The 72,089-nt window shown below is 44.9% G+C and overlaps 2 protein-coding genes across 2 annotated transcripts in view; both read left to right on the top strand.

The window, feature by feature from the left end:
- Positions 1-10,078: 10,078 nt before the first annotated feature.
- slc5a9 (solute carrier family 5 member 9) lies at positions 10,079-55,632 on the top strand. Its single transcript, XM_038274617.1, has 14 exons — positions 10,079-10,215; positions 17,372-17,460; positions 27,465-27,536; positions 34,350-34,454; positions 38,371-38,535; positions 38,624-38,729; positions 40,917-40,997; positions 41,148-41,353; positions 43,660-43,795; positions 43,942-44,049; positions 46,605-46,755; positions 47,700-47,868; positions 52,167-52,382; positions 55,137-55,632. Exons 1-14 carry the CDS (start codon positions 10,194-10,196, stop codon positions 55,431-55,433), a joined length of 1,923 nt encoding a protein of 640 aa, XP_038130545.1. The 5' UTR covers positions 10,079-10,193; the 3' UTR covers positions 55,434-55,632.
- Positions 55,633-59,561: 3,929 nt separating this feature from the next.
- trappc8 (trafficking protein particle complex 8) overlaps positions 59,562-72,089 on the top strand; it is a 40,047-nt gene continuing 27,519 nt past the window's right edge. The window contains exons 1-12 of the mRNA XM_038274620.1: positions 59,562-59,805; positions 63,942-64,136; positions 64,261-64,350; positions 64,558-64,732; positions 64,816-64,969; positions 65,539-65,620; positions 68,843-69,081; positions 69,189-69,304; positions 69,380-69,530; positions 69,622-69,722; positions 69,809-69,914; positions 69,997-70,128. Of these exons, the coding sequence (XP_038130548.1) occupies positions 59,649-59,805; positions 63,942-64,136; positions 64,261-64,350; positions 64,558-64,732; positions 64,816-64,969; positions 65,539-65,620; positions 68,843-69,081; positions 69,189-69,304; positions 69,380-69,530; positions 69,622-69,722; positions 69,809-69,914; positions 69,997-70,128 (1,698 nt within the window). The 5' untranslated portion in view covers positions 59,562-59,648. The remainder of the gene's footprint in view (positions 59,806-63,941; positions 64,137-64,260; positions 64,351-64,557; positions 64,733-64,815; positions 64,970-65,538; positions 65,621-68,842; positions 69,082-69,188; positions 69,305-69,379; positions 69,531-69,621; positions 69,723-69,808; positions 69,915-69,996; positions 70,129-72,089) is intronic.

Consider the following 72,089-nt stretch of genomic DNA (forward strand, 5'->3'; position numbering starts at 1 on the left):
TAATCCAGAGGACGAAGCCAAAGCAGGTGTTGAGGACAAGTTTGGGGGTCAGAGCCAGGAGATCAGAGATCCGAAGAGGATAGGGGAGGGGAGGGGAGGAGGACTACGGGGTGCGAGAAGGACAGGGAGAGCGGTTGCTTTGCTGGGTGCATAATGGGGTGAAACACTAAACCGATGCTAATACAATTTACACTGGCCAGTGGGGGGGCCAGAGGGGTGGCCAGGGGCGGCCACCCTCTGCCACCCCCTGGTGGCGCCCTTGGCTCAACCTGCTGCTGTGAAGCAGGATTCTCCACCATGAACAGAATCAACAATAAATCTGGATCCAGGCTCAAAATGAGCTCCTTGATATGTGCTTGAGAATGGCTTAGTCTCCGGTTAAACCCAGGTTTAAAGCCTTGCAGGGCAGCCTAAAGCCCACTGCCAACATTAAGACAGAAAAAAGAAAGAAAATAACAAACCATCAGTTCAGGGGTTTGAGAAAATATGGGAATCAGGAAATTATCTATAAACCAAACTGAACGATTGTTGTTCTCTACTTAAAAAACACTTGTTTTATTGATAAATTCAATGTATAACATGGATTCATATAAACCTCGTTTATTTCAGTGTTAAATTCTGTTTAAAGTAACAGATTATAATTAAAAACGTCTCCGGACCTTTACTGGTTGATGATTTTCTTTATTCGGACTGCGCTGATTTTTAATTGGTTACCCCTGGTTTAATGTTTCTAAATATTTATTTCCCGTCATGTGCTCCATCCGATGCAGATCATTGGCTCCACCCACATCTAGTGAAAACTAGTGTGATTGGATGAGGCATGGGCATAGGTTTGCATAGGGACCATAGGGACATGTCCCTATTTTGACCCGATCTAGTAATCCCTACCAATAATTTGACATGAGCAACATGTTTCTAATTTACTATCCGGCCTTCTTGCAGCAGCCTTGTTTTCCTCTGGCAGCTTCGCTGCCTAGCAGCTGCAGCTCCATCCCTCTAACGTAGCAGCTCACGTCACTGTGCTTAACTCCACTCTCATTGCTTGTTCTGCCTTAAGTTACGCCCTCTCTATTTCTGATTGTTTGTTTTCTAGTCCGTGTGCTTGGAGCACAAAATTGAAATTATGCATTCACGCTAAAATACCGCGGTTACTACAATATTAGGCTACGAAACTAGTCCTAATTGACCTTCTGAATATCATGTACGCTAAAAAAGCATAAAGCTTTTTTTTCCGTTAATAAAACTAAATATTCTGAGTCAGCCAGGAGTTCTGAAGACTGCTGGGAAAATAAAGACTGTAAGCCATCAACATTTCTGATTCTCAGCCACAGCCGACTGAAAAAGAAATTCTAATGGGTTTCCTATTTCCGATCTTCTGATATTTAGTTGCTGTTACTGTTTTCATTTTTTGAAGACTCTTTGAGGAAGTTCAGGTATAATTATTAGCAGGTTTTATTTCTTTTATAGAGTATAACATTAAGAGATGGCGCCTAAACATCTTCTTTTTTTGTTGTTTAAGAAGCATAATTAGGGTTCCACATAATAATGGTAATTTAATTGACTATTTCTACTTCTAGAAATATGATAAAGACAAGAACAATCAGAGGAACAATATTAACATTGATTTTATCTTACATAGATTTCCACACAGTCTATAAGTAAATTAGTACAAACATTAATGTCTGGTAAAAAACACTTGAATCTGGCTGTTTATTTAGGATATTATTACATTACAGATAAGATAGTGTTATATTGTCTTTTATATTCGTTAAATGGGATTTCATATTTGAATAAAGTTAGGCTCATTCTTAGTGTTGTGTTTGTAGATGATGCCACTAAAAAAGAAAATAGACATAAGGAGCTATTTTAAGAGTCAGACAGTAAGTAACATAGGATGATATAGAAGGCTGTTTTTCATTTAATCATTTTATATTAAAAACACGGTTATAATCGTTAAACGGCTTGGTGGAACACTATAACAGCGCCCTCGCCCTCAGCCTGGACTCTGTTGCTCCACTCATCACCAAACTGGTCTCCTACACCCGCCCCGCTCCCTGGTTTACCCCAGAGCTGCGGAGGCTTAAGTCCATGGGGCGCCGGCTTGAGAGGCTTTACAAAAGATCCGGCCTGACTGTCCACCTCGAAGCCTACAGAGACCACGTCAAGTGCTACAAAGAGGCTCTCACCCAGGCAAAAACACTCCACTACTCCACACTTATAAATAGCCAACAAAAGCATCCGAAATTGCTTTTTTCCACCATCAATCGTCTTCTTGACCTCCCCGATGCTCCGCAACCTTCTGATGCCGCTGATCTCTGCTCCAGATTCCTGGACTTTTTCCACCAGAAAGTGGCCACCATCCACCAGCAGCTCCAGGTATCTACACCTCCCCCGCCGGCCACACTATCTCGGCAGGACATGTACTATCCTTCTGCCTGCCCACCAGAGCACTGCCTCCCTACCTTCTCTCTGTTGGATGCTGATCAAGTCCTCGCCCTTTTGACCAAAGCCGGGACCTCATCCTGCAGCCTGGATCCACTATCCACGACCCTTATGAAGGCCTGTCTCCCCACCATCTGCCCCCTGGTGGCTGACATCATCAACGCCTCACTTGGCTCTGGTGTGGTACCCTCCAGCTTCAAGCTGGCGGCCGTGACTCCAACACTCAAAAAGCCAGGCCTAGACCCAGATGACCCCAACAACTACCGTCCGATCTCTAACCTTCCGTTCCTGAGCAAGATCTTGGAAAGGGCAGTGGCTGCTCAGCTACAACATCACATGTCCCACCATGAGCTCTTTGAACCTTTCCAATCGGGCTTTAGACCCGATCACAGCACTGAAACCGCCCTCATTAAAATAACAAACGACCTCCTAAATGCTGCAGATGACGGCCTTGTCTCCGTCCTCATCCTCCTTGACCTCTCCGCTGCCTTTGACGCTATTTCCCACTCGATCCTCCTCTCCCGTCTCTCAGACCTCATCGGCCTCACCGACATTACTCTCTCTTGGTTTCAGTCTTACCTCTCCAACCGTAAACAATATATCACTCTGCAAGGCTCCTACTCATCAACTGCAATAGTTAACCATGGCGTTCCCCAGGGATCTGTCCTTGGTCCCCTCCTGTTTACTATCTACTTGCTCCCCCTCGGTCAGATCATCCGCAACCACGGACTCAGTTTCCACTGTTACACAGACGACACCCAACTGTATGTCAGCACTACGCCCTCCTCACAACTCCCACAAATACAACTTAACAACTGTCTCCTTGATATCAAAACCTGCATGACCAACAACCTTCTGAAACTCAACACCCACAAGACCGAGCTCATGGTGGTGGCCCCAGCACCGCTGCTCAGGAAGGTTGGAGACCTCACCTTGGTCATTGATGGCTGTCCCACCTCCCCATCGCCCAAAGAGCGGAACCTGGGTGTAATTTTGGACTCTACACTCTCACTCAGTTTCCACATCCAGAGCATCACTAAATCTGCCTTCTTTCACCTCCGTAACATCTCAAGACTCCGGCCGTCACTTACCGACTCAGTGACCGAAACTCTCATTCATTCATTTGTCACCTCCCGTCTGGACTACTGCAATGGTGTCCTGTCTGGGCTGCCCAACAAAGCCCTAGACAGATTGCAGTTCGTCCAGAACTCAGCTGCCAGGGTGTTAACCCACACCAAGCCCTGGCAGCACATCACCCCCATCCTCAAGAAACTCCATTGGCTGCCAATCAAACAACGCATCAGCTACAAAATCCTCCTCCTCACTTACAAAGCACTTCATTCTCTGGCACCAAAGTAACTCACCGACCTTCTTCAGCCGCTCACTCAGTCACGGTCCCTGCGCTCCACCAGCAAGAACTTACTTTCCATCCCCCGTACCAGACTCAAGACCTTTGGCGACAGGGCTTTCTGTACAATGGCCCCGGCTCTTTGGAATGCCCTCCCCCCTCCTATCCGTTCCGCAACTTCCCTGACACAGTTCCAAAAGCACCTTAAAACACACCTTTTCTCTCTTGCCTACCCTTCCTAACCCCCTCCCTGTCCCTACCCCCCCTTACTTCACCTCTTGTAAAGCGACCTTGGGTGTCCTGAAAGGCGCTATATAAATCAAAGTTATTATTATTATTATTATTATTATTATTATTAAATGTAATTGTATATGATTATAGGAAACTCAGATATCCAGTAAGAATGATGCAGGGCAGCTTGTAGGTGAAGCAGCTGCCCTTCAGTGCTTCAAGTTATGTCTAAATGGTTTTAATTACAAAATAAGGAACAAATGTTTTATGTATAAACCATATAAACATCAATTTGTATTTGATATAGCTGGATTTAGGGAACTCAAACAATGAGCAGTGATGTTGCAGCACAGGTAGAGAGAGAAGTGTCCGAACCTTCAGGGCTTCAGGTGAGGTTTTGTTTTTTTCAGTATGAGTAATTGGATTCTGTGATCTCTTTTGAAGCTCACAAATGATGCCACATGGATTTTAATATAGTTTGCCTGATTAACATGTTTGTTTGATTGGCTGTTATCTCCTGTAATGAGTTAGGACTGTAATGGATTAGGATGGACCCAAAGACAACCCGCAAACAGGTCAGTGAAACTTTAACGGTCTTTATTTAAGAGAAGGGCGGCACCGACTCCAGGGACGTGTGGTTCACGTTCAGTGACTGGCAGCTCCTACAGACAGAGTGGTGGTTAGTGACCAGTGGAGGCAGACAGAAGTGTGAGTAAAGGGCTTGGTCACTAACCTAACCACAGGAAGAATCGGTTGGGCACAGTCTGGTTTCAGGAAAGGACGGAGTCCGTGCTGGGGTAATCCAGGGTTCGTTGTCAAGGTTCTGTCCGGGTCTTGACGAGGGGGAGGTCCGTTAATCCAGCTGAGGTATCCAAGGGAGAATCCAGGGGAGGTTCCAAGTCCAGATCCAGTTCCACAAGCCAAACAGGCAAAGACAGTTTAAGGGGCAGGCAATCTCCGTTACTCACAGGCAGGCAGGGTCAGAACACGGGTAGACAGTCCAGATCACTGAGGCTGGGCAGGGCTCAGGTGGGCAGACAAAATCCAGAGAGGGATCAGGCTGGCTCAAAAAACAGGGGCAAAAGCTGGTCAAGGTTCAGACAGGCAGACGGACAATCAGATAAGGCTGGAAGTTCTCACCGTTTGGCTAGAGACGTTCTGGCACTGGAGGCTGGAGGGACGGAGCCTTTAAGCAGGTGGGGTGGAGTGAGAACAGGTGCACTGATTGCAATTAGCAGCTCCAGTGCAGGAACGTTACAATCTCCACTTCACATGTATTTAGTAAGAAATGTGTTTGCAATGTTACGATAAAGTTAGGGCAGCAAATAACAATTATTTTGCCAATATATTAGTCTGTTGTTAATTTTTTTTCGATGAATCGATTAATTGAATAGCAAAAGATTCTTTAAAGAATATTATTAATGACATTAAGGGTGAAACTAAAACGTTTCCTCTTGAGTAGTTCTGGATGGAGAATATTGATCTATTTCATTCTTTTTCTTTACAAATTCTGTTTTACTAATTATTCAAAAACAATAAGGCGATAGCTTCAGTGGTGCTGAAAAAGGACCCCAGTTTTTATCTGCTAAATGTTTTTTAATAGAAAAGAAATGCTCTATTTTTTACAGATGAATTTAAAAAAAATTTGTGAATTCTAATCTAAATTTGATAGAAAACAGTAGTTTTAACTTAAATTAAGTCAAAAATATTTAAAATTCCTAAATTATAAATTTACATTGACCTCATAAGAAATAGAATTTCTATTGAACCTAATTGAAAAGAAATTTCACTTCATGCAGCTCTCTTGATATATTTAAATCTCTTGCCCTGTTTTTTATTTCATGCTTTTCTGGGCCCCCATGAAAACACTCTGGCCCCCTCCTGGCCCCCTGGTACATTTGGTCTAGATCCGCCACTGTTCCTCCCCTTCACTATACCTGGATATACTTTAGTATATTCTGCTGTAAAATTAGTCCTATATTTTAGTTTTTTAATCGAGGATTGACCCTCTGCCGTTTCCCAGGATGCACAGCTTTGAGTGGTAACTAGGTGACTGTCAGAGAGGAACCAGAGAAACTTATGGGACTGATCCAATCAGCTCTCTGATCAACCAGTCGCCTGGAACGCTGGTTGATCAGAGCATCGCTTTGAACAGAAACGCTGCACAGGTTTCACCAGCAACCTCCTCCCCACAGCCCGCTCTCTCTTGTTGTCTGAGCAGTTGAAGTAGTTCTGATCTGCACATGATGCACAAACTATTGTTTTGCCCGCCTGCTCCCACTTGCACCTCGAAGGGTCTAAAATCTGTGATAATTTATCCGACTCGCGGGCATCAGTGAATAACTATCGATATCAGCGAGACTCCCGGAACTTCAGGGAGACTTGGGATGTCTGAGCAGGTTTTCTTCAAACTGCTAACTTGAATTGTCTATACCATGCTACAATGTGGGATTCAGAAAAAGATGTTGAAATGTCTGAAAGGTCGGACACAGGTGAGAGCGTATCGGGAGACGGAGACCAACAAGACCTCCCTCATCCTTGGCCCTATCTCAGAGGATTTATAGAAATAGTAAAAACATTCAGCTTTCAATTCATATAGCGGCATCTGGCTGTTTTGTTAAAGGCTACTTTATACTTTAAGTAGTTTTTTGGAGCACATACTTTTCCCCTTTTACTTGAGTAAAGAGGTCATGTTGATACTTCAACTTTTATCAGAGTGTTTTTAAACTGCAGGATCTATACTTCTACTGAAGTAACTAATGTGTGAACTTTAGACACCACTGCCACTGAGCCTCTCCCCTGTTGGTTGAAGAGCAGACTGCGAGTTCTCTCCCTGCCACAGCTGGTGCAGATGCCCCCTGTTGTCGTTTCAGCATATGCTGATGATATGAATGTATTTATCTACAATGAGGGAGACGTTCAAGAGCTACAAGAAAGTTTGTCCTTGTATGGGAAAGCTTCCTCTGCTAAGGTGAACTGGGTGGTGTGTGGGGAGCATTCCTTGTCTTCCTGCTAACCTTAAGTGAGGAAAAATCGGTATAAAAAGCCTTGGAGTTTTTCTAGGGAATGGGATTTTTCAGAGACAGGACTGGGAGGGAGTGCTGGAAAAGGTAGAAGCCAGGTTGTCTAAATGGAAATGGTTGCTACCTCACCTGTCCTATAGGGGAAGAGCTCTGATAGTGAATAACCTTGTTGCATCATCTCTGAGGCACAAGTTTATCATGTTGGTGCCTCCATCAGGCCTACTGAAAGAAGGCGGCGGCTCCTGGGGGATTTTTTCTGGTCTGGTCAACACTGGCTGAGGGCATCAGTCTTGTATCTCCCTGTGGCAGAGGGAGGACAAGGACTTGTAGACATTCTGTCCAGAACCGCGGCTTTCAGACTGCAGACGGCACAGAGGCTGTTGTATGGCTGCCGTCGCTGCTGGTTAGCTCCTGCTGGACTACTCAGTTATGCTTTGGACTGGATAAGCAGTTATTTCTGCTAAGACCATCTGAAGTTGACCTGACAGGACTCACACCTTTCTACAGCTCAATGCCTGACAGACACTGAAGGTCACAAGGACTCAGGACTCTGGTCCAGGGATGTGGATCTACGAGGAGCCGCTGTTTTACAACAACTTCTTTAGAAACGTCACATTTCCTTCTGCTACATTGAGAACTACATTTGCTGAGGCCGGCATTACTAAACTGGGCCACCTCACCAAAACATCCATGGAAATGCTCAGTGACATCACAAACATCAGGTCCTTCAGAGTGCTGACTAGGATTATGGAGGAAGTCTGGCAGTGCCTGTCTGAACCAATGAGAAGGTTTGCTAAGAATCCCGCTGGCCAGTGGAAGGATGACGGCGTGTATAACTTTCCCTCTCTCAGCGTCTGTCCAGCAGCTGAGGAGCAGCAGGAGGAGAGTGGGTTCTGTCTCAGCATGGAAACATCAGAGCTGGGTACTTTCAGCTCCTTTAGGAAGAAGCAGCTGTACTACAACTGTGTGAAAGTGCTGAACTTTCACTCTCTGGTTGGAGTGAAGGAGTCGAAATGGTGTGAGGTATTTGCCTCAGACGTCCGTTTCCCCTAAAGGCAGGTAGCAGTGTCCTGTAGTAACTTTGAAGGAGCAGCGATGATCCACAGCTCAGTCTATGTTATAGTAGCATGTATTGTAAAACCTGAGTTTTTACTATTAATGTGAAATTAGCAGTGACTTGAAACATGCAATGAAGAAACCCCCTGAAAGAAAACAATTCAACATAAAAAATATTTTCATTTAGCACTGTTTGACATTGGAGGAGATATTTGTTCTCTGCATTTTTACCAAACACTTTTTTTGGTTTCACGGAAAGAACAGCCTGTTTTAAATCTCCAACCTTTCCGGTCACTCCAAGAAGCTAATGCTCTGTTCTCCTACCACTATTAAGAGGCTTTATTTTCATCATAAAGGAGGTGCATCGTTCTTTCATTTGGCAACATCTCTTTAGTAGCAATGTGGGTTGTTGAAGAAGGAGAAGAAGAAAGTAACAAAATTCCTTCTCTGCATTTAACCCCTCCCCTTGGGGAGCAGTGGGCTGCCATTGTGCAGTGCCCAGGGAGCAGTGTGGGGTTAAGGGTCTTGCTCAGGGACCCAGAATGGCAGTCTGTGGGGATCATGCTGTAGAGCCAAAATGAGATTGAGCTATCAAGGACTGAAACAACTCTGGGATATTTTAAAATTGTTGAAATACTATCTAAACAAAATCTATCTAAACAGGTGCATAGTTTATCAGCCTAAAATCCTGGGATTATTTGAGTTGCCGTACAGTACCTAAACTACTCTTTTTTTATGCCTTAGTTTTTCCTAGCAGGAGGCTCTGTGACAGTTGGGACACAGTTAAACCTGTCATGATCTGCCCTGATAGCTCACCTTAATTGTTCATTTCACTCACCTGCCTAACTTTGCCCAGTTTTCTAATTATCACTCATCTCATCCACATTCGTCTGTTGCTTTATATTTGGTTCAGCCCGAGCGATCGGGTCCAGATCATTGTTTTGTGTTCGGTTCTGTTAGTTTTAGTTAGCTCCAAGGTTGGTGTCCAGTTTCCCAGCGGCCAGTGGAGTGAGAGGGTTTCCGTGTCTGTCTTGTCTTCTGACCGTGTCCTGGTCCTTCTCCCCAGAGCCCTCAGGGTTTTGGCTCGGACAGTTTTATTTCTGTAAGCCTGGGTCTAAGGAGGATACCAGTTTAAAATCCTGCTGAAGTCCTGGTACCACGCCTTGTCTCTGTCCCGCAACCACTGATCCTGCCCGTCTCCGTCTGAGCCTGCCTTTCTCACCTTGAACACTGGGTCCATCTGCCCCTTGTATGACAACACCTCAATGTATCAAACAACCTCACGTTCAAAAACGTAAAATATACCTTTAAAGCAGCATTCTTTCAGTCCTTAGACAAATGTTTAAAAGATGAACTCTCTACTACTGAAGACCTCCCAAACTTTAACCAGTGTCTCTTTCTCATTGCTAAAGCATAAGCTCCTAGCTGACCCTGCAGAGCTCCAGGTGCTCCAGGTTGGTATTTCACCTCCTGGATGAATCTACATTGAGCTTCTAAGTTTGACTTATATCTCCTGCTCATGTTCATCACTGCTGTTCTGGATTTTGTTCCTCTGGGATCCCAAAGTCATAGAAATGGTTGCATAAGCCTTTCCAGACTAACACCAAAGGCAGTTTTTACTGTCTGTCTTATTTTTTAGATGTTTTGCTTTTCATTATCAGAAAGATTATATTTAAATTATCCAGTATATCTGCAGATCAGCTGATAATCAGCTTTTGGTTTGAGAACTTTCTAAGGAAAGTTGTTATATGACAGTGAATCCATGTTTTAACAACAGGAGCAATATGTTTCCTAGAGGGAAAGGTTGATTTCATTCTTACCCAGGTGATCTTTATCCCAGATTATAGAATAAAATAAACACTGTTGGACACCAAGCAGCACTAAAATCTGCTGTGTGTGAAAAACACATAGGAAGCATCTTTTAGCTAATAGATAACCTGTGACTTTTGACTTCCTCATAAAGCTGATTAATTATTGACTTGCTCCACATAGCTTCACTTTGCCAAGTATGTCAATTGAACAAACTGAGCTTTTACTCGTTTAAAAGCTGTGATCCTCAGAAGGAAGAAGCTACGTCATTCAGAAACTTTAACATGGCATCCAGTCCATCTGCAGGTCTGAACCCTTTATTTTTCTATTTCTGTGGAAGTGAGCAACTTTAAACATAGCAGAGCAGCCCATACCATGAACCTGATTTAATCATTTTTAGCTACATCAGAAATGCACACAGCTGTAGCAGGAGTGGACATATTTCACTAATCCTCTGAAATATAAAATTGTATTTAAAATAGATATAAAACTGTACTTAGAAAAGCAGTCAGGATAAGGAAATAAAACATATATATATATATGTGCATGTAAATAATGAGAAAAATAAGTGGATTTCCATGAATGATATACCCTACGAAGGTGTAAAAAATAAAGTCAGTAACGTGCACCACAAAGACCAGCTAACAGGCTTAAATCCTCAGGCTGTTACTCATTTTCTAGATTAGCTGGTAGCAATGAAAGGCAGCGCTGCTCTGTCTTGTAATCATATAACAAATTTAAAACCGTTTTATAGAAAGGATGCTCCACAATTAATCCTTAATGTGCTTTTTAAATTATTTTGATGTGATTATATATTACCTGAATCACTACAAGATTTGTGTAAACTTGGATGGATAGAGTTAGTTTCTTTACAACATTCTCTCAAGGTCTGTCAGTGGGTGGTTTAAGCTGCACTTTGGGTTTTCCAAACTAAACGGAAAGGGCAGCTTGTTCCTATTGCTCCGATTTACAACGCGTCATCTCAGGTCACTTTCTAGATCCAGATCAATCAGATCCTCCGGTCAGATTAAAAGTTCAAAGTTTCTATCTGAGGAAAACTGGCTGATTGCATCCGTCCAGTGACAGGATGAGCAGGTAGAGGCAGTAGATACTGACTCTTCAGCAATCACTCGCATGCATGCAGCGACAGTGGAGAGAAAAACTTGCTTTCAACAGAAGAAACCTCCAACAGAACCAGAACCAATTTCTGCCAGCCTTCTAACTGAGGGTTCAAGAAGACAGATGAAAATAAACACAAAATCAAAATGGATGCTCTGATCAATAAATACTTTCTATGCTAGAAAAGCTTGTGGTAAATTAGCTCCATGGTGACTCTGAAACACTGAAAGGAGCTCTGCCAGGTATTTTACAGATGCTGCATAACTTTACTTTCAACAGCACTTTCTGATTACATTGTTTCATATTATCCATCCATAAAACATAAAGTTAAAACTTTAACTTCATAAAGAGGATTACTTCTGCAGTGCTTACAGTTATTTTTTATTCATGTATAATAATAGTTTTGGGAAAAACAATTAAATTATTTGGTAAATATGCTAAATATAGCAACTGATTTATTTGTTTAAACAAACGTAATAGACAATAATAATGTGAAGTTTGCGCTATTTCAAAGAATAAAGGAAAACAATAAGAAAACAGAAATGAAACAATAAATAAAGACAAAAGAAAAAAACATTGAAAACTTTTTTTCTATTACTACAACAATCTTTTTAAGCCACTGCTTACAGCTTGTTATGTCTGTAAGAACGATGCAAACTACAGGCACTGACGGCATGTAGTGTTCACTGCTAGTTCACTTTCCTTCCACATGAAACACGCTCAGCAGAAAGAAAACTGCATTAGAACAAAGGATGACCTACAGCAGTCAGTCTGTTACATTTTCATTAAACCTGCTTTGGTTTGTTGTTGTTAAGTGACAGATGTTCAGTAGATTAACTAGAAACTGAACATAAAGGCCAGAACACACCGAATACGATTTCACGTCTGATTTGACAGAAAATCGTGTTAAAAAGGTCGTGGCGTTTAGCGCTCACCGAGAGTCGATCACAGCTGACACCATTTTCTGCAGGGGGCTGCGTAGCACCGACTGAGATACACCCCAGGTGTCATGATCGTGGCACTGATGTCTGATCTGATTACTCATTTCACTCACCTGCTGAGCATTCTTTGCTCCCAGGTGTGATGTGTGATTGATTTTGATTAAACCTGCAAGAATTCATCTCTGCTTTTGGGTCCTCAAGCAACCAAGAAACCGTCCCACAGCATTTATTGCTGTGTTTTTCTTTTCTTTAGATGTAGATCTTGGTATGTTTTTAATATATGAACATTCTCTATCTGTTCTGGTTCTAGATGCTGCTTTTAGTTTATATATTTTTAATAACTTTTCATAATCTGTTTCAGTCAAATGTGGGAAATTGTTTTAATGTTTGTATAACACAGAGACAGAAGTGAAATAAATCTGCTCACCCTGCCTAGTCGGAGCCTCTCTATACACAGTCAATGTTACATGGTAAAAAATCGGTTTGGAGATTAAAAAGTGGCACGCAGCCAATGTGTTCTGGCCACAAGAGTAAACGTAGTGCTACTTCAAGAAGAATTGTGATGTCGAGTACATGTAGCCAACAGGCCCAGAGCGCACAATAGATTTGAGGTTAGATCCTGGTCGACCTCTGCATGCCGACATTTCAGTTTGGTGTCTGCTCAGTCTAGACGTCTAGACTGAGCTAGATACTATCAATTAAGTAAAAGTATAGTACAGGGGTTTACGTTGGGGTTTACCCCGGTGAACGAGAGGGTAGCCTCCCTCCGCCTACGGGTGGGGGGACGGGTTCTGACTGTTGTCTGTGCTTACGGGCCGAACAACAGTTCAGATTACCCACCCTTCTTGGAGTCCTTAGAGGGGGTACTGGAGGGTGCCCCTCCTGGGGATTCCCTTGTTCTGCTGGGAGACTTCAACGCTCACGTGGGCAATGACAGTGAGACCTGGAGGGGCGTGGTTGGGAGGAATGGCCGCCCTGATCTAAACTCGAGTGGTGTTCTGTTGTTGAACTTCTATGCTCGTCATGGATTGTCCATAACGAACACCATGTTCAAGCATAAGGGTGTCCATATGTGCACATGGCACCAGGACACCCTAGGCCGCAGTTCGATGATCGACTTCGTCATCGTTTCATCGGACTTGCGGCCGTATGTCTTGGACACTCGGGTGAAGAGAGGTGCTGAGCTTTCCACTGACCACTACCTGGTGGTGAGTTGGCTCCGGTGGTGGGGGAGGATGCCGGTCAGACCTGGCAGGCCCAAACGTGTTGTGAGGGTCTGCTGGGAACGTCTGGCGGAGTCCCCTGTTAGGCGGAGCTTTAACTCCCATCTCCGGCAGAACTCCGAACACATCCCGGGGGAGGTGGGGGACATTGAGTCCGAGTGGACCATGTTCCGTTCCTCCATTGTTGAGGCAGCTTATCTGGGCTGCGGCCGCAAGGTTGTCGGTGCCTGTCGTGGCGGCAACCCTCGAACGCGTTGGTGGACTCCTCCGGTGAGGGATGCTGTCAGGTTGAAGAAGGAGGCCTATCGGGCCTTTTTGGCCTGTGGGACTCCGGAATCAGCTGATGGGTACCGGCGGGCGAAGCGGCATGCGGCTCGGATGGTTGCTGAGGCAAAAACTCGGGTGTGGGAGGAGTTTGGAGAGGCCATGGAGAAAGACTTCCGTACGGCTCCGAAGCGATTCTGGTCCGCCATCCGGCGTCTCAGGAGGGGGAAGCGGTGCAGCACCAACACTGTTTATAGTGGGGATGGTGTGCTGCTGATCTCGACTCGGGACGTTGTGGGTCGGTGGGCGGAATACTTCGAAGACCTCCTCAATCCCACCAACATGTCTTCCATTGAGGACGCTGGGCCTGGGGACTCTGGGCTGGGCTCTCCAATCTCTGTGGGCGAGGTCGCAGAGGTGGTTAAAAAGCTCCTCGGTGGCAGGGCCCCGGGGGTGGATGAGATCCGCCCGGAGTTCCTCAAGGTCCTGGATGTTGTAGGGTTGTGTTGGCTGACACGACTCTTCAACATTGCATGGACATCGGGGGCAGTCCCCCTGAATTGGCAGACTGGGGTGGTGGTCCCCCTGTTCAAAAAGGGGGACCGGAGGGTGTGCTCCAATTACAGGGGAGTCACACTCTTAAGCCTCCCCGGCAAGGTCTATTCAGGGGTGCTGGAGAGGAGGGTCCGTCGGATAGTCGAACCTCGGATTCAGGAAGAGCAGTGTGGTTTCCGTCCTGGTCGTGGAACGCTGAACCAGCTCTAGACCCTCAGCAGGGTCCTGGAGGGTGCATGGGAGTTCGCCCAACCAGTCTACATGTGCTTTGTGGACTTGGAGAAGGCGTTCGACCGTGTCCCTCGGGGGGCCCTGTGGGGGGTTCTCCGGGAATACGGGGTGCCGGGCCCTTTGATACGGGCTGTCAGGTCCCTGTATGACCAGTGTCAGAGTCTGGTCCGCATTGCCGGCAGTAAGTCGGGCTCGTTTCCGGTGAGAGTTGGACTCCGCCAGGGCTGCCCTTTGTCACCGATTCTGTTCATTACCTTCATGGACAGAATTTCTAGGCGCAGCCAATGTGTTGAGGGGATCCGTTTTGGTGGCCTTAGGATTGCGTCTCTGCTTTTTGCAGATGATGTGGTCCTGTTGGCTTCATCAGGTCGTGATCTGCAGCTCTCGCTGGATCGGTTCGCAGCCGAGTGTGAAGCGGCCGGGATGGGGATCAGTGCTTCCAAATCCGAGGCCATGGTCTTGAGCCGGAAAAGGGTAGAGTGCCTTCTCCGGGTCAGGGGGGGTGTCCTGCCCCAAGTGGAGGAGTTTAAGTATCTTGGGATGTACCGGTCCGTCGTGGTGAAGAGAGAGCTGAGTCAAAAAGCGAAGCTCTCGATTTACCGATCGATCTACGTTCCTACCCTCATCTATGGTCATGAACTCTGGGTCATGACCGAAAGAACGAGATCGCGGATACAAGCGGCCGAAATGGGTTTCCTCCGTAGGGTGGCTGGGCTCTCCCTTAGAGATAGGGTGAGAAGCTCGGTCATCCGGGAGGGACTCGGAGTAGAGCCGCTGCTCCTCCACGTCGAGAGGAGCCAGTTGAGGTGGCTTGGGCATCTGTTTAGGATGCCTCCTGGACGCCTCCCTGGTGAGGTGTTCCGGTCACGTCCCACTGGGGGGAGGCCCCAGGGAAGACCCAGGACACGCTGGAGAGACTATGTTTCTCGGCTGGCCTGGGAACGCCTTGGGGTTCCTCCTGAAGAGCTGGAAGAAGTGGCTGGGGAGAGGGAAGTCTGGGCCTCCCTTCTTAAGCTGCTGTCCACGCGACCCGACCCCGGATAAGCGGAGGAAGATGGATGGATGGATGGATGGATGGATGGATAGTACAGTGCAGTAAAACTACACGAAGTTATAGACATTTTCACCAGATATCAGTAATAATTCATGCAATCCAAACATACAGAGAAATCAGACCATAGATCTCCAGAAATGAAGTTATGTGTAACCAAGTGGAATGACACAGGGACAAGTATTGAACATGTGAATAAAGGGGGAAAAGGCATGGAAAGGCAAGACAGCTGCTTAAATCTCTCAGTGATTAGAAAGCAATCCTGTCCCATGTTGGTGCAGATTAATATCAGCTGGTTCAGTCCAAAACGATGGCCTTAAAAAAGGGTCTAACAGACAAATCTTTGAAGGCATGATGAACTGACTGCACAGACCATGTTTTCAGGAAGACTTTCTGGCATTGAACACAGGAGCAGCAGAAGCATCAGATGCATCTGGACGCACGAGTGAAGCTGTCATGATTTTATCTAAGGGTCGGACCCACATGCAGTAAAACCAAACAGAGAGACACAGATGAAAAGTTTATCAGGTTTTATTGAAGAGGTAAAGCACGGTGCGAGGTTGCTCTGAACTCTGCTCTGCCGGAACTGGAAGGTGAGGTGAAGACAGACTATTAGTTCAGGCTCAGTGGGAAATTTCATCCGTTGATTTGAAGAAGAGCAACTGGTTGTTGACTCACGTTTCCAGAGAAGTCAAGGATCCTTTACTCCAGTCTGTGTGTAGTTTCCCAGAGTTTGTCTGATTCGGCGGAGGGCGGAACAGGGTTTACCCAGAACTCGGACGGTGTAGGAGAACGAGACGCTGATTGCCACTCAGATTTCCTGCTGTACTTGAACGGGTCGAAATGAAGATGATTCCTTTGCTCAGAGAGTAAACTCAATGTCCTCTCAAGGAGACTGGATCCAAACCTCCTGTTTGAACCCACGGCTCAGTTTAAGGCTCAGTTGCAGGATGACTTCCTGCCGAGAGGCAAAGACAAAAACAAAGTTAAAACTCAGGTAGACAAGAACTCAGTCTTACTCAGCAAAAACTCAGCTTGGCTAGAGAACCAAAAACTGGCAAACACTCTGGCGTCGAGGGTAGTGGCAATCAGCAGCTTAAGAGCGCTCCATTAACGAGGAAACCGTCAGCAGGTGTGTGAGGAGGCGGACCAGAACCAGGCGCCTCCTGACACACAGACTGGAGTCCTGACAGAAGCAAGCAGATTCAATTCTATTCAGTTTATTTCTATAGCGCCAATTTACATCATGTCATCTCAGGTCACTTTCCAGTTCACCAGATCATCCAGTCAGATTGATTCAAAGTTTTCTATCTAAGGAAAACCAGCTGATTGCATCGACTCAAACCACAAGCCTGCTTTCTGTTGGGACTCTGAGCTGTCAGATTTTGGGAGGACTAAACATTTGGCTGGATTCCTTAAAACAACAGCTGCAGCATTCAAAACGGAATAGAGATTTTCTCATATCTTCAGACTAGTTTTTTTAACCAAAAACCTTGGCAATTATAAGTTTTTTTTTTATTGTAGAGCACCACCTGGAAAACCAGCAGATCAAAACAGATCCAATGTTAAGACAACAAAAACAGGAAGCAATGTTATAATATGCCTTACCTTATATAGTTGGTAATTGCAGACATTGTAATTTAGATTTAGAAATGAAATGAACATTTCCATTTATAAAGTGCAGCAGAGATCAAAAGAATACGTTGCAAATCCAGTAGAAACATTGAGCTGAATATTATTTAAAGGGATTTGATCATTTGCCATGTAATGCAAATATGTTTGCAGGTCTGGATTGATATATATTGTACTAGAAACAAATGTAGCAATTTAAAAAATAGAAAACACATTTTTCCCTTATTTCTGTTTTAACAATAGAGTTGTAACAATGTGTAATAAAACAGAACTGAATCATTTGTATAAATCAATTAGAGTCAGCTGTTACAACGAAAAAGCCCTGATGATCAAAAATGTTTGATTTATTTTTTAATACATTATGTGTATTTATGATCTTGATTTGTACTTTATTGTATATATTGTTTGGATGTCACATTGTTTTCCTTTTTTCTTTTGACATATAGGTTGGACCAGCCCACAACTCACTCTGGGTGCTGCAGACATTGCTATTGTGGTCATTTACTTTGTCATAGTCCTGGTGATCGGAATCTGGGTAAGAAGAGCCACAGAGCATTATATCATAGAATGGTAAACTTTGGTGTCTTTTTGTTGTGTAAAGTTGGTTAAATTTTCCTTTCCATAGTTAATCATTTTCTGATTCAATGACTGACAGCTGTTTTAGGAATCTAAGTAGCCTCCTGTGTGCGTGATCATGTTCACCTCTGAGAGGAGGGATTTGTCTGTGATCTTTTATTTGATAAATTGTGGGGTCCATTTTGTAAAAGAAAACAGCACGTTGTTGGGATCGACTGCTCCTTGGGGGGCCCTATGCGTGGACCCCACAGGAGGAATTTCTGTTTTAGGGTCAGGGGTCACAGGGCCAGGGTGTGTATTGAGTTTAGGCTGGGGTTAGGGTTAGATTTGAACCAGCAATGGTTGGTGTTAGTTTGCGGCCACGGAGGAAGGAGGCTGGAGTCTGCAGTTGTCGAGCACTCGGTAGCTTTTATCTTTTCTTTTCAGTTTCATACATTACATTTCAGTTTTACAGCACCACATGTTTGTCAAAGCCAGAGGGAGACTCCCTTATCATCCCAACCACCTGGTTTTTTTAAAGGCTGGGCTCCCATCCGAACTAATTAGAGGGGCGGAGTCATTTTCAGCTAGAAACAAACAAACATACTCTAAACTATACCTAAAAAGTGTCTATAAATTTACCATTAACTTAAACACAACCAAAACAAAACTAGAAACAAACAATCTGGAATCCAGTCAAAATAGAAATGCATTTCTCCCTCTCCAAAAATTGATTTTCCCAATGAGGCTGATTGGAAACACCAGGTCCTCGTCAGCGTTGCTCATGGGCGCGCTTCCACGGCAACACAGGACCTCAAAGAGATGAGAAAGATGATTAAAACAAATCAAACCACCTCCCAAAACAATACATTCACCCAAATAACCCAGAGTATACAAAGAACATGAAAAACAGCACCTCTTAGGGAGGGGGTAAATCCCTCACACTTCCCTTCCCTTCAGGAGACTCGCTGTGTCCACAGCGAGACAAAAAGTCTGCAACTTTGTTCTCTTTTCCTGGAATGTAACTTATCTTGAACCGGTAAGGTTGAAGAGACAGGAACCATCGTGTGATGCGACTGTTTGTGTCTTTCATGGCCTCCAACCATTTCAATGCACGATGGTCAGTCTCAAGGGTGAATTCTCGCCCCAGCAGGTAATATCTGAGAGAGTCGATCGTCCATTTGATAGCCAGACACTCCAGTTCCACCGCTGAATATCTGGTCTCTCGCGGAAACAACTTCCTACTAATGTAGGCGACTGGTTTCTTCTCCGCTCCTTCTCCCTGCAAAAGAACCCCACCAATTCCCCTGGCAGATGCATCAGTCTGTACTGTGAAGGGTAAAGAGAAGTTTGGGCTCTGGAGTACAGGTTCTTGACACAGTGCCTGCTTAAGATCCTGGATGGCCCTCTCCTGTGCTTCTCCCCACACAATTTTTGTCTTTGATGTCCCAGTGAGGTCAGAAAGAGGAGCTGCTCTAGCAGAAAAGTCCCTGATAAATCGACGATACCAACCGACCAGGCCCAAAAAGGACCTGACTTGTCTTCTGGTTGTTGGTCTCTCTGTCGCTTGGATTGCCTCCATCTTGTCTTTCACTGGCTTTATGACTCCTCCACCCAGGATGTGACCTAAATATTGGAGTTCCTTCTTGGCCAATGCACATTTCCTGGGATGAATAGTCAGGCCAGCCTGCTTGATGGCCTGTAGCACCCGACCCAGATGAATTAGGTGTTCTTGCCACGAGTTGCTGTAAATGACAATATCGTCAAGGTAAGCTGCAGTAAATGATTCCATACCTGACAGTACCTTATTCATCAGTCTTTGAAAAGTGGCGGGTGCTCCATGAAGTCCAAAAGGCATCTTTGTAAACTGCCATAATCCCTGCGGGGTCCTGAAGGCAGTGAGAGGCTTAGCAGCATCCGTTAGAGGGACCTGCCAATATCCCTTGCACAGATCTAAAGTACTTATATATTTAGCCTGGCCAACACATTCAATGAGGTCATCCAGCCTGGGTAATGGATAAGCATCAAAGTCTGATTGAGCATTTACCTTTCTAAAGTCAATGCAAAAACGGATACTCCCATCTTTCTTGATCACCAAAACCACCGGGTTGCTCCATTCGCTGGTGGATGGTTCAATCACGCCCAGCTTCAACATGACCTCAATTTCTTCCTTTAATACAGGAGACATCCTCTCTGGGATCCGATACATTCGTTGTCGAATGGGAACACCGGATTTCAGACGAATATCGTGTTCCACCAAGTTTGTTGAACCTGGATGTTCTTTGAAAAGATCTGAAGGAATAATGGCCTCCAACTCCTGTTGCTGGGTGAGAGAGAGATGAGAGAGATCAAGTGAAATAACAGAGTCTTTTACAGATGGCAGCTCACCCTCATCATCATCTTCCTCTTGCACTGCACGCACAAAACACTGCTGACTAAGGGGCGGAGCCCGGGATTTCCACTCCTTAAGCAGATTGATATGAAAGGTTTGCTTTGAATTCCTTCTCTCAGGCATCTCAATCTCATAGGTGGTAGCACTTAGCTTCTTCACAACAGTATATGGCCCCTGCCATTTTGCTAAAAGTTTATTGTCAGATGTTGGAAGTAGTAAAAGAACCTTCTGACCTGGTTTGAAGGATCTGCATCTGGCCGTTTTGTCATACCAGGTCTGTTGCTGCTGTTGAACCTTCTCCAGGTGCTTTCTGACGAGGTTGGTTGTCTCCTCCATCTTCTGTCTCATATTTAGAACGTAGTTGATGACATTGGTTGACTGATCCTTCTTGCCCACCCAGGACTCTTGAAGAACCTCCAGAGGGCCCCTCAGCTGCCTGCCATAAAGAAGTTCAAATGGCGAAAAGCCAGTGGAAGCTTGCGGAACTTCCCGATAAGCAAACAGAAGATAGGGTAGCCACCTATCCCAGTCTTTACCATTGACAGAGATAAACTTCTTCAACATACTCTTTAATGTCCGGTTGTACCTTTCTACCAACCCATCAGTCTGTGGGTGGTAGGGGGTGGTCCGAATACCCTTTATGCCCAACAATCTGTAGACCTGCTTAAGATTGTTTGACAAAAAGTTAGTACCCTGATCAGTAAGTACTTCTGATGGGATCCCCACCCTAGAGAACAACTGGAGTAAAGCATAGGCTATCTGTTTAGCTGTTATGTCCCTAAGGGGGAAAGCCTCTGGATAGCGAGTACTATAATCGCACACCACCAGAATGAACCGATTTCCTGCTTGAGTCCGTTCCAGTGGTCCCACAACGTCCATACCTATTCTCCTGAAAGGAACATCAATAATAGGTAATGTCTGTAGTGGGTACTTTGGGACATTCTTTCCCCCTGATAGCTGACACACTGTACATGATTGACAGTACTCTTTTACATGATTATAAAGACCTGGCCAATAAAACCTGGCATAAATCCTGTCATAGGTTTTTTTAAAACCCAGATGTCCAGCCCAGGGTACCCCATGACCCAAATTTAACACCTGTTCCCTTAGACTCTGTGGAACCACCAGTTTTTCACATCCTGTTTTTCCACCCTGAAGATAAAGCAACCCGTCTCTAAGGATATAATACCCCCCCACAGACTGTTTATCAATTTCTCCCGCAGTAATGGGGGTTGCTTGATCAAAAAGACCCTTCAGCGATTCATCAGACTGTTGTAATCTCTTGAAGTCAACTTGTGAACCCACAATGTCCCCATCAAGATCTGGCAATCCCAAAGATGTTTGTCTAACTGTGCCTGCCATTTTCTGAAGCCGCCTTTGTTGTTTGCTTTTCCTCACTTTAACCACCCTCTCAGAAGGAATATCAAAATTAAAGAAGGGCAGTTCTTGCAGGGAATTCAGTTTACCAGCAGTCTCAGTGTTCATCTGCTGGCCTGACTTCACAGTCTCTGGTAGAGGTTCTGAATCATCTCCCCCAGCTAATTGTTTAGCTTGTGCTTGTGATCGGGTTACAACATACACTGGCTTACAGGTCTGGATCAGATCTGGCAAGACTGGAATATCCTGACCCAAGATAACCTTATGGGGAAGACCTTCCACTACACCTACACTTAAGAGATAAGTTTGGTTTGCCACTTCTAGATAGATTGCAGCAGTAGGGTAAGTTTTATGATCACCATGCACACAGGAAATATCAAGACCTGGACCCTGTAGATAGCATTGATCTTTCAAAATAGAAGGGTGAACTAAGGTCTGTGCACTTCCTGTATCTAATAGAGCAATGGCCGGCTTTCCATTTACTCTAACCTCCATAACTTGTTTTTTTCCCTGAAATTGGTCTTCTGCAGACAATGACCTTGGTACAGTGCAAAAATATGCTGATTTGGCTTTTCTCAATGGACATTCTGGTTTTATATGACCCTCTTGACCACAGAAATAGCAGACAACAGGTTTTATTTCCGATTTAGGCTTAGATGAAAACGTTTTCCCCCTTTGCTTCTCTACCCCTGCCATCTGACCTGGACCACCACCCAAACCAAACCCCACAGACTTACCCTGCATATAGCTGGACTTCTGTTGAGGGTTGTATCGGAAGGTTTTTGGTCCCCGTCGTGCAGCTAGGAAGTTTTCAACCAGATCTGCCGCTTCTTGTGCTGATGCTGGGCTCCTCTCTTTGACCCATACTCTGAGCTCCAGTGACAGAGAACTGTAGAACTTCCCCCAGGATGAGGATCTCTCCAATCTCATCCTTTCTCCTGTTCTGCGGCTGTATCCACTTCAGGTAAAGATCTTTCAGACGATTGTAGAACTCTCGGGGGGTTTCATTCACACGGACATCTGGCTCTCTAAAACGTTGTCGGTACACTAGGTGGTTTGATTTGTTTTAATCATCTTTCTCATCTCTTTGAGGTCACCTGGTCCTGTGTTGCCGTGGAAGCGCGCCCATGAGCAACGCTGACGAGGACCTGGTGTTTCCAATCAGCCTCATTGGGAAAATCCATTTTTGGAGAGGGAGAAATGCATTTCTATTTTGACTGGATTCCAGATTGTTTGTTTCTAGTTTTGTTTTGGTTGTGTTTAAGTTAATGGTAAATTTATAGACACTTTTTAGGTATAGTTTAGAGTATGTTTGTTTGTTTCTAGCTGAAAATGACTCCGCCCCTCTAATTAGTTCGGATGGGAGCCCAGCCTTTAAAAAAACCAGGTGGTTGGGATGATAAGGGAGTCTCCCTCTGGCTTTGACAAACATGTGGTGCTGTAAAACTGAAATGTAATGTATGAAACTGAAAAGAAAAGATAAAAGCTACCGAGTGCTCGACAACTGCAGACTCCAGCCCTAAATATTTAGCTCCAAACTAAATACTTAATTTGCAAATTAAATATTTAGTTTATTAAATAAATATTTAATTGAAATAATAAATGTGTAGTTAGTAAAAATTTTTAACTGACAATCTAAACATTTAGTTTGTAACATTGCTGTTTAATGAAAAATCAATTAATGATTTACATAGTGAAAAAAATTACCTTTATTTTTCTCTTAAAACACGCTAAATAACCATAAATAGTGCTAGTAATTTTTGACAGCTTACCTTTACAAATGGCGCCCATACCTGTTCAGTTCCTCATTGCTGGATCATTGTGATTCTTTAGTGTTATTCCTCATTAGTGTCTCCTTGTTATGAGTTTACTTTCTGGATTTTTGTTCTGTCTGGTCTATATTTACATCAGTTTTTTGTGTTCTTGATTTTGCTGCCCTCTAGTGTCCTTTCCTTCCCCTTAGCTCCTTCCAGTTACTTCTGTCTCCACCTGCTCCCTATTAGCTAATTATTCCTCCCATTGTTCTGTCTCCCGTATATACACCTCCTGTTCAGTTCCTCGTTGCTGGATCTTTGTCATTCTTTTGGTTTATTCCTCCCTAGTATCTCCTAGTTTTTTGTTTGTTTTTTTGGTTGTTGAGTTTCCTTGTCAATTAGTTCTGGGCTATGGATTCTGTATTTTTTACATCTTCATTCATTTTTGCAAGAAATCATCTCTGTCTTTTCTACCATTTTGGTCCTCATCTACATCCACCAACCCTGGCAAGATCTGGTCTAGCATCTCGGAATTCCTGATGCTGTACTCTACACCCAGTCTAAGTCCTTCACTTCCTGTGCTGTATGGCTCCCATACAACACCCTAGTTTGAGAAGCAGAATGCTTTCAGTCGTCCAGTAGAAGCTTGAGACCAGTGGTGGAGAGAGACCAGTCCCTCCTCACCATATAGGAGGTGTTTCCACATGGTCCACCATCTCCCCCAGTTAGAGGAGAGCAGTGTCTTCATTCTCCCTGGACTTTTAACACATCTTTGGTCTGACTAGTGTTCAGTCTAAGGTCATTTCTGGGGGAACATTGCGTCGGACTCTAGACCTAGATCTCTTCATGGTTAGATATGAGACACCCCACAGTGGTGTTATCCACATGTGAAGGGTGGATAACATGAAAAGAGAGCCGGAAACACAACCAGGGTTCAGGTTTAGTGAAAGACTTGTGATTATTCCCACACCGAAAATCTAAGTAAAAGGAATTGAGATGAAAGATTTTTATTACTTAGTCAGAGATAAGATGTGGTGCATCCATAGAGTAAAAATGGGCTCAAAATATCACTCTTTTAACTCAAGCTCTAGCACAGCTCTGACTGAGTGACCTTCTCCAGAAAGTGATCTTCTGATTATCACCTGGTAGAAGCAAAGCTTTGCAACTTCAGTCATTTTCCAAACCACACCATGATTAACGTGCTTATGGTGCATTTATAAACAGAACACTGGCTGAGTAGGAAAAGAACAAATGATAATAATAACTTTGCTAAGATACATTTATCTTTATTAAGATTAAAGTTTGTAAAATGCTAACATACTGCAACCCAATGGTTCCCATTTACTCAGCATTAATGCAGGTTGCAGTTTGACAAGGCAGTTAATGTGTTAAACAGACAAGTGAGACTATTTGCCAATGAAATATGAAAATGCACAGATCATCGTATTTACCTGCTCAAATGAAGGATAAAGGCACTTTTTTTTACATGTTTCTGGAGAGTTTCTACATTATGAATGTATTAAAGAAGTTGAGTTCCTCCTTTTTTGGGATCCTTTTCTCCTTTGATGTTGGCTGCTGTGCACCTGAAGTTATTTTTTATCTTTTTAATTTAGCACATGTGTTATGCTGCGTGACATTAAAACCAGTTAGTTTCATTTATAACCAGCAGCAGATGATTCATATCTCAAACAGGTGAAACATTTCAACATCATCCTAACTTTAAACCGTAGTGCTGAATATGCAGCATAGGAGCGAAGAGAAAAGTAAAATCCAATAAATTGTTTAGGCAATGTGAGATGTGTCGGTTGGATGAACTCCAAGTCCAAGAAAGGACAAAGGCAGAATTAAAAAAAAATGCAGTATAATGTGTTTAACTGAAACATGGCTGCAGGATCATCTCTGAGGTGTTCTTATGGCCACTTTTCTGACTGTTTGAAAAGACAGAGATTTATGGAACAACAGCAAAATCAGAAGTGGATTAGTGTTGCTTGTGAACCAATGGGGTTATAATTCTGGACATATTCCTGGGAAGTCTGGTCTCGTTCTTTAAGGACCTGTTAACATTCCAGTATCTGCTGTTGTTAGTACTATTGGCAAATCAGATCACAATTTTATTGTTTTGCTGTTTATAATAGAAGTCAGTTAATCAGAGAAAAACTGCAGTAAAGAGAGTCGTTAGAAGAGGTTTAGAAGATGAACCTGAAGCGCCCTGAAAGGTTGGTGTTGAGGCTACAGACTAGGACACACTGTCCAAGCCAAACAGAGAAGACATCGATGTCAAGAGGGGGTGACATACTAAACGTCTGTGCAGATAACACATCGAGATGCTAACCAGGTAGACAGCAGCACAGGTACACCACAGGGGAACCTCAACATTCCTTTTTGCCCTGCAGACCTTCAGTTTCAGCACAGATTTCTGTTGTGCAGAGATACTCGGATGATCCTGTTGTTATGAGGTGATTTCAAGAGAAAGAGTGTTGTGCAAAATGATATCCTGCAGATAATGAATGAATGATTAACTGGAACTGGAGTTATAGTCTATTATTTAACTTATTCAAAATCGGAGGTGAAATCAGTTTAGGGTTCTTAGTTGAATAATTGTAGCTTTAATTTGCTCACTTACCAGGGTTTATGCCTTTCACCTCTGGATGGTTCCTGTGGGTGCTTGATGCGGGGACCGCATCACCGGGGGTCCGTTCTCCGAAGAGTTTTAAGTCAGTTTGATGCTACAGCAGAGGAACTTGATGGGCTTTAGGTCGAGGACGGTTTACTTACGGCTATCAAAGCAGAAGCGTCCTCCTGCCGATAGGCCTTGACTTCCGTAGCGAGGACGAAGGGGTGGAAATCCACACAGCGTTCAGCTTCAGAGATTTCCGTCTCACCATGTTCAGCGGGCACTATGCACGATGGGACACTGCGATCTGTGACGCAGGAAACCCAAAGCTACTTCCAGCTAGCTTTCTTTAGCATTTCACGTAAAACGGGTCTCTCCTTGCAGGCCGTGAAACCCAGGGAAAAGACATAGGAGTATTTCCTGTTGAGGTTTCAGCCTTCTTGTCAGCTGAATGGTCCATGCGTGAGCTGACTGGTCCTTTGGCCGGAAGTTTCCAGACGTTCTTTGTTCTCTTTGTGCAAAAAGGAATTATATATATATATATATTGTGGCAATATATCCCAACAAGAGGAACAAGTCACACAGTGTTACAGTCCTGGAAGAAGTGGAGGTGATGGAGGAGAAAAAAATAATCAATCTTCACCTGGACAACAGAATGAAGTGGATTCATGACTAAAAGCTCCTTCAGTGCTTTTAGCAGGATACTTCTATTAATCATCTCATAACAGCATCATAAATGACAAGAAGATCAGCTCTGATCCTCCCCTAGAACCTCTGGAGATGATTTCCTAAAGAAGAATTATTTACAAAATTAAAAACTTGTCGACTCAATTCTAATTTACAACTGAATTATTTCTTAGTTCTTGGATTTCCGTTCTGACTCTCGAAGGAGGTGGTTGCATTTTCCTGCTGCTCCTGGTCCTCCCTGCTCTGTCCCTGCTTTGCTGGGTCTTGTCTTTTCTGATCCCTCTCTTCATATCACTTGAATTCGAACAATGGATCTGGTCACCTGGTCTCTCAATGCAATTGATTACATTTTTAACTGGCAGACAGGGAAAAGGGGACCCTTCCTGTCTTGCTGGGACATACCTTGTGGGATACACCACGGACTCCTGGAAGACTTGGAGGATGGTGTGTTTACCATGCTGTCAGTGGAGGATATCAGAGATGTAAGGATTTTCATATTCATGATACTCGGATTTCTCCTGTTGGGATTTGGAGGATACCTGTATCTACAATTACAGAGGATGTTGGCGGCAGTTTGGGCATTGATCAGGCTGCCGGCAGCGGTTGATGAGCTCACAAAGGCTGTGAACAAGCAGGAACGGGAGCTGACCCGCATGCTGGGTGCGATTGAACGCATGCTGGCTGCGGTGGTTGAACTCGAAGCTGAGATGGGATAATATCCTGGATGTGCACGCTCGCTTCAAGGCAGAAAAACACAAAAAATTTGGAATATTGGATTCGCCACGCAGAGCCAGCAAGAAAAGACCCAAGGCTGATGGAAGATTCCTGTGCAGCCTGCTCTCAAAACAATAAGTGTTATTCTGGATTGCCCCCCCATGCTGCACGCATGGCCTCAGTAACTCATTCCCCCTGTCAGCCCCCCCACCCCAATGTATGTGATGAATGGTTTGAATTGTAGAATTGTAGTTGATAACAAAGGGATTGATTGAAAGATCTATTTATAATACCTGAACCCTGGAGACAAATGATGAATTAAACAATTTATTAAGTGCCCAAATATATTCTGCTGTTAATGATGAGTGTGTGTAAACATAAAGTTGTTTTTTTTTTTTTTTGGTTTCCATGCATCATGACCTAATGCCTACCTTTTTGTTCAACAGTCATCAATGCGAGCGAACCAGACCACAGTGGGGGGATATTTTTTGGCTGGTCGTTCCATGACATGGTGGCCAGTAAGTAAAACATTTTCATGCAAATTTAAGTGTTTACCTTAAGCAGTAAAAGTTCTTTACTGTTGTTTTACATTGTTAAAGTAATAAGGCTGTTTCTATCTGCGGCTGCTGAGCCACAAACTGGACCGGGCATTCGAACTGGAACCCTGGTGGCCGGGGACAGAGTGACCGAACCCAACCCGGTGACGGATTGCTTTCCCCTACCATCACCGGGTCTTGTTTGGTTGCTCTGTCCCCCCCTGGCTCCCTGCCCCCGTCCGCCGGAGTTCCCGGAGCAGCACTTGAGCTGGTGGCTCGGTTCTGGTGCATTGTAATTGACCAAAATCCCAGAAGATTTTAAAATTCCCCCTGGATATTTTTTAGGTCTTAAAAGTAGGACAAGTCCGGGAAAGAGAGACCGTCTGGTCCCCCTACCATATCAACAATTTGACGTTTCAGTGAGTGAGTGCTTGTTGCTATAATGCGTCTTTGCTCAGCAAAGTAAACCAACCAATCAGAGCACAGCTCATCTAAATATTCAGGATCAAACCATAAAAGGAAGAAAACCTGTGGTTTCATTCTAGGGCTTTTAACCAGGCTGCATTAGAGCTCATAGAACAGCTAATATGCCATTTTCAGCCCAACCAATGTTACACACCCTATTAGAGACCTGAAGGACCAGATACCCTATAGAGTCATTCTATCACCCTATTAGAGACCTGAAGGACCAGATACCCTATAGAATCATTCTATCACCCTATTAGAGACCTGAAGGACCAGATACCCTATAGAATCATTCTATCACCCTATTAGAGACCTGAAGGACCAGATGCCCTATAGAATCATTCTATCACCCTATTAGAGACCTGAAGGACCAGATACCCTATAGAATCATTCTATCACCCTATTAGAGACCTGAAGGACCAGATACCCTATAGAATCATTCTATCGCCCTATTAGAGACCTGAAGGACCAGATACCCTATAGAATCATTCTATCACCCTATTAGAGACCTGAAGGACCAGATACCCTATAGAATCATTCTATCGCCCTATTAGAGACCTGAAGGGCCAGATCCTCTATAGAATCATTCTATCACCGTATTAGAGACCTGAAGGGCCAGATACCCGATAGAATCATTCTATCACCCTATTAGAGACCTGAAGGACCAGATACCCTATAGAATCATTCTATCACCCTATTAGAGACCTGAATTGCCAGATCCTCTATAGAATCATTCTATCACCCTATTAGAGACCTGAAGGACCAGATACCCTATAGAATCATTCTATCACCCTATTAGAGACCTGAAGGACCAGATACCCTATAGAATCATTCTATCGCCCTATTAGAGACCTGAAGGGCCAGATCCTCTATAGAATCATTCTATCACCCTATTAGAGACCTGAAGGGCCAGATACCCGATAGAATCATTCTATCACCCTATTAGAGACCTGAAGGGCCAGATCCTCTATAGAATCATTCTATCACCCTATTAGAGACCTGAAGGACCAGATACCCTATAGAATCATTCTATCACCCTATTAGAGACCTGAAGGACCAGATACCCTATAGAATCCTTCAATCACCCTATTAGAGACCTGAAGGACCAGATACCCTATAGAATCATTCTATCACCCTATTAGAGACCTGAAGGACCAGATACCCTATAGAATCATTCTATCACCCTATTAGAGACCTGAAGGACCAGATACCCTATAGAATCATTCTATCACCCTATTAGAGACCTGAAGGACCAGATACCCTATAGAATCATTCTATCACCCTATTAGAGACCTGAAGGACCAGATACCCTATAGAATAATTCTATCACCCTATTAGAGACCTGAAGGACCAGATACCCCATAGAATCATTCTATCACCCTATTAGAGACCTGAAGGACCAGATACCCTATAGAATCATTCTATCACCCTATTAGAGACCTGAAGGACCAGATACCCTATAGAATCATTCTATCACCCTATTAGAGACCTGAAGGACCAGATACCCTATAGAATCATTCTATCACCCTATTAGAGACCTGAAGGACCAGATACCCTATAGAATCATTCTATCACCCTATTAGAGACCTGAAGGACCAGATACCCGATAGAATCATTCTATCACCCTATTAGAGACCTGAAGGACCAGATACCCTATAGAATCATTCTATCACCCTATTAGAGACCTGGAGGGCCAGATCCTCTATAGAATCATTCTATCACCCTATTAGAGATCTGAAGGACCAGATCCCCTATAGAATCATTCTATCACCCTATTAGAGACCTGAAGGACCAGATACCCTATAGAATCATTCTATCACCCTATTAGAGACCTGAAGGGCCAGATCCTCTATAGAATCATTCTATCACCCTATTAGAGACCTGAAGGACCAGATACCCTATAGAATCATTCTATCACCCTATTAGAGACCTGAAGGACCAGATACCCTATAGAATCATTCTATCGCCCTATTAGAGACCTGAAAGGCCAGATCCTCTATAGAATCATTCTATCACCCTATTAGAGACCTGAAGGGCCAGATACCCGATAGAATCATTCTATCACCCTATTAGAGACCTGAAGGGCCAGATCCTCTATAGAATCATTCTATCACCCTATTAGAGACCTGAAGGACCAGATACCCTATAGAATCATTCTATCACCCTATTAGAGACCTGAAGGACCAGATACCCTATAGAATCCTTCTATCACCCTATTAGAGACCTGAAGGACCAGATACCCTATAGAATCATTCTATCACCCTATTAGAGACCTGAAGGACCAGATACCCTATAGAATCATTCTATCACCCTATTAGAGACCTGAAGGACCAGATACCCTATAGAATCATTCTATCACCCTATTAGAGACCTGAAGGACCAGATATCCTATAGAATCATTCTATCACCCTATTAGAGACCTGAAGGACCAGATACCCTATAGAATCATTCTATCACCCTATTAGAGACCTGAAGGACCAGATACCCTATAGAATCATTCTATCACCCTATTAGAGACCTGAAGGACCAGACACCCTATAGAATCATTCTATCACCCTATTAGAGACCTGAAGGACCAGATACCCTATAGAATCATTATATCGCCCTATTAGAGACCTGAAGGACCAGATACCCTATAGAATCATTCTATCACCCTATTAGAGACCTGAAGGACCAGATACCCTATAGAATCATTCTATCACCCTATTAGAGACCTGAAGGACCAGATACCTGATAGAATCATTCTATCACCCTATTAGAGACCTGAAGGACCAGATACCCTATAGAATCATTTTATCGCCCTATTAGAGACCTGAAGGACCAGATACCCTATAGAATCATTCTATCACCCTATTAGAGACCTGAAGGACCAGATACCCTATAGAATCATTCTATCACCCTATTAGAGACCTGAAGGACCAGATACCCTATAGAATCATTCTATCACCCTATTAGAGACCTGAAGGGCCAGATCCTCTATAGAATCATTCTATCACCCTATTAGAGACCTGAAGGGCCAGATACCCGATAGAATCATTCTATCACCCTATTAGAGACCTGAAGGGCCAGATCCTCTATATAATCATTCTATCACCCTATTAGAGACCTGAAGGACCAATTACCCTATAGAATCATTTTATCGCCCTATTAGAGACCTGAAGGACCAGATACCCTATAGAATCATTCTATCACCCTATTAGAGACCTGAAGGACCAGATACCCTATAGAATCATTCTATCACCCTATTAGAGACCTGAAGGACCAGATACCCTATAGAATCATTCTATCACCCTATTAGAGACCTGAAGGACCAGATACCCGATATAATCATTCTATCACCCTATTAGAGACCTGAAGGACCAGATCCTCTATATAATCATTCTATCACCCTATTAGAGACCTGAAGGACCAATTACCCTATAGAATCATTTTATCGCCCTATTAGAGACCTGAAGGACCAGATACCCTATAGAATCATTCTATCACCCTATTAGAGATCTGAAGGACCAGATACCCTATAGAATCATTCTATCACCCTATTAGAGACCTGAAGGACCAGATACCCTATAGAATCATTCTATCACCCTATTAGAGACCTGAAGGACCAGATACCCGATAGAATCATTCTATCACCCTATTAGAGACCTGAAGGACCAGATACCCTATAGAATCATTCTATCACCCTATTAGAGACCTGAAGGACCAGATACCCTATAGAATCATTATATCACCCTATTAGAGACCTGAAGGACCAGATACCCTATAGAATCATTCTATCACCCTATTAGAGACCTGAAGGACCAGATACCCTATAGAATAATTATATCGCCCTATTAGAGACCTGAAGGACCAGATACCCTATAGAATCATTCTATCACCCTATTAGAGACCTGAAGGACCAGATACCCTATAGAATCATTCTATCACCCTATTAGAGACCTGAAGGACCAGATACCCTATAGAATCATTCTATCACCCTATTAGAGACCTGAAGGACCAGATACCCTATAGAATCATTCTATCACCCTATTAGAGACCTGAAGGACCAGATACCCTATAGAATCATTCTATCACCCTATTAGAGACCTGAAGGACCAGATACCCTATAGAATCATTCTATCACCCTATTAGAGACCTGAAGGACCAGATACCCTATAGAATCATTCTATCACCCTATTAGAGACCTGAAGGACCAGATACCCTATAGAATCATTCTATCGCCCTATTAGAGACCTGAAGGACCAGATACCCTATAGAATCATTATATCGCCCTATTAGAGACCTGAAGGACCAGATACCCTATAGAATCATTCTATCACCCTATTAGAGACCTGAAGGACCAGATACCCTATAGAATCATTCTATCACCCTATTAGAGACCTGAAGGACCAGATACCTGATAGAATCATTCTATCACCCTATTAGAGACCTGAAGGACCAGATACCCTATAGAATCATTTTATCGCCCTATTAGAGACCTGAAGGACCAGATACCCTATAGAATCATTCTATCACCCTATTAGAGACCTGAAGGACCAGATACCCTATAGAATCATTCTATCACCCTATTAGAGACCTGAAGGACCAGATACCCTATAGAATCATTCTATCACCCTATTAGAGACCTGAAGGGCCAGATCCTCTATAGAATCATTCTATCACCCTATTAGAGACCTGAAGGGCCAGATACCCGATAGAATCATTCTATCACCCTATTAGAGACCTGAAGGGCCAGATCCTCTATATAATCATTCTATCACCCTATTAGAGACCTGAAGGACCAATTACCCTATAGAATCATTTTATCGCCCTATTAGAGACCTGAAGGACCAGATACCCTATAGAATCATTCTATCACCCTATTAGAGACCTGAAGGACCAATTACCCTATAGAATCATTTTATCGCCCTATTAGAGACCTGAAGGACCAGATACCCTATAGAATCATTCTATCACCCTATTAGAGATCTGAAGGACCAGATACCCTATAGAATCATTCTATCACCCTATTAGAGACCTGAAGGACCAGATACCCTATAGAATCATTCTATCACCCTATTAGAGACCTGAAGGACCAGATACCCGATAGAATCATTCTATCACCCTATTAGAGACCTGAAGGACCAGATACCCTATAGAATCATTCTATCACCCTATTAGAGACCTGAAGGACCAGATACCCTATAGAATCATTATATCACCCTATTAGAGACCTGAAGGACCAGATACCCTATAGAATCATTCTATCGCCCTATTAGAGACCTGAAGGACCAGATACCCTATAGAATCATTATATCGCCCTATTAGAGACCTGAAGGACCAGATACCCTATAGAATCATTATATCGCCCTATTAGAGACCTGAAGGACCAGATACCCTATAGAATCATTCTATCACCCTATTAGAGACCTGAAGGACCAGATACCCTATAGAATCATTCTATCACCCTATTAGAGACCTGAAGGACCAGATACCCTATAGAATCATTCTATCACCCTATTAGAGACCTGAAGGACCAGATAACCTATAGAATCATTCTATCACCCTATTAGAGACCTGAAGGACCAGATACCCTATAGAATCATTCTATCACCCTATTAGAGACCTGAAGGACCAGATACCCTATAGAATCATTCTATCACCCTATTAGAGACCTGAAGGACCAGATACCCTATAGAATCATTCTATCACCCTATTAGAGACCTGAAGGACCAGATACCCTATAGAATCATTCTATCACCCTATTAGAGACCTGAAGGACCAGATACCCTATAGAATCATTCTATCACCCTATTAGAGACCTGAAGGACCAGATACCCTATAGAATCATTCTATCACCCTATTAGAGACCTGAAGGACCAGATACCCTATAGAGTCATTCTATCGCCCTATTAGAGACCTGAAGGACCAGATACCCTATAGAATCATTCTATCACCCTATTAGAGACCTGAAGGACCAGATACCCGATAGAATCATTCTATCACTCCTTTAATGTATTGATTGTTTTTTAAAGGATTGTGCTAATTGCATGATGTACACAGTTTACATGGATGGCCATGATGTCACTGTTCACTTAGCTGGCTTTCCATGTATATTTGGAGGAATTATTAATCCAGAAAGTTTGTTTCTCCAAAAGGTGTCTCTTTTTTTAAAAGGACCTTCAGTTATTAGGAAGCTTGGTTATTATTCCTATCAGACCAAATCTCTCCAAGCTCCATCAGAATTTGACCTCCAGGAGTTTTTAGTGTGTTTGGAGAGACCATCTGATAAAAGACTAAATTCATCAGTTTTAAACAGATTTTTCCCTCTCTGTTTATTTTCATTGTCAGATAGGAGCTTCCTTAATGTCAAGTAACGTTGGCAGCGGATTGTTCATTGGACTCGCAGGAACGGGAGCAGCTGGGGGCATTGCTGTCGGAGGATTCGAGTGGAATGTAAGACGCAAAACTCACATTAGGAATGTCATCTCTGGTTGAGAGTAGCAGAAGTAGAAGTCTCTGCTAAGGTCAGGCTTGTTGCCTGACCTTAGCAGTGGTTTCCTAGCAGCTCTTCTACCATGAAGGCCTGATTCACACCGTCTACTCTTAGCAGTTGTTCTAGAGATGTGTCTGCTGTTAGAACTGGGTGTGGCACTGACCTGCTCTTTAATCTGTGCTGCTGTTAACCCCCGATTTCTGAGGCTGGTGACTCAGATGAACTTCTCCTCCGCAGCAGAGGTGAATCTTGGTCTTCCTTTCCCGGGGTAGTCTTCATCTCAGCCAGTTCCTTTGTAGTGCTTGATGGTTTTTGCGACTGCACTTAGGGACACTTTCAAAGTTTTTCAATTTTTTGGACTGATTGACCTTTATTTCTTAAAGTAATGATAGCCGCTCGTTTTTCTTTACTTAGCTGCTATTTTCTTGCCATAATCCAAATTCTAACAGTCCATTCAGCAGGACTATCAGCTGTGGATCTGCCTGACTTCTGCTAAACACAACTGATGCTCCCAACCCCATTTATAAGGCAAGAAATCCAACTTATTAAACCTGACAGGGGGACACCGGTGAAGTGACAAACTTTTTAGGTGACGACCTCCGGAAGCTCATCAAGAGAATGCCAAGAGTGTGTGAAGCAGTAATCAAAGCTAAAGGAGGCTACTTTGAAGAACCTAGAATATAAGACATATTTTCAGTTGTTTCACACTTTTTGTTAAGTATTTAATTCCACATTCGTTCACTCATAGTTTTTATTTTTTTATTTTTATTTTTTATTTTATTTTTTTGCAGTGTCCTGTCTGGCAAGGTGGCAATAAGAATAATTGTCTTGATGCCAAAAGGAGCCCAACAGATTTTACTTTCACAAGTGTAGCGGTATGGCAATTGCCATACTGCTTCACTTGTTTCATGTATATAAATTGCTTTATTATAATTATGCAGGGAGTTTTACAGTTCATATGGACACTGCAATGTAAGTAGAGCAGAAAAACAGAAGAAGAAGAAGGAAAAAGAAAAAGAAAAAAAAAGGACAAAAGATGAAAGAAAGAGGAGATAGGAAGGAGACAATGACAAAACATTTTCAGTCTGCTTCAACACCTGTAATGAGATGAAAAAAAGAACAGCACAACCAAAAGACATGGTACGAGATATACAATAAAGCAACACCTTGAAACTATGGCTAAAGTAATATTATTAAGTCTGACATGTACTCTGTGTTACCTGAAGATATGAATGTGGGGTTTCTGTTTGGAAGTGAATCTCTAAGTACCTGAAGCCTAGCACCTGTAGTTGTTTGTGAGGGTGAACTTGTGCATGTAAAGTTTATCCATATGAAAAATGCTCAATAGTGGTTGTGGAGAGCCGGAGAGGCGCCCCCCCCAGAGCACTGAGTCCAGCGCCGGAAGACCCAAAGCCCCAGGCGCCCAAAGGGACCCCAAGAGCGAAGGCACCAAGGCGGGGCCAGCCCCGGAAACCAGACCCCCACCAAGGGAGGAGGAGAGACAGCCACGAAGAAGCCCCCCAGCCACCGCCATGCCGGCGCCACGGGGACGAGTCCGCGGGCCCCGCCGGCAGCCGGCCACCCCGAAGTAGGGCCGGGCACCGAACACCAGCCCCCCCACGGCACCGACCGAAGCGCCCCAGCCCCACAGAGCACCGAAACGCGCCCCGCCCCCCCGGCACCAAGCCCCGGCGGCCGGGGCCCACGCGCATCCGCCGCGAACCGGCTGCGAGCGCCGCGGGACCCCCCCAAAACGCCTCCCCGGCCAGAAGCGCAGCCCCACCCCACCAAGACCGATGCCAACAGCGCGCAACGAAACACACCGCGCACAGAATCAGCCCGAGAGCAGAAAAGCCGCCCGGCGCAAAACCGCAAGAAGAGCAGACCGCAGCCGGCGCAACCCCCCCCCCCCCCCCCCGCACCAGGCCCTGACACGCGGCCAGAGCAGCTCTGCCGCCCCGGCCCCCCAACACGCGCCGGCCATATCCACTCCAAGCCCCCACCCGCCCCGCAGCCCCACCCGCCGCGATCAGCGGGAACAGAGCAGCTCCGCCATGCCTCCAAGAGGGAAAGCCCACCCGAATACCCAGCCAGCGCAGCCAGCCCGCCCAAACCGGCCCCCCAACACCACCCCCCCCGGAGCCGCCCGGACCCCCACACACCAGCGGCGCGCCGCCAGCAGGACCCCCACCCAGCAGGCCCGCCCGACCCCCGAGAAAACAGACATGCCAAACCCCCCCAAAAAAAAAAATAAAATAAATAAAATAAAAAAAAAAAAAAACAAAAGGAGCCCCCACGATGCGACAGCGGACACCAGACACCGACCCGCCCGCATCCGCTCCCCCCCACCGAGGAAGAGAAAAGAAAAAAAAAAAAAAAAAGAAAAAACATAAATAAATAAATACAAAAGAAATAAATAAATAGGTAAATAAATTAATTAATTAATAAATAAATAATTACAATTAAAATAAATATGCAAGAGGAGAAGTGCGAGCGGAAAAACCGGAGCCCAAAACCCGCACCCCACCATGCCGTGCAGCTCCCCCCCCCCGAACCGATACCACAGAACCGGCATAGGAAAGAAACACCGCCCAGGAACCGGCATCGTAGCGAAGGCACCGGCACCGACCCCGAAAATCCCCGAACAACAGCCAGCCCCACCCCGAAGCGGATCCAGTCCCAGGCCCCAGGGATCCGAGGCCCCAAGGGCACCCGATCCCCAGACAGGAGCCCCAGCAAAGCCCCGGCCGGCCGGGGCCAGCGGAGAGGCCGCTCATAGTTTTGATGCCTTCATGATGAATCTGCAATTTACATATCAGAATACTAGTCATGAAAATAAAGGAAACTCTTTAAATGAGAAGGTGTGTTCAGACTTTTGGTCTGTACAGTGTGTATATACATATATATATATCTCTATATATATATATATATATAGAGATATATATAGAGATATATATAGATATAGATATATAAAACATTATACAAATAGTTTCTTCCTACATGGTCTAATTGTCTCAGCCTATTTGCCCGGCTCAGAATGAGAGCCCTCTGTAAGTAGTTGCTGGGAACTCAGAAGAAACACAGATGAACACAGAGGTCATGAAAAAACAGGACTCTTATTCCTTTAATTTTCTGTTTTTTTCATTGCATCACTGTTCTGCCCTGAATATGTTTAATATGTTTAAAAGAGGTAGGAAGTAAAAACGTAAGCAGGAGAAAAAGGTGTATGCATCGTCTCAGGGCCGCAACAATGCAGCTAATCTCTCAGAAAGCAACGGTTGTAAGTGTTACTCATTGTTTACCGATTCGATAAGATTTGTTAATATCTTTTATGGGTATTTTGTGTATAAAAACAACAGTATAATATTGTGGTCTGTACGACAGCAGTGTGTCTGTGTGTTTACTTGCTAATCTGCCACTTTTCTAGCCTGCTGTAAGAATACCTGTTGAGTTAATGTTAAGCTGCTTATGCTTTGATACGTTAATACTGATATTTACATGGCTGTTTATTAAGACATTTTTTGTATCTTTCTTTTCTAGTTTTACACCGAATGCAATGCAGTCAGACATGCTGACTAAATGTGTAAGAAGATAATAAATGAGCAAGCCGCTCACTTGCTGGCTCTTGAATAAGGAGTTTGGCTGGCTGTTTATCTGTGTTCACGCATAGAGAGAACAGAACAATCAGTAAAACCTTGTCCCCGGCTGGAGTTCGGTACCGGCTCCCTCTGCCACGTGTAAAAGGAAAAAATTCCAGATATAAAGTGCGATCCACTAAATGTAATTTTAGCTGAATCGGGGTAGATTGTTTGGAGGAAAAAATATAATTCCATAATTTTTTATATAAAGCTATAACAAATGATATTGTGTTGACAGGCAGCCTGGGTTCTGGTGGCTCTGGGTTGGATCTTTATTCCTGTCTACATCTCTGCTGGTGTGGTTACCATGCCTGAATACCTCGCTTTACGATTCGGAGGCCGCAGGATTCGCATTTACATGTCCGTTTTATCCCTCATACTTTACATCTTTACAAAAATATCGGTAAGACCAATATCTTTCTTTTACCAGTACTTAGATTTCCAGTCTTATGTCCGGGTGCTACATTCTGCTGTTTTTCTGTGTTTCTCAGACAGATATCTTTTCAGGGGCGCTCTTCATCCAGGTGTCACTCGGCTGGAATCTCTATCTGTCTACTGGAATATTGTTAGTGGTGACGGCGGCGTACACGGTGGCAGGTAGACAGACTGTCTTCCTGTATGTAGTCAGGCCCATACCATGACTCCCAGTGAAAGGGTTGAAAATGACCTGAACAATAACTTTAACCTTTAGCAGTGAATACAGAACCTTAACTTTAACCCCAATTCAATTCAGTTTATTTTATAACAATGTCATCTCAGGACATTTTATAGATCCAGATCAACCAGATCATCCAGTCAGATTGATTCAAAGTTTTCTATCTAAGGAAAACCAGCTGATTGCATCGACTCATTGACTCTTCAGCAATCCCTCACACTAAGCATGCTTGTAGCGACAGTGGAGAGGAAAAACTCCCTTTGAACAGGAAGAAACCTCCAGCAGAACCAGGCTCAGTGTGAGCGGCCATCTGCTGAGGCCCACTGGGGTTCAAGGAGACAGAAGCAGACATAGAAAAAGAAGCATAGATACAAAAGGCTACTGTCAACCAGCTCCACAGGCGGCCCCGTCCAGGAAACACACAGCCAGGCAGACGAGCTCCGAGCCAGCTCCCATGTCAGAGGATGAAGAGAGCACATCCAGTTAGTCACAGTCAGAGAAACAGGACTACACTGGAAAACAGGCCAAGCTCCAACATCTAGAAACAAAGGTGTTGATGGCAGCAGCACAGCTGATATTTCTCTCCAGGATGGAGTCACAGCCAAACAGGAACAGACCAGATGAAGCTACTATGAGAAAAAGCAGATCTACAGATCAAGAAAAGATCGCTGCCCTACGGTGAAACATGATGGAGGCTCTGTTATGCTCTGGGCTGCTTTGCTTCATCTGAATCTCTGCAGGATCCAATAAAATCTGCAGACTATTGTAGAGAGAAATGTGCTGCAGGGTCAGAGAGTTTGGTCTCAGCAGCAGCTTAATGGCAGTTACAGGAATTGTTTGGTTGTTAAGGCCCCGTCCACACGAAGTCAAAACGAACACGAAACGCTAATATTTTCCAAAACGTTTGTCGTAAAGACGGAGACGTAAAATAAATGTGATCGACGACACGAATGCATGAAAACGCTGCAAAATGTATGCCAGGCCTGTAAGTGGCGCTGTGGTGCCAAAGCAAAAATAGGCGAAAACAGGCAACGAAATGTTGGGCATGCGCACTAATATTTATACATGGTTGCCCTGCGGGTCCATTTTCATGGTTCAGTCAAATTCAGGTGCTGAACTATGTGGTCTATATTGCTCTGTTCTTCCTGGAGATATTCCAGAAGAAGAAGATTCTGTTGTAAGCCCGACAGCAGGGTGAGTAGCATGAGCAGCAACCATTCAACACAGTACGGCGCCATTGTTGTTGTGATTCTGTGTCGTGCATGCGTGTTTAGAGGCGACGCTATGACGCATGCTTGTAAGAAAAAAATGTGGTTAGAGCTTAAAGATGGAAACGCGAAAACGGCGTTTAAAAATCTTCCCACTCTGAAGGCTTGATAAAAAAAAGATTGTTTACAGACCCCCGAAACGCCGGCTTCGTATGGATGAGAGGCTGGTTTGGTGAAAAATTTGTGAATTTAGGTCAGGGTTTGACTTCGTGTTGACAGGGCCTAAGTCGCCATCATTAAAGTCCAGGCCTGTTTCAAAATGTTCTATTTCAAAAGTAATGCCTGACTTTCATTCTCTCATTCTCCCTATAAAATAATATTCAGTGCGTCCAGCTTTTCTTCACCTCATTCTATTGCAACATATTCCAAAAAAGAAAAAGAAAAAAGCAATCCACTGCACTACTGGTCTCTCCTTTACAGGAGAACAGAACACCTCGCCTATTCATCCAGGCCAACTATTCCCTCTAATGCCCCCCCCCCCCCTTTCAGAGACATAGACAGGTATGGGGCATTGCAGACTAACAAAGAAGCCAAATGACCCCCATTCCAAAGGGGGGGATCCGTTCATCCGTTTCTATTTGCATGTTTTCTAAACTAAAACCAGGCTTTGTTGGGCTGCTGGATAAAACCTGGAACTAAACGCTATTTCTGACATTTTGAATTAAAAATGTTTCCTGGATGGAAGAGAAACGTCTTCAGACTTGGAAACAAAGTCCAGAGGATTGATTTTAATTTTCTTTTTTGGAATGACTGACCTGGATGACTGAGAATCTTCACCAGCATTTGATCGACCTTCTTCTGGAAATATGATGATCTATGAGTCTAAGGAAGGAGAGATTATCATGATTTATGTGCCTGTAGGTGGATTGACAGCAGTCATCTACACTGATGCGCTCCAGACTCTGATCATGGTTGGTGGAGCCCTTTCACTGATGTTCATAGGTGAGATACACACGGCTCTCCTCACAACATATAGATCATTTATACCTAGAGTTAGAAATATGGAAACATGTCTATGTAAAGGTGGTGTTGTTTTAAGGCCATGTAGTGTGATACATATAACCTAGAAAAGACTGTCTTCCGTATCTCCAGCTTTCATCAGGGTGGGCTGGTATGAGGGCCTAGTGGAGCAGTACATGTGGAGCAGTCCCACGGTGACGGTGGCGAACACCACCTGCCACCTTCCTCGTTCTGATGCTTTCCATATGTTCAGGGATCCCCTATCTGGAGATTTGCCTTGGCCTGGTTTAATCTTCGGCCTCACTGTTTTGGCCACGTGGGTCTGGTGCACCGATCAGGTGACTTCATCTACATTCCAACACTAACGGAGATTCATAGAGCGGTTTAGATAAGGAGGAGGAAGCCTGAGCTGATCTCCCAGCCTCTTCATCAGCTGCTTTATTTCCCTCAGCTGGGCAGCAGTTGGCCATCATCAGCTGACCTCTATTTAGATCAACCACCCTCAGAACTGACTTTGTCTGGGAACTATAGCTGTCTGTCTTTATCTCAATAAATTAATGCCTAATTGCTTAAAATGAATTCTGTTAGAAATGAGAAAAGATAACTAACCTTAATATATAATAATCTATTCAGTTTATTTCTATAGCTCCAATTCACATCATGTCATCTCAGGTCACTTTCCAGTTTACCAGATCATCCAGTCAGATTGATTCAAAGTTTTCTATCTAAGGAAAACCAGCTGATTGCATCGACTCCTTGACTCTTCAGCAATCCCTCACACTAAGCATGCTTGTAGCGACAGTGTGGCAGGTGCAAAACTGTTGGAGACGCCCTATTTAAATGATGGTTTTGCGCGTTTTGTGGTTTGCGGCAAAGTAGTTTGTTGTTTGTACAAACTAGTGCATTAAGAAATTTTAATCTTACAGTGACCCCCCCACCCCCTCCAAAAAAAAAAAAAATATATATATATATATATACACTTTGGCAACCTTCTATTTCACTGCAATAAAAAAAAAATAAAAAAACTGGTGTTTTGTATTGGCCTGTAGAAAAATGCACATACCAAATGGCTCACAAGAAGTGACTGTGGATAAGATGACTGCGCGTACGCATCCCTGCAGCATTGGCCTGTTGCTCCACAGGCGCAACGAGGAGGTCGGGGTTCTCCGTTAGGGCGTCCTGTCTGACATTTAAAACGTCGGACAGCACTTCTGAAAACGAGATAGGGAAATCCCAGATGCAAAAAAGTGCAACGTTGCAAGGAATTTAGTGATATCTGGTATTGCGTGGGTCCTCCTTGTGCCTGGCTCCAAATCCATTCGGAGTTCCCCCAACAGCTCCAAACTGGGAATGCTGGATAAACGATATGTTTTGATGTTCGTTTCCTCGTTCATTCCAAAAATATTCACACGGAGTGAAAAAATGCGTTCTCTGCGTCTCCTTGCTTCATTTCCATGTCTCCTTCTTGCGACAATAACCGCTGCCATGTGTGCGCAATTACGCATACAGACCATTTGCACCTTCTTTTGAAACATGTTAAATATAGCGTCAGATACCGTTAGCAAAATTGCTTTCAGGTTTGATAAATCACTTTGCGAGTGCTAAATTAATATATTTACATGTTCTCCTCCCACAAGACGCACTTTTGCGTGTAAACGCCCCATATTGCATATTCATTGCAGAAAAAGTACTAAATGGATAAGAGGCGCTATTTAGCGCGTTTTAAAGACCAAATCCTTTTAGCACGCTGTTGATAGATCAGTTTGTACATTTTTTAGCGTGCGCAGTGAAATAGCTCACGTTTTTATACACGCAAACCTTTGATAGATCCGGCCCTCTGTGTAGTAATGATTATTGTACGATAGTCCTTATCCTGGTTCCTGTCCTGGTAGAAACTATAACTTCCACATAAAGCCCTAAATTTGAACTCCAGAAGGCAAACGTTGGATCTGTGTTAAGGAACCCAGGATTGGTCACCCCTCCCTTCTCTTTAGGCAGTCAGCAGCTGGGACTTAATTCGATTTCATTTCTTCAATCAGGTGCCTCTTAGATTTACATATCTAACACATTGGATCATTTTTTTCAATTTTCAAATAAATAGATGAGTAAATATTCATATTTCTGCAAACTGTATTCTATAAAACTACATTTTATTTAATTCTAAAGTTAGACAAACGTAGGAAACGGCTGAAGATCTCCATTTAGAAACCCTTGAAGTATGAAAGTGTGAATAAGCATAAGAACATTTAATGTATTTTTGATCAACTTTTTAAGATGAGTTTGCCTAAAAGTCTGTCATGCAGAGGATTGTGGGTAACATAGGTTTTCTAGCAGTGAACAACCGGAGGTCTGGCTGATAACTGCACTGGCTCTTAGTGATGGCTGATGATCCCTTCCAGTCTGGCTTTAGTGGTTTTACTGGTTTGCCATCTCCAGAAGGAGCCTTAGAGGAGTAGATCAGATCATTGGGGGCCTCAGCTCCCGTTTTCCTGCCATTCAGGGTTCATTCCACATAGCTAGTCCTGGAAGAATAATAAAGGAGTTTAACAACATCATTTTAACAGATTAACCAAACGAGGGCAATAAAACTTAAAAATGAATCGATTATTATGATGAAGGAAACTGACTGTGTCTGAATGTGCAGGTCATCGTTCAGAGGTCGCTGTCAGCCAGGTCCTTGTCCCATGCTAAAGGAGGTAGCGTTTTGGGGGGGTACCTGAAACTGCTGCCCATGTTCTTCATTGTAATGCCCGGCATGATAAGCCGAGCGCTGTTCCCAGGTAAGCTCTTAGTGCCTCTTTTTGCTGAACTTTCATGGTTTTCTTCATAAATGTTGGTGCTTAAACATGAAACGGGCTTTAAACAGAATCAATGGCAATCATTACTGATTTAATGATGGTTTATTTGTTTCTCTCTCTGTTGGTAGATGAGATCGGCTGCGTGGATCCAGAGCTGTGTCAGAGGATCTGTGGAACATCGGTTGGCTGCTCCAACATTGCTTACCCGAAACTGGTGGTGGAATTAATGCCTGTCGGTGAGTCACACCTGGAAGACCGTATGTTTCCTGATGCATTATTCAATCTGTCTAACATCATTTTCATTTCACAATACATATTACTGTGGTTTGGGTTTCCTTTCAGTCTTTTGATGAACTTCCAAAAAAGTTTAAAAAAATCAATCCACTGAACTTTGTTTCCAAGTTTGAAGACGTTTCTCTTCCATCCAGGAAGATTTTTTAATTCAAAATGTCAGAAATAGCGTTTAGTTCCAGATTTTATCCAGCAGCCCAAGAAAGCACAAAGCACTAACCCTAACAAACCACCTGTCTTCTTTGTCCAAAATATGAACATTCTGGTCCTCCAAAGAATGTCCTTTGTCCATCAGGTGTAGATGTAGCGCAGAGTCTTGTCCAGAGGAGGGCGCTCTCCTGTGTTGGGCCATGCGTCTGTGGAGAGGTTGTTTGGTTTCTCCGATATAAAGATCAGATCATTCCTCGCTGCATTGACCTGCAGACACTCTGCTCAGATTAGGTCTTTAGATGAACGTTTCTATGTTAGGCTACGTTCACCCCGCAGGCCTTGATGTTCAATTCCATTTTTTTTTTTTTTTTGCGAAATCCGATTTTTTTGCGTTGCCGATCATATTTCCAAATACATGGACTTGTATGTGATCTGCTGTGTGACCTGCAGTCATACAACGCAAGTGTCCCGCATGCGCAGTAGAGGACGCAATGACATCACAGGCCAGCACGCTCTTTTTTTTGGGAATCAAACATGGATGGTAGTGCCAGAGCGCATCTAGCGAGCTTTTCCAACCATAAAAACACAATCTTCTCAATATGGTTAGACTTATATACTGCTCTCCGCATCATCATCTGCCATGGTTTTTGTTTTTCTTGCCGCTTCTACATAGCAAGATGCATAATAGTGACCTTTGTCGGGTATTAATAATGTCCAGGTCGGATGAATGCGACCTGGACGTTCAGACACAGGTGCCATTTGAAGAGATCAGATTTGTATCGGATTCAGGACCACATAGCAGAGCGGTCTGGGTCGCATTGGAAAAAATCGGATCTGTGTTGTTCAGACTGCCATGAATAGATCAGATCCAGGTCGCATATGGGCAAAAAAGTCGGATTTGGGTCACTTCAGGCTGCAGTGTGAACGCAGCCTTTGTTCTCTACTATATTTACCTTTTTCACTATTGTTTTCCGGTTGATTTTTCTTGGTTATTTTCTAGTTTTCCAGTCAGGTTGGTGTTTACTCTAGTTGGTGATTATTCCCATATCATTGGATTGATTTTGCATTTCGTCTTTCACTGTTTCCCCGTTCAAACATTTCTCCCTCAGTCAGAGCTTTCACTAATTACAGTGTTCTCCTCTAAAGTTGCATTTCCCCTCTTTGTTTTGCTGGTTCTCCAGTACAGCCGCCTTCATCATTTTCCTGCATCATGATTACTGAAGTTTTGTAAATCATCAAAAGAATCTTTATCTTTTATCTTTCCTCTGCTCTTGTTTTATTCATATTTTTCCACAAAACCTCAACCAGAAAAAAATGAAGCAACAAGCAGTTATCCTGACATCCCACATCATGAAGGTCCTTCTGTTGGTTCACCTCAGCAAGCAAACCAGCAGCTATCAGGACCCTCTGCTGTTTGCTTATCGCCGTGAAGATGGAGTTGATGATGTCATCATTCACCTGCCTCAACAAACCCACTCTCATTTAGACAAGGCAGAAAGCACTGTGAGGATCATGGTCTTTGATACCTGACAGACAGACAACAGGTTGGTAGACTGAAGGCTCAGCTGTCAGATCCAGCAGCACAGGAGCACCACAGGGGACGGTACTCTCTCCATTCCTCTGTTCACCTCTGACTTCCAGGACCAGACAGAGTCCTGTCCTCTGCAGGAATCCTGGGATGACTCTGCAGTCATTGGGAGCATCAAAGATGAAGCAGAAGCTGAGGACAGAGAGCTGGTGAAGCGTTTTGTGGCATGGTGTGGAAATAATCATCTGATCCTGAAGGTCAACAAAACAAGGAGATGATTGGAGATTTCAGAAGAAACAGGAACAAGTTGAATCCTGTTAACATCCTGGGAGAAGAAGAGGAGGAGGAGTAGAAATCCCTCGGTGTTCACCTGGACAACAAGCTGGACTGGAGACACACCTGGGAAGCCGTCTGCAAGAAGGGACAGAGCAGACTGGACTTCTGGAGGAAGCTGAGGTCCTTCAGAGGCGGAGGATCTTCTATCAGTCTGCTGAGGAGAGTCTGACCTCTGCCTCCATCATCATCATCATCATCATCATCATCACAGCTAATGACTGAAAGAAGCTCAACCTGCACAGTGTTATATAAATAAAATAGAGAAAAAGAGAAGCTGTGTGGTGAAGTTTTATTCTGTACAGTGTTGACTAAAATGTCTAAAATGACTAAAATAGATTTAGACAAAGACTAAAGCTAAATTGGGAAGACAATGACCAAATATGACTAAGACTAAAATAGATTTTTGTCATTGTGACTAAGACTAATTTTAAAAAAGCTGACGGAATGAACACTGCCCTCCAATCATGTGAATCCCTTTTTTTCCAGGTTTGCGTGGTTTGATGCTGGCGGTGATTCTGGCGGCTCTGATGTCATCTCTGACATCCATTTTCAACAGCAGTTCCACCATCTTTACTCTGGACCTGTACCACCGAGTAAGACCAGGAGCTTCAGAGATGGAACTGATGATTGTTGGGAGGTAGGGATGGAGACCACAGCTCCGGTCCAGATACACTCAACTTTTCTTTAAATGTTCCGAAACAAAACCGTCCTACTGTGAAACCTAGAGTTCTGATGGAGGATGAAGTGCAGACATTATTAGTGTCAAAATGTGCACTAATTACCTAAATATGATCAAACTCTATTGATAATTTTCCTGCAGCTGTCATGGAGCAGAGGGTTCAGATGGAATATCTGCCTGGGAGCCGTTTCTCTTAACGAAAGGGAGAAAATCAAACACAGTTGTTTTAGTTTATCAATTAAGTTTTCTTTAAGGAAATGAAAATTAAACTTTGAAGCAGAGCAGTAAAAGTAAAACAAGAGATTTACAACTGAATGGTGTGGGTGGCACATTTACCTGATTAACACCACGAAACAAGATCATGTAAATATATAAAGAATGCATCTATGGGAGCCGATCGTAAAGTTCAGCAGTCAGAAATTAGGAGAAATATTTATGATTATTTAGCCTTTTAAGAGTAAAATAAGGTGCTTAAAAGTCATTTTCCCACGATGTCATTTATTCATTTATAAAAATCTAAATTCCAAACTAAACATTTATTATTTTAAATAAATATTTAATTTACTAAGCAAATATTTATTATTTTATCTAAATATTTATTATTTAACTAAATGTTTATTATTTTAACTAAACATTTATTATTTTAACTGAATATTTATTATTTTAACTATTTTTTTATTTTAACTAAATATTTATTTTCCTAACTAAATACTTAAATATTTATCTTGCTGACAAATGTTTTTGCAGACAATCTAAACATCTAACAATCTCGTCTAAACACTGAGTCCAAACCTTTAAGGAACCGTTTCCAGGAACCGTTTCCAGGAACCGTTTCCAGGAACCGTTTCCAGGCAACCAAGCAGTTCTTCTGTCTGCTTCAGACTCTTTTCTGGTGTGTTCAGGGTTTTCGTCCTGGTCCTGATGTGCATCAGTCTGGTGTGGATTCCAGTAATCCAGACAGCCAACAGTGGAAAGCTCTTTGAGTACATCCAGTCTGTGACCAGCTTCCTGGCCCCGCCCATTACTGCTGTCTTCATCATGGCCATTTTCTGGCCTCGGGCCAATGAACAGGTAGGTTCCTCACAGACACAAAGAAATAATGGCATCCGATGCCTGATTTAACCAAAGGCTGTCTGGACCAGCACTTGTTGGAGGATGAGTAGCAGGTTTTAAACCATGACATCAAACTCTACGATGGAAATTCCTAAAATCAGAGACCGATCCTACATTTTATCGATGACTTTGGGACATTCATTGACCTGGAGAAACGCTCCTACTGCCTCGACCATCACTGATCCTGCTAATGCTAAACCCAGCTTCTGTTACAGGAAATAAAATAGCTTCTCATCCCATGTGGCGTCACATGGCTTCAGAATGGCTCCAGATTGTGCCAGTAGGCTCAGTAGGTTATCACCGAGTGAATCCTAATCCTAACCCTAAATAATTCCTATTCCTTTAACTGAACCTATTTATGTGTAATCTGAAAATAATTTCAGTAGTTCTTCATGTTCTGTAAAAATAACTAAATAAAATAATTTTCATCTTGCTCATCTTAAACAAACCAAAAACAGATAAATCTCCTATCCTGTCACTGAGTTGTAGAATCCTCTGCCTATAAATATTTAATTGATCAATTAATTTAATTGTGAATTAATGCCGATCATCCTCGTCAAACAGACATGCAGTGTTTGTTTTTAAACCCTAATGTGTCTAACGGACCTAGAAAATTACTTTATTTATGACTTAGACTTAGACAGCTTTATTTTGTAGTTTTTTATAAACAAGTGTATACAAAAATAATTTTTGTTTAAAACAGCTCTAGACAATTTCATTTTCATTTAAGTGCAAAACTACAGCATAAATGTGACTAAATCAGAAACTAAAACACTGTGATTGGCTGTAAGGAGAGCGGAGACAGAGGACACTGAGTTTACTGAAGGAAACCTGCTGCTGGCCGGGTCTGGGAGGATGTTACTATGGCAACAGAAACAGAGAACGAGAAAAACGGAAAACTCAGAGTTTCCCTGATTTAAAGTTTCGAAAACAGAGTTTTTAAAAAACCTGCTACTTGAAACAGAGCCCTGGTGTTTCTGTCCACTGAGCTGATCTTACTGGTGAATACCTCAACTTCCTGGATTTGGATTTTGACCCAAAATGTTCTCTACATTCTCTACATTTCTGAATTTCGATGCTGCATGTCAGCCAATCAGTTCTGTTGTTTGCTACAACAGAACTGATTGTTGTGGAAATAACTCTCTGCTATACGGCCAACGTTCCAACAGTTTCAGCTGCAGCACCCGTTTTTCAGCTAGCTAAATAGTCAGCTAGCTTGTTGCTTCCTAAATATTTAGTTAGCTAAATAGATATCGTCGTTGGATCGCCAACTTGAAGAGGGAGGATTTGCCATCGAACTTCTGGCCAGAGAAAAAACCCGTAATATGTAGCCAACATTTGGAAGAAGAATGTTTTCAAGATGACTTGGATAATAGCGCGTTGTGACAAACACCAGATACAGCACTGGGACTTGATCAACAGCCGATACCGCACCGTGACGTCACTAACCAGTAGGTGGCAGTAGTGTTCTTTGACAAACATGGATGCCTCCAGTAAAGCACATTCACATGAAAATTACACTGAATTAAAAACACTGATCATTTATTGAACAGGATGGAATCATTTCATTGTTTCGTTGTTCCTTCAGTCGTTGCTCTTGTGAATAAAAGTGTGTCTTCAGGCGTAGGTCCTAAAAAATGCAGTTCAGACTTTAATTAAGAAACCTATCTTGGATCCTGCGGTACTATAGGCCTGTTTCTGAGCTATAATTCCTTTGAGAAATCCTCAAGAAGCTGGTTTATAATCAGCCAATGGTTTAACTGAAAGAACAAAATACTTTAGAGGTTTTACAATCTGGTTTTAAATCCTTTTACAGCACAGAGCAAGCTCTTCTAAAAGCTTAGAATGATATATATTTAGCAGCTGACTCTGGTGACTGTTCTGTCTTGGTGCTGTTTGGGGAAGTGAAATGTGTTGAAAGCACTTTTCTTTGGCAATTAAAAGAGGGGGCTAATAAGTATTCACAGCCTAACTATGAAGCTGAAAGTTGAGCTGAAGGTCCTCCTGTTTCCACTGATCCTCCTTCAGATGTTCCTAAAGTTTTGATGGATCCATCTTTAGTAGATTCGGCTGATTCGTCCAGACGGTCCCACAGCAGACAGTGATGTCAGAGAGCATGCAGCACGCTGGAGGTCAGAGGAACTGTCTGTAGACCCCAAAGACAGGATCGTTTTCTGCAGGATCTCTGCTAATTTAAAGGATCCCAGTGGCATCACTGGGATCACTGGTTGGAAGAAGGTTGGAACTGAGAGGACTCCACCTAGAGCTGATCAGCTGTTGGAACGGAACCATCAGGGAGAAGGACCTCAGTCAGGGAGGAGACCCTTCAGCTGGAGCTCCAGCTTTCCTCTGTGGAGAGAAGAGAACATTCCAGAACGTCTGCAGCAATCTATCAATCAGGCCTGTAAGGTGGAGCAGACCTCCCAAAACCCATCCTTAATTAGACAACAAGGTGGACCGTCTGGAGGTCACCAAAAGGACCTCAGACCATCAGGAACAAAGTTCTCTGGTCTAAGGGGACAAAGACTGAACTTTAGTTGAACGCCTGGAGGAAACAATGCATCACTTCCCACCAGGACAGTCCCATCCCTACAGTGAAGCACGGCGGTGGCAGAAAACAGCAGGAACTAACAGATCAGTCAGGATGAGGGGAAGATAAATGCAGCGAGGAACAGAGACGTCCTGAATGGAGACCTGATCCAGAACCCCTGAACCTCAGGCTGAACCTAAACAACACAGCCAAGATCTCACAGGAGTGGATCAGAACCACACCGTCCTGGAAATTATTTATGAGCTAATCGTTAATAATTATTTAACTTTATTGATCTTACATTGGAGAAATTTACCTCTGCATTTAACCCCTCCCCTTGGGGAGCAGTGGGCTGTCATTATGCGGCGCCTGGGAAGCAGTGTGGGGTAAAGGGTCTTGCTCAGGGACCCAGAGTGGCAGTCTGTGGGGGTGGATCAGGATTCGACATCTCCCAACCAACCTGATGGTGCTGAGATGTTCCGCAGAGGAAACCTCCTAAAGATGGAGATCTGATCCGATTTAGTCTTTAGAGAAAAGAGATTAATTTCATACCATTTAAAATAAGGCTTGAACAGAACTAAATGTGGAAAAATGACTGCGCTGTGAAAACTGTTTGGATAGACGCTCTCAGGGTGGGTTTAGTTCTGTTCACTGGTGATTAGTCCTTCTCCTGAACCCAAAGCCATCGGTTCATTGACTGGAAACAGCTGCTTCTCTTCAACTTTCTGCATCATGATCCTATAGTTCTACACTTCCGGGAAACAGAGAGAAAACATAAAGATGGGCATGCAGGTGGGGCAGTGGTTAGCGGGCAGGTGGGGCCGTGGTTAGCGGGCAGGTGGGGCCGTGGTTAGCGGGCAGGTGGGGCCGTGGTTAGCGGGCAGGTGGGGCCGTGGTTAGCATGCAGGTGGGGCAGTGGTTAGCGGGCAGGTGGGGCCGTGGTTAGCGGGCAGGTGGGGCCGTGGTTAGCGGGCAGGTGGGGCCGTGGTTAGCATGCAGGTGGGGCAGTGGTTAGCGGGCAGGTGGGGCCGTGGTTAGCATGCAGGTGGGGCAGTGGTTAGCGGGCAGGTGGGGCCGTGGTTAGCGGGCAGGTGGGGCCGTGGTTAGCATGCAGGTGGGGCAGTGGTTAGCGGGCAGGTGGGGCCGGTGGTTAGCATGCAGGTGGGGCAGTGGTTAGCGGGCAGGTGGGGCCGTGGTTAGCGGGCAGGTGGGGCCGTGGTTAGCATGCAGGTGGGGCAGTGGTTAGCATGCAGGTGGGGCAGTGGTTAGCGGGCAGGTGGGGCCGTGGTTAGCGGGCAGGTGGGGCAGTGGTTAGCGGGCAGGTGGGGCCGTGGTTAGCGGGCAGGTGGGGCCGTGGTTAGCGGGCAGGTGGGGCCGTGGTTAGCATGCAGGTGGGGCCGTGGTTAGCGGGCAGGTGGGGCCGTGATTAGCGGGCAGGTGGGGCCGTGGTTAGCGGGCAGGTGGGGCCGTGGTTAGCGGGCAGGTGGGGCAGTGGTTAGCACGCACGACTCATGTACGGAGGCTTTAGTCCTCAATGCCGCCGACCCGGGTTCAAATCCATCCTGTGGTCCTTTCCAGCATGTCTCCCCCCCTCTATCATACCCCCTTTCCTGTCAGCCTACTGTAAGAAACGAGCCATTAGTGCCATAAAAACTCAAAAAAGAGAAAACATAAAGATCTTTCGGTTCTTTCCTGCAGTATTTCTGTTTGTTGATCTGTTTCCCAGGGAGCTTTCTGGGGTCTGATTGTGGGCCTGGTTGTGGGACTGGTCCGGATGATTCTGGAGTTCTGCTATGCTGCCCCGTCCTGCGGTCAGCCTGATGTTCGGCCCTCGGTTTTAACTGCTGTCCATTACCTGTACTTTGCTCTCATCCTCCTGGCTCTCACCTGCATAGTGATTGTTGCTGTCAGCCTGCTGTCTGCGCCCATACCAACAGAACATGTAAGTTATGCTTTCATTTTACTCGGTAATTATAAAAAATATCATCAAAGCAGATTTTTCCTTTTATACAAAAAAAGAAATTCAATGTTTCTATAATTCTTATACTACTGCTGATTCTGGGCATAGCTAATAAATAATATAGCACTGAGTATTAACTTGCTGGATAATCAGTTTACCATCATGGCTGTTGCCATTAGCTTCCACTTTCTGTATCTTTATTAGAAACTTTGGGGAAAACAAAACATATATTTGATGAGAAGCGAGATGAGAAAGGAAAGCCTTAAGAATAATGGGAAGAAAGACAGAAAGAATATAAAAGAGAAAATGCAGAATAAATTCACTTCCATGCCTGTAAGAAAAGAGAAGAAGAGAAAGAAAAACACACCGAGCTGATAATAGCAGCGACCCAACGACACACGGTAAATACAGGTTTACTGTTATAACGACGGTACTCAGAGCCATGTCTGATAATAAGAAAAACATCTGGATCCTCCCACGCAGTATTAGGGCCAGGCTAGATATATATATATATATTCTATCATGAGAATAAAGTCGTAATATTAGAAGAATAAAGTCGGAAAATTACGAGAAACAAGTTGTATTTTATGAGAACTCTTCCCAGAAGCCCTTTCTTCCCTAAAATGAGGAATGTGGAGCATCATGTAAAGTTCTACTTTAGCATCGGTTTGATAAATCAGGAAATCTTTTAGCAGCAGCATCAAACTGGGCAGGATGTCAAAGTGGACTCTGGTTGCTGATTGGTGGAGCTGGGCGGCCATCATCTGCTGGGCGGAGCTCAAAGCTTTCTTTCTGAAACGGGTTGTTGTCTGAGGACTTTATTCTCGTAATATTACAATTTTATTCTCGTAATGTTACGACTTTATTCTCGTAATGTTACGACTTTACTCTCTTAATGTTACGACTTTATTCTCTCAATGTTACAAATTTATTCTCTTAATGTTACGACTTTATTCTCGTAATGTTACGACTTTATTCTCTTAATGTTACGACTTTATTCTCTTAATGTTACGACTTTATTCTCGTAATGTTACGACTTTATTCTTGTAATATTACGACTTTATTCTCGTAATATTACGACTTTATTCTCATAATGTTACGACTTTATTCTCGTATTACAATTTTATTCTCGTAATGTTACGACTTTATTCTCTTAATGTTACAACTTTATTCTCTTAATGTTACGACTTTATTCTCTTAATGTTACGACTTTATTCTCGTAATGTTACGACTTTATTCTCGTAATATTACGACTTTATTCTCGTAATTTTACGACTTTATTCTCGTATTACAATTTTATTCTCGTAATTTTAGGACTTAATTCTCTTAATGTTACGACTTTATTCTCGTAATGTTACAACTATTCTCTTAATGTTACGACTTTATTCTCGTAATTTTACGACTTTACTCTCTTAATGTTACGACTTTATTCTCTCAATGTTACAAATTTATTCTCTTAATGTTACGACTTTATTCTCGTAATGTTACGACTTTATTCTCTTAATGTTACGACTTTATTCTCTTAATGTTACGACTTTATTCTCGTAATGTTACGACTTTATTCTCGTAATATTACGACTTTATTCTCGTAATATTACGACTTTATTCTCATAATGTTACGACTTTATTCTCGTAATACAATTTTATTCTCGTAATGTTACGACTTTATTCTCTTAATGTTACAACTTTATTCTCTTAATGTTACGACTTTATTCTCTTAATGTTACGACTTTATTCTCGTAATGTTACGACTTTATTCTCGTAATATTACGACTTTATTCTCGTAATTTTACGACTTTATTCTCGTATTACAATTTTATTCTCGTAATTTTAGGACTTAATTCTCTTAATGTTACGACTTTATTCTCGTAATGTTACAACTATTCTCTTAATGTTACGACTTTATTCTCGTAATTTTACGACTTTTTTCTCGTAATTTTACGACTTTATTCTCTTAATGTTACGACTTTATTCTCTTAATGTTACTTTATTCTCTTAATGTTACAACTTTATACTCTTAATGTTACGACTTTATTCTCTTAATGTTACGACTTTATTCTTTGAATGTTAAAACTCTAGCTGGCCTAATACTCCATCGTAGGATCCAAGCGTGAGTATACTTCTGTATATAAGGTTTGTAAGGCTACCTCAGCAGAAACATATGCTCACTAGATGGTGTGAGGGGCCCCAGAACCATCCCAAAGAGCCCAGGGCAGACACAGATAGAACTAGAGATGTAGATATCTAATGACCGACAGCAGCCCCACAGGTCCGCAGTTACTATAATGAATGAAACTCCATTTAAGTCCCAATACGGATAAAAATAAAAACCTGCTGTGTGAATGTTTGGGTGGAGTGAGGAACACTTTCTACTTTTCTCTTCCTTATTTCGTTAGACCAGTTAGGTCTAGGAACAAGGTGTGAATGGAGGTTTATGGTTATACTGGGAGATCTGGTGAACTGGAAAGTCCCTTGAGATGGGACGTGTTGTGAATTGGCGCTATAGAAATAAACTGAATTGAATTGTGACATTACCTCATTTAACATTGTCTAATTAATCAAAACAAGGCTGATTGTGGTTTTATTTTGGCATCCATTGAGAAATACTCAGGCTTCTGCTGGAAAAGGGGCTTAAATTCAAATTTTCTCACAGTGATTTTTAATCTCTAAACTGAAAAAAGTAAAAGATTTAATATTTCCCTCTATGTGGAATAAATGAATTCTTCTCCTGTTTAGCTCTACAGATTAACCTGGTGGTCCAGGTTCAGTGTGGAGCCTCGCATCGACCTCACGCCCCCTCAGACAGCGCCTGACCCCGTGGACAGCATCAGCCCAGGAAGGGAACAGCCTACATGGAAGAGAGTAGCTCTGCGTCTCTGCGGCCTGAATCAAACGTCACAATCAGCAGCACCAAACACAGAGCAAACCGATCTGCACTTCCTGCACGAGGAGTCAGTCTGGAGGAGAGTCTGCAACTTTAATGCTCTGCTGCTGCTGGCGGTCAACGTCTTTCTCTGGGGATACTTTGCATGAAGTTTGATTTCCAACTGTGATGGATGATTACAAAATCATTTTGCTCTTCAGTCCTCTGGTTGCTTCTCCTCATGAATTGAGATGTTTCAGTCTTTAAAATGACTTTAAACTTTTAGAATGAATGCAGAAACCGCGAAAAAGTGAAACGGCAGGAAGGTGATTTCTTTTAACAATGACTTTTATTCAGTCAGACATCTGGGGGGGGGGGGGGGGGGGGGGGGGCACACCTGTCACCCCCAGAGGCGACTGTCATCAAACCTCAGCCTGCAGAACAGTGGCTGCTCTCTGTCTCTTTACCCGGGCGCCATCTCTGCCGGATCGGCCGCCTCCAGAACCAGAACCACCATGCAAACCAGGGGAGCCGCTCTTCAACAGGACCCAGGGATTACGACAAAGCAGTCTGGGGCCCAAAAGTGTTAGTGGCCATCTGCAGCCAGCCCTCTGGGCCCCTGGTAAGGCACAGAACCACCAGCAGACAGGAGCTGCTCTCCTCGGCTTGCTCCCATGGAGGATCATGGTATCGTTCTTATACCCTCCTGGCTGACTGAAATATATTATAAATGTTTGAATAAAAGTCTTCTCGGATGAAATGATTGATTTCTCATCATAGATGATGAATAATGTGGGTTATGTCAGTAAAATATTAACCAATACATACAGGACTGACTTTGGCTCTTGAATATAATTGGCTGAGTTGGCTGGCTCAGCTTTCATGCTTTTGCACAACCCTTTATTTCAAAACATGAGTTTGGTATCTACGGGTTCAGAATGAATTAATTCCAGATGAAGTTGTTTGCAAAGCGTTTTTCCTGTGAAGTTGAACATAGAAGCTCTGATCTGTAAATACTTTCTATGGTAGAAAGGCTAAAGGAAAGCTAGCTCCACAGGTGAAAAAGGTCCGGGAAAAAAACAGTTAACCAGACGAGCTCTGAGTCAGTTTTCATGTCAAAGAATGAAAGAGAGAAAATCCAGTTAGTCCCAGTAAAAGCTGAGGCCAGAGCTGTAGGAGAGAAACAGGACCAAACCCTGAAAAACAGGCTTTTTTTATCCATGTCATGGTTCTTCAGTTCCAAGCCTTGGGTTTTTCATTTTTTATTTTTCAAAGAGTGAGAGCCCACCCCTCAGTAAAACAGATCAATCTTTATGTTTTCCTCCTGTAGAAAACTCTTCTACATTTTAAGTCAGAAAAGGAAGGCTGATTAAAGTGACACCATGGATGGGAGATTCTGGTTAGTGAATCGGGAAACTGGAGATAATGATCAGCAGCTTTAATGCAGCTCCAGACACAGAACATGGTCCATAACAGGCCGAGATGCATAATTACAGGTGAAATAGATGCTACATGCTGGGCTTATGGAGGATATGACAGACATGGGCAATGTGGAGTCAACAAGTCATCTCCATGTCATGTATTTAATCTACCCAGCCACTGAAGCAGGTGAGTCCAATCTGCACAGGTTAATTCAGGGTGAAGATTGGACTCACCTGCTTCAGTGGCTGGGTAGAACAAAGACACGACATGGAGATGACTTGTTGACTCCACATTGCCCATGTCTGGCATATGAGTATGGCCTGGAAAAGGGAACACACATAAAAGTGCTTATGAGCCAAATTAGGATTCTCACTAAACATTTCAGCAAACAGCTCCAGAAATAAAAAAAATTTAACCTAATTCCCAGCAAGCTTCATACAAACACTGCTGGATCAGTAGCAATAACAGAAGCCATGCAGCTTCAAATACAGCAACTCTACGCAGCAGCAGTATTACCTGAATTACTATTAGCAACAAATGCTAACCGGCGTTAGCAATCACAGCAGCTAACCAGAACAGCAGGAAAAACACAAATATGGTGCAGATTACTGATTCACACTATAATGATATTAATACAGAACTAATATCTAATATTTATTTATTACGCACACAAATATCCACCATGAAGAAAAAAGACTCTGTGTCACACTGATAGCGGCCCAGGTGGAAACAAAAACACTAAACTAGGTTCTCTCTCAGTCTTCCTAACGCCTCTCAGAGAGGCAGAAGCATTGAAGGAGGGGGGGACACCATCACAGAGGAGGGCTGCATGGAGACAGTTCGCCGTTTCCAGTCCTTTATCAGCTGGCCTTGGAGCAGAACTGGACCGTCAGTCTTCTTTGACTCCAACTCCTTAAACGCAGTCGTTACAGAAATAGATGCTAAAGGACAGGAGCCACCTCCACTAAAGAGAAAACATGGAGAATGAAACACATCCTCATTAAACAGGATGTAATTAATCAGGGATGAGAATTTTCCCCCTCAGTGTCCTGCAGCTTTTAGATACGTCTCTGCGTCCACAATCCTGAATCAAACGGCTGCTGATGACTGGATTATTCTAATCCGCTGAAGCAGAGACATGGCTGCTGTTCACAGGAACTACCTGGCCTGATGGGCGGAGCTTCTTAGGAGCATCCGCAGCCATCGTCGCCCTCTAGAGCAGCGTTCCCCAACCTTTTTTACGCCACGGCCCGGATATTTGTCAGACAATATTTTTACGACCAGCCTTTAAAGTGTGGGGGGTAAATATGATAAAATAAAATGATACGACTGGCATAAAATCAAACACAAACAGCATAAAAATAAAACTCACCATTATATTGAATTAGTGGGAGCCCTGAGCTTGTTTCTGTGAAATAAGCCGGTCCCATCGAGGCGTAATCGGAGACAATGACAGACGAAGTGTGTTCCTGATGTCCAGTCTGCTCCGTAGCTTTGTTATGTTCGCTGTAACCGCAGAAAATCACGCTTCACAAAGATAAGGTGTTATAGATAGGATGAGCCTTGACCTGAATTAACCTGTGTCAAGAGGCACAGATGCACCGACTGATGGAATTGGGAGAGAATACAATTTTTTTATATTTTTCAAAATAAAACATCACTCTGACTCTGATCGTCGATAAATTATATATATTTTTTCTGTGCGGCCCGGTACCAAATGACCGACGGACCGGTACCGGTCCGCGGCCCGGTGGTTGGGGACCACTGCTCTAGAGGATGTTTCTCCATAGAAGGCATATATGCTGGGAATGATGGGTGGATTAGAGGCAGCTGAAGTCTGGCCTATGGATAAGGGATACATCAGCAAATAAAAACAGTTCAATAAATGCCCAGTGAATGTAAAGCCTCTTTTCACAGGTTCTATTAATTCTGGCTCTACGTCACTCAGTCTGCCTAAAAGAGTTTCTGTTACTGTTTTTCTGCATCTCCCACTGGCTTCTCTCTACCTGAACTGGAAATGGGACTTAAACCAGCAGCTTATTGACCAGCCATACGAGCAACTAGAAATGACCACAGATCTCAGACATAGAATTTTACTATTTGCACATCATCATCATCATCATCATCATCCATGGCTGAAGATAAAAGGATGTAACGGTCTGTTGGGTTTAATGAAGCTCTGTGGATTCAGAGGCTGGTTTCCTGACGTGATGCAGGCCATCGGTAGGATGCTCCCTTTATCACTAGAAGAAAACCGCAGCATCCCTATAAGCAGCTCTGTGTTTCCATGGATCAGGAACATCCAGATGTTTAATGTTTATTACTCCAGTTTAAATTCTACTTTTTAAAAACACTTATACAGAAGTTAGAGGATCAACTTCAGCGTTTTAATCCAGTAAAAGAAGCTTTGCTGCTCTACCCTATTAAAGGAACATTTTTCTATAATTCTGGATGATAACTTCCTTAGACTAAATTTTCTTAGTTTTATAACTAATGGTAACAAAATCACATTTAACTTTGCATCATCTTGAAAAACGACTTATTTTCGTATGTGGTGAGCAACAAGTTGGGGCAGCACCGAGTCCAACCACAAAGAAATTCATTGTCTGAATGAAACTAATTGTTTAGATGGTTTTTATTTTGTTTAATACCAACAGGCCATAATGAAAATGAGCTTAAATGAAACCAAACTAATGAGTCTGAAAAGTTGTCTAAAGATCCTTATTTCTTGGCTCAGCCGGTGATCCCGCCACTTCATTTATGTCAATAAATATTAAATCCTGTTATTTTAGCGGGTTTTAATCCTGGTAAATGAGTGGTTGTCATTTTCTTGGTTTCAGATAAAGTTTGTTTAAAAAAAAACTGAGAGTGAGTCACCTGACCAGCTGAGCTCTACAGGAAGAGGATCCTCTCAACATGGCCGCCGCCTGCTAACTGGGAGCTGTCTGAAGCTGTCCTCCATCATGGCCCACTGTCTGCTGTCCGTCAACGAGTTCATCCAGGACTCGTTTGTCCCGATGATAGCCGTGTTAGGCAGCAGCGAAGCGGAGAGAGTCTGCCGGAAGAACAGCTTGAATTTAGCCGAGTTGCTGAGGCCCTTCTGCCGCCTGACATCTGAAGGTATGAGCGGCCCGCTCGCTGATGGACCAGCCGCCCAGGGAGCGGCTTTAGCGGGGCGGCTGGCTGACAGAGCCGGTAGCTGGATGCTAACAGCGTTAGCATGGCTGCTAAGCTAGTTAGCTTTCTCTCTCTGATCACTCACCAGTATGCTGTCCTCTGAAACCTGTTTTTCCAGTAAATCGTTACTGGTTTGGTCTCTAACCAGTTTAACCTCCGTGGAGATGGTGCTCAGGAGCAGAACCTAGATCTACAGGAGAAGAAATGGTTTCCACTTCTAGCTGCTGCAGATCTAAGATCTCTGACATCATGTCAGCTGGATGGATGAGGAGCAGAGAAACCTGCTACTGGGATGGTGTTACTGGGAGAGCTGGCTGGGAACAGACCTGCTGGGATGGTGTTACTGGGAGAGCTGGCTGGGAACAGACCTGCTGGGATGGTGTTACTGGGAGAGCTGGCTGGGAACAGACCTGCTGGGATGGTGTTACTGGGAGAGCTGGCTGGGAACAGACCTGCTGGGATGGTGTTACTGGGAGAGCTGGCTGGGAACAGACCTACTGGGATGGTGTTACTGGGAGAGCTGGCTGGGAACAGACCTACTGGGATGGTGTTACTGGGAGAGCTGGCTGGGTACAGACCTACTGGGATGGTGTTACTGGGAGAGCTGTCTGGGAACAGACCTACTGGGATGGTGTTACTGGCAGAGTCGGCTGGGAACAGACCTACTGGGAGAACTGGCTGGGAACAGACCTACTGGGAGAGCTGGCTGGGAACAGACCTACTGGGATGGTGTTACTGGGAGAGCTGTCTGGGAACAGACCTACTGGGATGGTGTTACTGGGAGAGCTTTCTGGGAACAGACCTACTGGGATGGTGTTACTGGGAAAGCTGATTTTGGGAACAGACCTACTGGGATGGTGTTACTGGGAGAGCTGCCTGGGAACAGACCTACTGGAATGGTGTTACTGGGAGAGCTGCAGGATGCTGGAAACAGCTGATTGCTGCCATTGGTCCTTGGCAGCAGACCTCCTCATCATTTCCGTCTAACCAGCAGGGCTTTCCAAAGCTGCCAATTCTGATGACCTCATCACTTTGATTCCTGCTAGAAGGATTTCTGATGGCGCCAACGTGTCACCAGGTGTCTCAGCGACGCTGTTCTCCGTTTGCTTGCTCTATGAATCCATAACAGATCCTCCTGGATGTGGCGTGACTCCAGATCCTGGCTAGCTGTGCTAGCTGAGGAGAGGCGTCCGATCGGTGGACTGGGGGAGGCGTCCGATCGGTGGACTGGGGGAGGCGTCCGATCGGTGGACTGGGGGAGGCGTCCGATCGGTGGACTGGGGGTGCGTCCGATCGATGGAGTGGGGGTGCGTCCGATCGGAGGACTGGGGGTGCGTCCGATCGATGGAGTGGGGGTGCGTCCGATCGGTGGACTGGGGGGTGCGTCCGATCGGAGGACTGGGGGTGCGTCCGATCGGCGGACTGGGGGTGCGTCCGATCGGTGGACTGGGGGTGCGTCCAATCGGAGGACTGGGGGTGCGTCCGATCGGAGGACTGGGGGTGCGTCCGATCGGTGGACTGGGGGTGCGTCCGATCGGTGGACTGGGGGTGCGTCCGATCGGTGGACTGGGGGGGGCGTCCGATCGGAGGACTGGGGGTGCGTCCGATCGGTGGACTGGGGGTACGTCCGATCGGTGGACTGGGGGTGCGTTCGATCGATGGACTGGGGGTGCGTCCGATCGGAGGACTGGGGGAGCGTCCGATCGGTGGACTGTGGGTGCGTCCGATCGGTGGACTGGGGGTGCGTCCGATCGGAGGACTGGGGGTGCGTCCGATCGGAGGACTGGGGGAGCGTCCGATCGGAGGACTGGGGGAGCGTCCGATCGATGGACTGGGGGTGCGTCCGATCGGAGGACTGGGGGAGCGTCCGATCGGTGGACTGGGGGTGCGTCCGATCGGAGGACTGTGGGTGCGTCCGATCGGAGGACTGGGGGTAGGGATGGGAATCGAAAACCGGTTCCTGTTCAGAACCGGTTCCGTATTTTCCGATTCCATGGCATCGTTTGGCAGCTCGCTGACGATTCTTTTTTCGATTCCCGCAGCACCAGAGCCTAGAGCGCCGGCTCTGGGGAGCACGACTTACGTCACGTTTTTTACGTAAGTTACGCAGGTTACGCAAGTTGGAAGAACTATTCGAGGAGGAAGACAACGAGCTGCGGTCACTTTGTGAATCAAAGCCCCGTCTTTCCTTAGCCCAGAGGGTAGATCAGGAAATCCAGCTCTGTAAAAGCTTGCCCTCCATCCCCTGCAGGGATAGCGCCACACTGTGGTGGTGGAACAAGCAAGATACGCTGCCCTTGCTATCTGGACGGGCTGAAAACTACCTCTGTGTGCAGGCTTCCTCCACCCCATCTGAGAGGGTGTTCTCCACGGCTGGAGACACCATAAGCCCTGAAAGATCCCGTATCCTTCCAGAAAAAGCAGATATGCTCATCTTTCTGCAAAATAACTGTTAATTTTCCCTACTACTGTTTTATAATTAGTATTTTTTGTTATTTAAAATAGGTTATTATCCCATCATTTGTTATTAGACATTGTTGGTTATTAAGTTTGTTCTTGTATATTTATTTTTCATTTAAACACAGATGTTACTCCAGTTTCACATTTCCTGTGGACATCTTGATCTTGTTGAGTTTGTAAGATTGTGCAATAGTTACGTAAACAAAGTTGATTCTGATAATCAAACTGTTTGTTCTCCTTTTCCCCCAAATTGGAATCGAAAAAAGAATCGATAAAGAATCGAATCGTTTCATAGAATCGAAAAGGGAATCGGAATCGTGAAAATCTTTTCAATTCCCAACCCTAACTGGGGGTGCGTCCGATCGGTGGACTGGGGTGCGTCCGATCGGTGGACTGGGGGTGCGTCCGATCGGTGGACTGGGGGTGCGACCGATCGGTGGACTGGGGGTGCGTCCGATCGGCGGACTGGGGGTGCGTCCGATCGGCGGACTGGGGGTGCGTCCGATCGGAGGACTGGGGGTGCGTCCGATCGGTGGACTGGGGGTGCGTCCGATCGGTGGACTCGGTGAGGCGTCCGATCGGAGGACTGGGGGTGCGTCCGATCGGAGGACTGGGGGTGCGTCCGATCGGGGGACTGGGGGTGCGTCCGATCGGTGGACTGGGGGTGCGTCCGATCGGTGGACTGGGGGTGCGTCCGATCGGTGGACTGGGGGTGCGTCCGATCGGTGGACTGGGGGTGCGTCCGATCGGTGGACTCGGGGAGGCGTCCGATCGGAGGACTGGGGGTGCGTCCGATCGGAGGACTGGGGGTGCGTCCGATCGGTGGACTGGGGGTGCGTCCGATCGGTGGACTGGGGGTGCGTCCGATCGGTGGACTGGGGGTGCGTCCGATCGGTGGACTCGGTGAGGCGTCCGATCGGAGGACTGGGGGTGCGTCCGATCGGTGGACTGGGGGTGCGTCCGATCGGTGGACTCGGGGAGGCGTCTGATCGGAGGACTGGGGGAGGCGTCCCTGATGCTCTGATTGGATTTTGTCTCTGATAATGATCCAGTTGCTCCATTCCATATATTTCTATTTGTATTGATATCACACAGCAGCACAGCGACAGGGATCTATTGACTGTAGCTCTACAGCCTCATTTCCTCTACCCTTTAGAAAACATGCTGACATGGGTCCGAGCACAGTGACCAACCGTTAGTGTAAATTGAACGCACAGCTGAATGTTACGGCGCCACCGTGTTTGTTTCCCTCTAGAGAGCAGTAGTACCGTAGATCACCACTAGGAGCCGAGGCACAGCGCTAGCGTGGCGTGGAAAAGGTTTCAGAGGGTAGAAATGGGGTATATGATCCATTTCTATGTTTCCATTTCTATGTTCCCATTTAGACAGATTTATTTTGTCATTTTGTTTTCATGAGTGTAAACAAAAAGAAATTTAAAAGAAGCTTAGACTGATGACATCAGAGGCGTTCTGTCCGACCCGGACATAGTTCATTCTGATCAGAACCTTGTACCGGGTCGGTGCCTTGTATCCCCCCATGGATGGGATTGGACGGGGATCAGTCGGGTCGCTGCCTCATGGTCGTTCCAGAAGGTCTGATTGGACGTCTGTGTCTCCAGGTCACATCAGGGATCCCAACAATCAGCTCCAGACGGTGAAAAACCTGCGGATCTGCATCAACAACATAGAAACGTCCACTGGCCAAGGCTCCGCCCACAACCGGCTGCTCAGTGAGGTGGTGCTCTCCTGTCAGCCACAGGAGGGCGCTGCAGCCACCGTCATCAGAACCGCAGAATATCATTTGAACCTAGGCGGTGAGTACATGATCGGGTTCTGGTTCAAGTGCTGGTGTGGGTGGGACTAAACCAGTAACCGTGTGTGTGTGTGTGTGTGTGTGTGTGTGTGTGTGTGTGTGTGTGTGTGTGTGTGTGTGTTCAGGGACCACGCCCTGGTTCGAGGCCTACAGGGAGGCCTTCCTGCAGACCATGCCTCCCTCTGACCATGAGTTCCTCCATCACTACCTGGCCTGTATCCTTCCAGTTCCAGGATCCATAACTGTCTCTGCTTCTAGTTTGGTTCCAGTCTCTAGAAAGATTTCTATTATTTCTATGTTCTATAGATCCTAAATCATTAAAAGTAAAGTCACTTTTCCTCTGCATTAATGAGAGGATCAGCAGCCTGTGACCTCTGACCTCTGCTCTGTCAGCCCCTGCTTTGCTCCTTGACGTGCTCCAGGCCTGCTGGTGGTGTCGTCCTCCGAGGCGGTCCCGGTGGAGCAGTTCCTGAAGCTGTCCCAGGAGCAGCACAGGATCCAGCACAGCGGGGAGTACTCCTGCCCAAAGTGGTTCATCCCCAACACTCTCAAGTACTACGTGTTGCTGCACGACCTGAGCGAGGGAGATGAGCAGAGGTAGATGCTGCTGCAGCTGCTGATGGTTTCATTCATTCATCCATTCATTCATTCATCCAGAAAGACGTTTGCTTTCCTTCCAGGGCGGACATGGTGTATGAAGACATGAAGCAAAGGTACGGCCCTCAGGGATGCTACCTGTTGAAGATCAACTCTCGCTCCTCTTCGCCTGAGGAGGGGGAGCAGATCCCAGACCCCTGGAGTCAGTACCTGCACAAGCAAAACCCCCGGAACCAGGTGAGACCCCCCCCTCCCCACTGGGACCTACAGCAGCTGATTCTAATCCACAGATTTACTCTGAATCTTCAATTTTTATAGATTTCTTAGATTCATTTTTCTTTAGCGCTTTTTACAGACCAGGTTGTCCTCAGAGAAAAACAGATTATTAGCCTTCTTAGCTCAGAACCAGAACCGCACGGGTTTAAAGCTGCTGGGTCCACAGAGGCCTCCTCAGGAGCCCACCTGACTCTCAGAAGCTTCTCCAGGGTTTCACCTCCTGAACCCAAATCAGCCAGCGAACCTTTAGCTCTGGACGAGCAGCAGGCCCGTCCCGTTTCCCATCACTGTTTCAGGTCCAGTCAGCTCAAAGGATCAGCATTCCAGTGATGTCATCCTCCCAGCTCTGCAAACTCACACCTGTAGCCTGCAGGTTGACAGGAACCACAGGGACTTTATCATCGCCTCAGAATTAAACTAAAGCGGGAATCACAGAAGGATTTGATGAAAAGAGAAAAAATCATCAGCTGAAGTAAAGGAGTTCCTTCCTGATGTTTTCATATGTTTTCCTGATGTGGTGCTCGTTGCAGGACTCGATGGAACCTGCTGCTAATGCTGCTGCTCCTCTGGGCGTTCCTCCTGAGGCCGACTGCAGGGATTCAGCAGAGAGAGGTCGGTTCATTCCTCTGACAGGACCTTTATCTTCAGTCGATGGACTTTCATGGTTTAAACCCAGTTTAGACAGAAGAGATTTCACTCCAGGTTTAAATTAACCGATAAATAAAGGCAGGAATTAAAGGCATCTTCTCATGTAGTTTCAGCTTTTATCAAGTTGCAGCAATTTTTGAAATCTACATAAATAGACCAGAAGAAGCTAATCTGCCCGTCTGCAGCAGCCGGAGCTAACATTAATTCTATTCAGTTTATTTCTATAGCTCCAATTCACATCATGTCATCTCAGGTCACTTTCCAGTTCACCAGATCATCCAGTCAGATTGATTCAAAGTTTTCTATCTAAGGAAAACCAGCTGATTGCATCGACTCATTGACTCTTCAGCAATCCCTCACACTAAGCATGCTTGTAGCGACAGTGGAGAGGAAAAACTCCCTTTGAACAGGAAGAAACCTCCAGCAGAACCAGGCTCAGTGTGAGCGGCCATCTGCTGAGGCCCACTGGGGTTCAAGGAGACAGAAGCAGACATAGAAAAAGAAGCATAGATACAAAAGGCAACTGTCAACCAGCTCCACAGGCGGCCCCGTCCAGGAAACACACAGCCAGGCAGACGAGCTCCGAGCCAGCTCCCATGTCAGAGGATGAAGAGAGCACATCCAGTTAGTCACAGTCAGAGAAACAGGACTACACTGGAAAACAGGCCAAGCTCCAACATCTAGAAACAAAGGTGTTGATGGCAGCAGCACAGCTGATATTTCTCTCCAGGATGGAGTCACAGCCAAACAGGAACAGACCAGATGAAGCTACTATGAGAAAAAGCAGAGAGAGCAGAACGTTAGAGATTGAACTAACAGATTCTGCAGAGTGGGAGAATAGAGATACACTATATTGCCAAAAGTATTTGCTCACCTGCCTTGACTCACATATGAGCTTAAGTGACATCCCGTTCCTAATCCATAGGGTTCAATATGACGTCGGTCCACCCTTTGCAGCTAGAACAGCTTCAACTCTTCTGGGAAGGCTGTCCACAAGGTTTAGGAGTGTGTTTATGGGAATTTTTGACCATTCTTCCAGAAGCGCATTTGTGAGGTCGCACACTGATGTTGGACGAGAAGGCCTGGCTCTCAGTCTCCGCTCTAATTCATCCCAAAGGTGTTCTATCGGGTTGAGGTCAGGACTCTGTGCAGGCCAGTCAAGTTCATCCACACCAGACTCTGTCATCCATGTCTTTATGGACCTTGCTTTGTGCACTGGTGCACAGTCATGTTGGAAGAGGAAGGGGCCAGCTCCAAACTGTTCCCACAAAGTTGGGAGCATGGAATTGTCCAAAATGTCTTGGTATGCTGAAGCATTCAGAGTTCCTTTCACTGGAACTAAGGGGCCAAGCCCAGCTCCTGAAAAACAACCCCACACCATAATCCCCCCTCCACCAAACTTTACACTTGGCACAATGCAGTCAGACAAGTACCGTTCTCCTGGCAACCGCCAAACCCAGACCCGTCCATCAGATTGCCAGATGGAGAAGCGCGATTCGTCACTCCAGAGAACGCGTCTCCACTGCTCTAGAGTCCAGTGGCGGCGTGCTTTACACCACCGCATCCGACGCTTTGCATTGCACTTGGTGATGTATGGCTTGGATGCAGCTGCTCGACCATGGAAACCCATTCCATGAAGCTCTCTGCGCACTGTTCTTGAGCTAATCTGAAGGCCACATGAAGTTTGGAGGTCTGTAGTGATTGACTCTGCAGAAAGTTGGCGACCTCTTCGCACTATGCGCGTCAGCATCCGCTGACCCCGCTCCGTCAGTTTACGTGGCCTACCACTTCGTGGCTGAGTTGCTGTCGTTCCCAAACACTTCCATTTTCTTATAATACAGCTGACAGTTGACTGTGGAATATTTAGGAGCGAGGAAATTTCACGACTGGATTTGTTGCACAGGTGGCATCCTATCACAGTTCCACGCTGGAATTCACTGAGCTCCTGAGAGCGACCCATTCTTTCACAAATGTTTGTAAAAACAGTCTGCATGCCTAGGTGCTTGAATTTATACACCTGTGGCCATGGAAGTGATTGGAACACCTGATTCCAATAATTTGGATGGGTGAGCAAATACTTTTGGCAATATAGTGTAGAATGAAGCAGAATGAAGAAAAAGGGGTCCCTATGTCCTCCAGCAGTCTAAGCCTATAGCAGCAGAACTATAGAGATAGCTCAGGATAACCTGAGCCACTCTAACTAGAAGCTTTATCAAAAAGGAAAGTTTTAAGCCTAGCCTTAAAAGTAGACAGGGTGTCTGCCTCACGGACTAAAACTGGTAGTTGGTTCCACAGGAGAGGAGCCTGAGAACTAAAAGATCTGCCTCCCATTCTACTTTTAGAAATTCTAGGAACCACTAGTAAACCTGCAGATTGAGAGCGAAGTGCTCTGTTAGGAACATCAGGAACAATCAGATCTCTGATATCAGATGGAGCTTGGCCATTTAAGGCTTTATATGTGAGAAGGAGGATTTTAAATTCTATTCTGGATTTAACAGGAAGCCAATGAAGGGAACATTAGCCCGTCTGCGGCGGCCCTCTCTCTGCATAGCCGTGTGAAGGGCCGCTGGCTCTGATGATAATTATTATTCCCCCACTAGATGAAAAAAGTCCTAATTTATTATTATTTAGAGCAGGGGTCACCAACCTTCTACTAATACGGACCTATGAACTGGAGGAGTCAGCGTTCACCTAAACTTCATAGATAATAAACATATTTCTATTGTTTCTTTATATTTCTGATTTGCTTCTAAATATTGTCATTTTGAAATCCCTGTAAATGCTTATATGTTTTAAATTATTAATATGATGAAAGGCTCTATAAATGATAAAGCATAACAGCAGCAGCAAAAAATACCATTCAAGCTTAATCCACTGGTAAGTTGTTCTGTTTTCATAAGATGCTGAGGGCACCCCATGTGGTCCCTGAGGGCCCCTTGGTGCCCGCGGGCATCACGTTGGTGACCCCTGATTTAGAGACGATCAATAACAGGAGGCGAAATGCAGCTCCAGACTAGCTTGGAATGTGGTGATGTCGTCATCAGTGGACCCAGATTTCTGCTGCGTTCTCCCCAAGTCCAGACTTTCCTGGGTTCTTGTAAAGAACAGACTTGGCGAGAACACGAGTCTGTTCTGGCGTCCATAGTTGTTGAGAATCAGCCTGAATGTTTGTCTCCATGTTGGAAGTAGATCCTGGGCCTTCCACTCACCCCCTTCAGCTGGACACAGACAGCGTCCTAACCATGAGCCTAGAGGACGTGAAGAAAAGTTCTGCAGACCCAGATGACGTGGCTGACGGAGCGGGGAGCCACGGCGCCTGCCTGACCCTGAGCGACCACGACCGCATCAGACAGTTCATCCAGGAGTTCACCTTCAGAGGCCTGCTGCCTCACATAGAGAAGAACATCAGACAGCTGAATGACCAGGTAGCTTCCTTTACTCACAGAAACATGGCTGCATACTAACAGAACTCTGAATGATGCTGTGTCCCGCTCCTCTGATGCTCCTCTGATGCTCCTCTGATGTTCCTCAGCTGGTTTCCAGGAAAGGCCTGAGCCGCTCTCTGTTCACAGCGACTAAGAAGTGGTTTGGTGGAGGAAAAGTCCCAGAAAAGGGCGTCATTGAACCAAAGAGCACTCTGGGTCTTCAGTAAGCTCCCTCCTTTCCTCAGACGACGCTGCGGCGTGTTCGGTCGGTCCTGATGCTTTTCTGCGTCTCTGTCAGGTACCCCCCCGAAGCTCCTGAGCTGCAGATCAGGAAGATGGCCGACCTTTGCTTCCTGGTTCAGCACTATGACCTGGCCTACAGCTGTTACCACACCGCCAAGAAGGACTTCCTGTCGGACCAGGCCATGCTGTACGCGGCGGGGGCGCTGGTAAGGCACCCGTACACTGAAACGGGTCAGACGGTCTGACTCCATGGAGGCTGATCCATTTTTACAGTCGCTGGTTCTGACCTGTTTCCAGGAAATGGCGGCGGTGTCATCCTTTCTGCAGGGTGGAGCCCAGAGGCCGTATCCAGCCCACTATATGGACACTGCAATCCAGACATACAGAGATGTCTGCAAGTAAGATTGGTTAGCAGGTTGTTAGCTTAGCTTAGAACCACCCCACCTATTAGCTGTGTGCTAACCACGCCTCCCCTCCTCCACAGGAACATGGTGCTGGCGGAGCGCTGTGCCCTGCTCAGCGCAGAGATCCTGAAGAGTCAGGGGAAATACTCTGAGGCTGCAACCCTTCTGATTAAGATGACCAGTGAGGTGAGGTTCTCCATGTTTTATCGGTCCCAGCTCCAGACCGGCTGCTGAACTCTCCCACTGAGCTGCTGCTGTGTGTTGGCAGGACTCTGACCTGCGCAGCGCTCTGCTGTTGGAACAGGCCGCCCATTGCTTCATCAACATGCGGAACCCAATGGTGCGGAAGTTTGCCTTCCATATGATCCTGGCTGGTCATCGCTTCAGCAAAGCTGGACAGGTAACCTGGAGCTCGCTGCCTGTGGGGGGTGACCTGGTACCACCTGGGCCCCCATCCAGCAGGCTCTATGCCAGGCAGGAGGCATCAGTCAGAGAGCAGCAGCTGATTCACATAGTTTATTTAATTTAGCAAGATGTTGGGCTGCTGGAAAAAAGCCAACAGCGCTCTATAAAACTCTAATGACATCACTTCCTGCTGCCAGGAGGTGTTTACTCCTGGACTCTATGTTCAGCCTGAAGCCATGTATGCTAGTGATGATGACGGTGGGCAGGCAGGATTAAAATTGCCCTTAAAAAAAAAACTTCAGCTGTTATATACACATATATACGCATGTGTGTGTGTGTATGTATATGTAAATATATATATCTATGCACTACTCAAAAAAATTAAAGGATCACTTTGTAATCAGAGTAAAGCATCAAGTTAATTAAACTTGTGGGATATTGATTTGGTCAGGTCAGTAGCAGAGGGGCTGTTAATCAGTTTCAGCTGCTTTAATGTGAATGAAATGAACAACAGGTGAACTAGAGGAGCAACAATGAGACGACCATCAGAACAGGAAAGGTTTTACAGGTGGAGGACACTGACATTTTCCCCTCCTCATCTTTTCTGACTCTTTTTCACCAGTTTAGCATTTGGCTAGGGTCACTGTCACTACTGTTAGCATGAGGCGCTACCTGGACCCTACAGAGGTTGCACAGGCAGTCCAACTCCTCCAGGATGGCGCATCAATACGTGCCATTGCCAGAAGGTTTGCTGCGTCTCCCAGCACAATCTCAAGAGCATGGAGGAGATTCCAGGAGACAGGCAGTTCCTCCAGGAGAGCTGGACAGGGCTGTAGAAGGTCTACAACCCATCAGCAGGACCGCTATCTGCTCCTTTGTGCAAGGAGGAGCAGGAGGAGCACTGCCAGAGCCCTACAGAATGACCTCCAGCAGGCCACTGGTGTGAATGTCTCTGACCAAACAATCAGAAACAGACTTCACTAGGGCGGCCTGAGGGCCCCACGTCCTCTAGTGGGCCCTGTGCTGTGTGAGCCATTGGCATTTGCCACAGAACAGCGGAATTGGCAAGTCGGCCACTGTCGCCCTGTGCTTTTCACAGATGAGAGCAGGTTCACCCTGAGCACATGTGACAGACGTGAAAGGGTCTGGAGAAGCAGTGGAGAACGTTCTGCTGCCTGTAACATCGTTCATAATGACCGGTTTGGTGGGGGGTCAGTGATGGTCTGGGGAGGCATATCCATGGAGGGACGCACAGACCTATACAGGCTAGACAACACCACCCTGACTGCCATTAGGGATCAGGATGAAATCCTTGCATCCATTGTCAGACCCTCTGCTGGTGCAGTGGGTCCTGGGTTCCTCCTGGTGCACGACAATGTCTGCAGGCAGTTCCTGGAGGATGAAGGAATTGATACCATTGATTGCCCCCCCCCCCCCCCCCCCCCCCCCCCCCCCCCCCCCCCCCCCCCCCGCTCACCTGACCTAAATCCAATAGAACACCTCTGGGACATTGTTTCCATCCATCCCACGCCGCCAGGTTGCACCTCAGACTGTCCAGGAGCTCAGTGATGCCCTGGTCCAGATCTGGGAGGAGATACCCCAGATCTGGACCATTAGGAGCACGCCCCGACGTTGTCAGGCATGCATATACGCATGTGGGGGCCATACAAATGACTGAATACTATTTTGAGTTGCTGCAATGAAATTCCAGCTAAATGGACTATAGCCTGCAGCATCATTTTTTAATGTTTGGGCTGTCTCTGAGTTCAGCCCTCTGTAGGTTGATCATTTTCATTTCCATCCAATGATGCAGCATCCTTTGTTCCTAACACATCACCCAGTCCATATCAGGATAAAGAAACAGCAGGATGTTTTTTCCCACTGAGGTCTGATGTGTTTTTAAAGTGTTCCTTTCATTTTTCTGAGCAGTGTATTATATGCATCTCCTTTGACTTT

This window comes from Cyprinodon tularosa, unplaced genomic scaffold, assembly GCF_016077235.1.
Source record: "Cyprinodon tularosa strain WSP-4 unplaced genomic scaffold, ASM1607723v1 ctg922, whole genome shotgun sequence".
Lineage (NCBI taxonomy): Eukaryota > Metazoa > Chordata > Actinopteri > Cyprinodontiformes > Cyprinodontidae > Cyprinodon > Cyprinodon tularosa.

What these genes read in the sequence shown, in the direction of transcription:
- slc5a9 (XM_038274617.1), top strand. Translation starts at nt 10,194, where the DNA reads ATGGCATCCAGTCCATCTGCAG. An exon ending in TCCTGGTGATCGGAATCTGG is followed by an intron (nt 17,461 to 27,464) that starts GTAAGAAGAGCC and finishes TTTGTTCAACAG; the next exon opens with TCATCAATGCGAGCGAACCA. An exon ending in CGCCCATACCAACAGAACAT is followed by an intron (nt 52,383 to 55,136) that starts GTAAGTTATGCT and finishes TCTCCTGTTTAG; the next exon opens with CTCTACAGATTAACCTGGTG.